This window comes from Lactuca saligna, chromosome 3 (assembly GCF_052625555.1).
Source record: "Lactuca saligna cultivar CGN05327 chromosome 3, ASM5262555v1, whole genome shotgun sequence".
NCBI classification, from domain to species: Eukaryota; Viridiplantae; Streptophyta; class Magnoliopsida; order Asterales; family Asteraceae; genus Lactuca; species Lactuca saligna.
The window spans coordinates 65,442,641-65,514,390 of NC_136419.1; the positions used below are offsets into that span (position 1 = coordinate 65,442,641).

Genomic DNA, 71,750 nt, shown 5'->3' on the forward strand with positions numbered 1-71,750 from the left:
ATGTCATAATATTCTCGACAGTAAGATGTAACTGGAAAGGAAGTGTCGGGTTTCTTTCAAATCGTCAAAGGGCAAATGTAGCCTTAACCAGAGCTAGACATTGCTTGTGGATTGTGGGAAATAAAGAAACCATGATCAAGAGTGGTTCAGTATGGACGGCTTTAGTTTCCGATGCTGAAGACCGTGGTTGTGTCTATAGTGCTAGCGAAAACAAGAAATTGGCTCAAGCCATGGTGCAAACCATGGTTGAGTTAGCCCAGTTTGGCCCATTGTTAAAAAAAGATTCAATACTTTTTAAAGATGCAAAATGGAAGGTACAGTATTCAAACTTAACTTTTTAACGTCAAACATACTATTTTTTTAAGGCAGCTAGCGTTTGTTGCACGTGCTACATGGTACAAAACTTGACTTGATTACCATACAAATGATAATAAGTCTAACACATAAAATAGATAAGGTCTCAAATGCCTATATATATATATATATATATATATATATATATATATATATATATATATATATATATATATATATATATATATATATATATATATATATATATATATATATATATATATATATATATATATATGAGTATGTTTTCTTGATCAAGACTCTTTTTGTAGATAGAATCTAGGAGTCCACATATTGAATTAATAGATAGGCCATACTTTTTGTCATGTCTTACCTAACAAACAGGCTTTCACCCTTATAAAAGTTAAATGTGTTGGATTTACGGCAGGTGGACTTCACCAACACAATTTTGGAAAGATTGGCTAGTATTGAGAGCCTTCATGTTCGTAACCAAGTTATATCACTTCTCGTTAAGCTCTCTAATGGTTGGCGACAACTCCGAAAAACCAATAAGAACACTCTTAACGACACATGTGGAACTTGTGACATGTTAGAGGCATATAATCTAGATGGATGTTTGTACCTTGTTTGGAGTGTAGACATTGTCTATGAGAACTCACTTTGTGCTCAGATTTTAAAGGTTTGGGACATTTTACCGTTGTCTCAGATACAACAATGTGCAAAAAGTTTGGAGCAGGTTTTTGGAAATTATACGTTGGATATGATCAAACGTTGTCAAACAAAATGTTCTGGAAGGTATGTGTAGAACATTATGTTTCGTTTATGCTAAAATTTGTTTTTAGTTTAACCGTGTTAAGTTGAATGTAGAAATCAAGTTTTACCGATGACTTGGCCTGAGGATTTGAGAAATGATCTAAGTCGGGATTTAGCAAGTCAATTCGACAAACTGAGTTTAAGTGGTGAAACTTTACCTTGTCGGGATAGAAGTGTGAGAACTCGAGGTCGATGGATGGAAGTAAAGAGATGAACCAATGGTTGTTGATATGCATATGCTTTTGGGTGTGATGTCAAAAGAAAATGTGGATAGTTTTGTTTACATGTCATTTTTTTGGGAACAAGAAAAGCAATTTTCTTCTCAACTGGACATCCATTATGTATGTGAAATTTGACTTGATTTGAATCTAATTTTAGAAGTTTGCTTATAATCACTCCTCACGGTTCATTAGGCTATAAACGACGGAACGTTCGGTGGGAAAAAAATTTATATTTGTTCATTTAGTAAATTAATTAACATGAACAATATTTTCTGTTCGTTTAGGTACACAAACATCAACATTAGTTTGAATCGTTCATCTATCTTTTTGCACGTTCGTTTATGTTCGTTCGTTTACATTTGTTCATATTTCGTTGTTTATGTTCTTATATGTTTGGTTATATTATACTATTTGTAATATTATAAAACTAGCTAGAGTAAAATTGTAGCATGTGAGCCATGAGATGCACTGCATTTATGACACACAAAAGTGAGTGTCGTAAAACAATGTCATCTATAATAAACCATGAGATGCATGTGAACCATGAGATGCACTGCATTTGTTTCTCCTATACTTCCATTTCCATCTAGGGATTTTTGTTCCAGACCTCACATAAGCAAACCAACAAGACTGCATTGTGTCTCATTCTTCCTTTTCATAATTATCGATCAACATACCACAAACACCAAAATCCACACCCTCCTCCCTTCAACCAATCGCAATTCCTTCTTCCTTCTCACTTCGATCGACAAACCCGGTCACCCATATCTTTGATTTTTCCCATATCTTGGTTGACTAATGAACCTGAATTGAATCAAAAGGAAACCAAGAACAAGTTCAAAATTGAAAAATGAGTACTAATTCCATGAAACAGTATTTTAGAGTGGGGTGTGGGTGTGGGCCCTGGGCAGGGAGCGGGAAAATGAAACTTTGCTTTAGTGGGAAACATAAAAATATATTTTAAACACTAATAAAATATGGTCAACCTAACGAGCCGTTTTTTATGAAGTTTTTCTGGATAAACACCAAATATATTACTGTTGTTTGTTTCTCAACCATACTCTATGTCCTTCCCGAAACCCGTTTCTGATTATATAATACCGAATCCATTATAACAGTATTATATTTAGAGTTTTCAGTTTTCTATTAGCTCTTTTGTACGTAGTAGTGTGTGTTTGTGCAGGTGATTAAGAGGGGTTCACCGGTGTTAAATGTTATTTCCTAGTGGGTTTATGGTGGATTTCATATTCAGCAGTGATAGAGGTGATGACGGTGGGGTTATTTTGGAGAAATAAAGGTGGAGTGAGGCTGTTTAGGAAAATAGTTCGTATTGTATATTTATGAAAACAAACCTCTAAATAGCTTTATATTGCTTGTTACTTGTGAGGAAAATTTTCATCAAAGTCTACTACATAGGTAAATGATTGATGTATTTGATCGAAATAAGTGTAGTTTTTTTTTTTTTTTTTTTTGTCTATATCATTTTGTACTTGATAGATCTATTATGTCCTAATAGGCTTATTGCTAGTGAAAATTGGATTTTGTCAGATTTTCAATAAACTACATCTATGTATTCATGGATTAAACCATTTATCAAATTCTAAATATGATACAACGTCTAGGTGGTAAACAAGCATATAGCAAACCTTTCAATCCAAACTCTATGAATAGCATAATGCATTTGAATTTCTTGGAGCTATTGAGGAATCCCAACATAATTGTGCATGTCTAAGTGTTTTTGTTAGAAATTGTAGACGATATCATATAATGTGGTTCTTGGATCCCAATATCTTCATGGCTCCTAGTTGCTTCTTGTAATAAGATACTTCTCCCTAGGTACTCAACATTCCAAGCAGCAAATATCTTTTATTCATGGTGGGTTTGTAAAAAATAGTATACTACGAAAACTTTTGATACTTTTATATTCTAGATTTTTTAAAACGACATATGTAGGCTTTGTAATTCATATTATCATTTGAGATAACTTAGGAAGACTTTCCCTTTACATAAGCATTATGGTTTCTCAGTCACATTCATTAGATTATAATCATTTGAAAATGCATTACTACGTGATCTAAGGAATAACCTCAAAAGATAGAGATTAAGGTAACTTTGTAGTGTTTGGATATAGTTCTAGTATATATATTTGTATGTATTAGTTCTAATGTGACTTTGTTGGAAATTATGAAGGTATAATAGTAAGTTGGCTATTTTCCTTTATCTGACATTGGTGGGGGACGAAATCTTGTATAGGTTTATAAGTCTTTTTCTTTGATAGGCATTCAAAGGATTTAGTGGATCAAACGAATGCGCCAAGCCCACATATGCGCGTCTAGCCTAGCCGACGTCGTGAGTGCGTGGAATGGCGCGATTTAGGCGCACTTGGCACTTCGCATGACGCGTCAGTCATTAGGAGCTGAGGAGCTTTTATTTTTGATGAGTTCGGGTCAAGTCGATTCGACCGATCCGGTCAAATGGTTGACCGTCATTGACTTCATGGAGGTCAAGTTGGAATAATCTAGAAGGCCCAAAAATAGCTTGCTTGGAGAGCAAGTCAATGCCCTAGGGTTTCTAGGGGGCGGCCCATGAGTGGCCCCTTTATTACCTTCTAGAGTTCCGACATCTATAAATACAACCCTCTGGAGTCGTATTAAACTTATGAAAATTGAAAGCTCTTTCATTCTCTCTACGATTTCTTCCCGGTTTCTTAGTATTCACTTTGCGTTTATTGTTTTCCATTGCTATTGAAAAATCGAAAATTTTGCATTAAATCATAGGGTTTTATTTTGTTGCGTACAACCAAAAGAAGCGAAGTAAAAACCTTTAAGGACAGGAGTCTGATCCGTGCAATTATTCTACGATCAAGAGCAGCAATCAACAGGTTGGTTTTACATTATTGTTTCGTCTTTACTTTCGTCCAACAACATGAGAGTCTGCTTCTACTCCTTTAGTATAATCAGATTAGGTCGAGAAGGATTGATCTGATTTCTGGACGAAACTTGGTAATTATAATAATAATTGAATTTATTTATCGCAATTTATCGACATATAATTCTCAATATTATTTGTTGGTTTCTTTCCGTGTCTATTAGTTTGATTTACAACAATCTTAAATGTTTTTTATAATTTGTGTTTATAAATCAACAGACTAATGGACACCTAAATCCCAACTGCTAGTCTCCACTACATGAACCATGAGTTTGCTAAGTTTGACCGATTCGATAGTAAGAACTACACTCGTTGGGCTGACAAGTTCAAGTTCATGCTTCATGTGCTAAATCTCACCTATGTTTTGGACCAAAAATTGGCCCAATTCCTGAGGCGGGGAAAATTGTGGATCCAACGGTCATCTCTGATCGGGAAAAGAAAAGGAGTCTACATAGAGAGTATGAGGAATTGTGTGTGGGTCACATCAAGAACTCAATTTGATCGACTCTATGATCTTTACGCTTAGGTAAAAGATCCGAGAGAGTTATGGAGTGCTTTGGAACTCAAGTACAAGGCACATGAGGAAGGTACCAACAAGTACCTAGTGTCAAAGTCTAGACTTTCAAATGGCTAATGACAAATCTATCATGGAGCAAGTGCATGAACTCCAGGTTATGGTCAACAACCTGAACGTGCTCTCCATCTAGATACCAGAACTCTTTCAGGTTGGTGCGATCATCGCAAAACTGCCACCCTCGTGGAAAGACTTCTCTAAGAGAATGATACACAAATATTAGGGCTACTCCTTGGATGATCTGATGAAACACCTTCACGTTGAGGAGGAAACACATATACAAGCATGGTAAAGTCAGATCGAGTGTGCACCATGTATCAGTTATGGGTTATGGTCATAAGACCAAGTTCGGAGGACAAAACAAAAGAAACTTGGGACCCACGAAACAAAGCTTCAAGAAACCAAGTTGTAACGTCCCGGAATTTCAAGAGTAGAGTTGAAGGGCTAAAAGTGTAAGTTTCGGAGGGTGACTCGGCGAGTCCATGGATAGACTCGGCGAGTCAGGTCGCGACTATGGTCGCGTATCAAGTGGCCTACTCAGCGAGTCCAAAGATGGACTCGGGGAGTAGGTGTTGTATGGAGAAAACCCTAATTTTCGGGGTTGAGCCCTATATAAAGAGCATTATGCCCCTCCACAGCCTCCTCTACTCCCTCCTTGAGTCCCAAAAACCCTAAATTCGTAGGGAGTCCCATTGTTGAGCAAATTAGAGCTTGGAGAGGTGTTGGTTGAAGAAATCTTGAAGGAGAAGTGGCTTGGATCAAAGGGCTTTGCTTGGATTCGAGTTTCATTGTTGTTGAGGAATCCTTTGGAGGTAATACTTTCGTTCTTGGGTTGTATTTTCCTAGATTCTCATTTTGGAGTTGTGTGGGGAGCTTGGTTGTGTGGCATCTTGATGTTGGAGTATGGATCTGAGGTTGCTACCTCAGATCTGGAGTGGAGAAGATCTTAAGAGCATTAAAGCCCCTGTTCTTGTGTTGTTAATGGAGCTATCATGTCCCAAACCTTGGTTCTAAGGTGAATAAGGCCTAGATCACTTTAGATTCACGTAAAGTTTGCCACTTTACGTGATGGATGGATTGTAGGAGGTTGGATCTATGTTTTGGATCAATTGCATGACCTGAGATGCTTCTGTATGGATTCAGACCAGTGGTACTCGACGAGTCACATGGGTGGACTCGACGAGTTGCTTGAAGATGGCCTGGAACTCGCCGAGTTGGAAGAACAACTCGGCGAGTAGGTTGAAGATAGCCTTGGACTCAGCGAGTCTGTTCTTGGACTCGGCGAGTCTTGTCGAGGAGTCCCAATATTTCTGGTTGAGTCGAGGAATCGGTGAGTCAAGGGATGACTCGGTGAGTTGGGTGCGAGTGGACTTAGAGTTGTTGAACTCGGCGAGTCTTGGAGCAACTCGGCGAGTTGGGTCGCTGATTGAAGGAAGTTCTGAGCATAAGGACTCGGCGAGTCATCGGGTTGACTCGGCGAGTAGGGTCAGTCAGGGGTTGACTTTGACTTGTCCAAGGTTGACCAGTTGTCTTCCAGGGGTATTTTGGTAATTAAGGGCATTTATTGAGTTGTATGTTTTGATGTTCAGTGGAGGAGTTTGTGTCAGAGTTCGGAGCAGCGGGATCTTGTCCTTTCAGCCGGCAGTTTCGAGGTGAGCTATCCTCACTATATCAACAGGGTCTAAGGCACCAAGGCCGGCCCTTTATTGGATTGAAATTCGGATATGGTTATTATGTTATTGTTTGATGTGTCTGAATCCTGGTAGCTAGGATGGTACATGCTAGGAGACCTTGTTAAGGTCAGTTTCCCGATATATATAAAGTGATGCTATGCTAGTGACCGGTTAGGTCGTTAACCTGGGTAGGGTAATGATATGCTATGTGATCTGTTCGTTCGGTTTGTTGGCTATGACTGTTATATGATTGTATGTTTTGTGCACATGGTTGTTTGGACTAGAGATGGGTTGAGGCGGGTCCTGCTTTGTGCTGTAGGCCAAGATACCCAGGGCGGACCGGTTATTCCGAAGGCCCAGCGAGCGGTCCGGATAGGTTGTAGGCCCCACGAGGGCGGACCAGACGTGCCGAGGCTCGGAGAGTGGACCAGGCCGACTGAAGGCCCGATGCGGGCCGACCAGTCACATTGTAGACTCAGAGAGTGGACCAGGTGGGTTGAAGGCCCTATGCGGGCGGACCAACCCCACTCTAGACTCGAAGGACATGACTAGACCATGAGGATGGATCCGATGTACTGAAGGCCCGATACGGTGGACCAGTCACACAGTAGACCCGATATGCATGGTTGTTCTATGTTCTGTTATGTTATGTATGTTTTATATGTTATAGGCCGGAGGCAATATGTTTTGGACCGGAAGGTCGCAGCCTGGAAGGGCGTATACGTGGTTGGTATTTTGGGGGTATCTCACTAAGCTTTCGGGCTTACAGTTGTGGTTTAATGTTTTTCAGGTTCTTCAGGAGAGCGTGGCAAGGCGAAGGCGCGATCGTACCGCTCCTCATGATTTTGTAGCAATGTGGTTCTGGGAATACTCTAATGATTTGTATTGAAAACCTTTTAGTAGACATGTTAATGAAAATCGGGTTGTTTTGAAAAATTTAAATTGGTTGTATTTTTCGGATGTTACAAGTTGGTATCAGAGCCCTGGTTTGAGTGAATTGGAGGAACACTTGTGTGACTCCAGTCTCAAATCGAGGAGGGTTTTCAAAAGAGAATTTAAAATGGTTTTCAAAAAAAATAAGTAAAGGAGGACGCGGAGGTACGATCAGCCGGAGCCAGTAAGTAACCCCAAAGTACCATACATGACGATTGTTTTATTGAGCTTTGATAGAACAGCATGCTAGAGTTAGGCTAGGGATCTTCAGGATTTCTTGATGAGTTGCCTGATTTATGATGCCTGCTAGCCTAGGGTTCCTTGTGAGAGATTTCTAATGTTCCTCTAGTTGTGAGGATAGAGTGTTGTTATGTATGTCGCTAGAGTGTTGTGGAAGGACTTCATACAAGTATGGGTAGGTGTGGAAGGTAGTATGGGCCCGTACTACTGAAAGCACGGACTCATACGCGTATCAGGGAAACCATGACCTTTAGGGTTGGGATGAGAGCTCGTTCCCGGGATAGTGGAATATGTCTGAGATTTTGGTGTTTTATTTTCAGTATGGAGATTTCAGGGCACGCTGGGAGTGGATCCGGGTCAGGATCAGGAGCAGGAGAGGGAGTTCCGGGTGGGTCTGTACAACCCGAGGTTGTCAGTCAGATGAGTACGCACGAGTTGGATGCGAGGATTCGTGAGATCCTACATGATGAGGTTGCTGCATTGTTTCGGGCTGAGCTGCCGGAGTTGTTTGGGTCGATCAAGACCACCATGGTGGAGTATTTTGATGAGCGCTATGCGGCTCTCACGGAGATGGCTGCCGCGGCGGCTACAGCTGCTGTAGCAGCGGCAGGGGGGGGGAGCTAGTAGAGGTTTTCAGTATTGGACTTCGATAATACGAAGCCTCCCACTTTTTATGGAGTTCAGGATCCGATTGTTGCTATGAGATGGTTATCAGATGTGGAGGGATGTTTCTTCACGTGTTCATGCCCTGCTGATCAGAGGGTGAGGTGTGCTCTGAACCTGTTAAGGCTCGGGGCAAAGGATTGGTGGAGATTGACCACGGGGTCGTACTCGGATGCGCAGAGGGCTGGGATTTCATGGGATCGGTTCAGAGAGATGTTCAGTACTCGTTATGTTCCGCAGGTCGAGAGGGAGAGGTTGGCTCAGGAGTTCTTGGAGCTGAAACAGGATTCGGAATCGGTGACGGAAATCACCAGGATGTTTACTGAGAGGGCGATGTTTTGCCCTGAGTTCGCTTCGGAGCAGGCTCAGATGTCCCGATATCTGAGTATGCTAAAGAGAGACATCAGACAGTTTGTGTCTGCGTAGAGGTGCGAGACTTTGCTGGAGTTGCAGGAGGCCGCCAGGCGGCGTGAGTTAGAGATTGAGTTGCAGATGTGTGAGTTGAGGCAAGCTCCGGTTCACTCGTAGCCGGCGACGAAACGGTCTAAGACCGTTGATTCTAGGATGGGAGATCAGGGTAACCACATCTGTGGTAAGTGTGGAAGGGGTCACGCCGGAGTTTGTCGGTCCGGTAGAGCATGCCGCAAGTGCGGAAAGGAGGGACACTATGCGAGGGATTGTCGGCAGTCAGTGTCGGCTCAGGATTTGAGGATATGCTATCATTGTCATCAGGTTGGACATTTGAAGGTCAACTGTCCACGGCTTGCTGCAGGACCGGTGCAGGCTCCAGCACCGGCTACGTTGAGGATCACAGGTGGAGGTCAGGGTGGAGCGGAGCCCCCAAGGGCTTAGGTTCGTGTTTTTCAGCTTGCTGCTGCGGGTATGTTTCTTTCTGTTGTTTTTGATCATTTATGATTATTATGTAGTATTGTTATCTGCTAGTTTCGTTCGTTGGTTATGGAATTGCGTTTCAGGTTTTCGTGTGGTATCCGTTGTTCCTTGAGGGTTTGGCGAGTTGTGATCGAGATTTCGTTTTGGTATCCTTTGTTCCCTGAATGATCGATATGGTTATGGATTAGTACTTCGAGCTATCGTTGATTATCTTGTGAGGATTGGTGGCGGATACGGCGTTGGCTTTAAGGCCGGGTAGATTCTGTAGTCTGAGGAATGGATAATTGAAGATTGGGTTCCTTTCGAGCGGGTTGTTCAGTGTCGAAACATGATTTTTATGAAAGTTGTTAGCGCTGGTGAGAAACATTTTGCGTGTAAGTGTTGATTTTCTGCAAGGTTGCTTTGGGAGATCGGTGACGGCGACCGGTGATTAATTGTCAGTGTCTTAAGTGGGGGAGAATTGGAAATTCTCCGGATGAACGTTGGGCCTGAGAGGTTGTTTATCTGCTTGGGGAATTCAGCGGTATTTCTATCAGCCGAGAGCAGGCTCGTATGGGTGAGTAACAGGCGTGTGGGGCGGAATACAGACCTAGAGTAATTGATTGTGGAAGGCATGAGAGCAGGCCGGGATCGAGTATGTATGATGGAGATAGAGTTCGGAACCCCTAGAGGGCTAGAACGGTATGCACGGGAGGATTTCCCGAAGGGATAGTTCGGAATGATGAATGCTAGTTGAGCGGTCCGGATAGACTGAAGGCCGGTAGGCGTACCAGTCAGGCCGAAGGCTCGGAGAACGATCCAGTCAGATTGGCTGAAGGTTCTAAGAGTGGTCCAGATTGGCTGAAGGCCTGGGGAGGCGGTCCAGTCATGCTGAAGACTCTGCAAGTATTGTTGGATCGGCTCGAGGTTATGGGTTGCGTATGTTGCAGTGTGATTACATTGGGAGGTCTGGCCCCGGGTAGCGATCTTGAGCAGTGAAGGTAGTACATGGGCTTGAGAGTCCCTGCGATGAGAGTCAGAGTAGTGGTAATGCATGGATGTTGGGTACTCTTTAAAGAGGTAATGTAGCGTGGGATGAGCACCATAGTGCCTTTCATGGTGACAGGGCGGACGAGTGGTTTCCTTGGTAAGGAAAGAGGGAGGGATGAAATTCCGAAAGGGAGTACGAATTCACGGAAGTGAAAGCGGCAGTGTAGAGTTATGATTAGAGTGGTCCGTCGATGGTCTTTGAGTAGCGTGTTGCGGCGGTAGAATAAAAGCTCGTTCGACTTGATATGTTTGCCCAGGGCGTGGAGGGAATACCGCAGGCGTAGAACCAGGGAGAGGGGTTCGGAAGGAATGCAGAGAGAGAGTCTTGAACTCTCAGTGAGACTCTGATCAGGGTTTTGGGTATGTGTTAGCGGTTCACCCTGGAAGGATGTTTGAGGAGATCATCAGTGTATCGGGTTTTCCAAACCTGAGGGTGCTAGAGCTAGATCAGCATGTGTGTGTGATTGCGAGAGGAGAACTCGGGGGAGTTGCTCCGGAATGGAAGAATGGGTCTTTCTATCATCATGGAATGGATAGAGTGGGATTCGGATCGGGGATCCGATGGTTCGTGGTTTTATAGCCATATGAGTCAAGTGAAAGATGAGAATTGGAGCAGTAAGGCCTCATGGGTAATTCTCGGTTGTTGAGTGCGGTTATCGGAGGGTACAGCTGGTGCCCAGGTTGAGTAGATAGTTGGGGCACCGTATGGAAGGAGAAGGTGAGCTTCTAGGTTCTATGGTTGTGCCTTGAGGGACTTGGTTCGGTCTAGGTCAGGTGGCGCATCGTGGGAAGTAATTTGAAGATGAGATGTCGTAGGCTTCGAGGACGAAGCCTAATTTAAGTGGGGGAGAATTGTAACATCCCGGAATTTCAAGAGTAGAGTTGAAGGGCTAAAAGTGTAAGTTTCGGAGGGTGACTCGGCGAGTCCATGGATAGACTCGGCGAGTCAGGTCGCGACTATGGTTGCGTATCAAGTGGCCTACTCGGCGAGTCCAAAGATGGACTCGGCGAGTAGGTGTTGTATGGAGAAAACCCTAATTTTCGGGGTTGAGCCCTATATAAAGAGCATTATGCCCCTCCACAGCCTCCTCTATTCCCTCCTTGAGTCCCAAAAACCCTAAATTCGTAGGGAGTCCCATTGTTGAGCAAATTAGAGCTTGGAGAGGTGTTGGTTGAAGAAATCTTGAAGGAGAAGTGGCTTGGATCAAAGGGCTTTGCTTGGATTCGAGTTTCATTGCTATTGAGGCATCCTTTGGAGGTAATACTTTCGTTCTTGGGCTGTGTTTTCCTAGATTCTCATTTTGGAGTTGTGTGGGGAGCTTGGTTGTGTGGCATCTTGATGTTGGAGTATGGATCTGAGGTTGCTACCTCAGATCTGGAGTGGAGAAGATCTTAAGAGCATTAAAGCCCCTGTTCTTGTGTTGTTAATGGAGCTATCATGTCCCAAACCTTGGTTCTAAGGTGAATAAGGCCTAGATCACTTTAGATTCACGTAAAGTTTGCCACTTTACGTGATTGATGGATTGTAGGAGGTTGGATCTATGTTTTGGATCAATTGCATGACCTGAGATGCTTCTGTATGGATTCAGACCAGTGGTACTCGACGAGTCACATGGGTGGACTCGACGAGTTGCTTGAAGATGGCCCGGAACTCGCCGAGTTGGAAGAACAACTCGGCGAGTAGGTTGAAGATAGCCTTGGACTCAGCGAGTCTGTTCTTGGACTCGGCGAGTCTTGTCGAGGAGTCCCAATATTTCTAGTTGAGTCGAGGAATCGGTGAGTCAAGGGATGACTCAGTGAGTTGGGTGCGAGTGGACTTAGAGTTGTTGAACTCGGCGAGTCTTGGAGCAACTCGGCGAGTTGGGTCGCTGATTGAAGGAAGTTCTGAGCATAAGGACTCGGCGAGTCATCGGGTTGACTCGACGAGTAGGGTCAGTCAGGGGTTGACTTTGACTTGTCCAAGGTTGACCAGTTGTCTTCCAGGGGTATTTTGGTAATTAAGGGAATTTATTGAGTTGTATGTTTTGATGTTCAGTGGAGGAGTTTGTGTCAGAGTTCGGAGCAGCGGGATATTGTCCTTTCAGCCGGCCGTTTCGAGGTGAGCTATCCTCACTATATCAAAAGGGTCTAAGGCACCAAGGCCGGCCCTTTATTGGATTGAAATTCGGATATGGTTATTATGTTATTGTTTGATGTGTCTGCATCCTGGTAGCTAGGATGGTACATGCTAGGAGACCTTGTTAAGGTCAGTTTCCCGATATATATAAAGTGATGCTATGCTAGTGACCGGTTAGGTCGTTAACCTGGGTAGGGTAATGATATGCTATGTGATCTGTTCGTTCGGTTTGTTGGCTATGACTGTTATATGATTGTATGTTTTGTGCACATGGTTGTTTGGACTAGAGATGGGTTGAGGCGGGTCCTGCTTTGTGCTGTAGGCCAAGATACCCAGGGCGGACCGGTTATTCCGAAGGCCCAGCGAGCGGTCCGGATAGGCTGTAGGCCCCACGAGGGCGGACCAGACGTGCCGAGGCTCGGAGAGTGGACCAGGCCGACTGAAGGCCCGATGCGGGTAGACCAATCACACTGTAGACTCAGAGAGTGGACCAAGTGGGTTGAAGGCCCTATGCGGGCGGACCAACCCCACTGTAGACTCGAAGGACATGACTAGACCAGGAGGATGGATCCGATGGACTGAAGGCCCGATACGGCGGACCAGTCACACAGTAGACCCGATATGCATGGTTGTTCTATGTTCTGTTATGTTATGTATGTTTTATATGTTATGGGCCGGAAGGCAATATGTTTTGGACCGGAAGGTCGCAGCCTGGAAGGGCGTATACGTGGTTGGTATTTTGGGGGTATCTCACTAAGCTTTCGGGCTTACAGTTGTGGTTTAATGTTTTTCAGGTTCTTCAGGAGACCGTGGCAAGGCGAAGGCGCGATCGTACCGCTCCTCATGATTTTGTAGCAATGTGGTTCTGGGAATACTCTAATGATTTGTATTGAAAACCTTTTAGTAGACATGTTAATGAAAATCGGGTTGTTTTGAAAATTTTAAATTGGTTGTATTTTTCGGATGTTACAAGTTGGTATCAGAGCCCTGGTTTGAGTGAATTGGAGGAACACTTGTGTGACTCCAGTCTCAAATCGAGGAGGGTTTTCAAAAGAGAATTTAAAATGGTTTTCAAAAAAAATAAGTAAAGGAGGACGCGGAGGTACGATCAGCCGGAGCCAGTAAGTAACCCCAAAGTACCAGACATGACGATTGTTTTATTGAGCTTTGATAGAACAGCATGCTAGAGTTAGGCTAGGGATCTTCAGGATTTCTTGATGAGTTGCCTGATTTATGATGCCTGCTAGCCTAGGGTTCCTTGTGAGAGATTTCTAGTGTTCCTCTAGTTGTGAGGATAGAGTGTTGTTATGTATGTCGCTAGAGTGTTGTGGAAGTACTTTATACAAGTATGGGTAGGTGTGGAAGGTAGTATGGGCCCGTACTACTGAAAGCACGGACTCATACGCGTATCAGGGAAACCATGACCTTTAGGGTTGGGATGAGATCTGGTTCCCGGGATAGTGGAATATGTCTGAGATTTTAGTGTTTTATTTTCAGTATGGAGATTTCAGGGCACGCTGGGAGTGGATCCAGGTCAGGATCAGGAGCAGGAGAGGGAGTTCCGGGTGGGTCTGTACAACCCGAGGTTGTCAGTCAGATGAGTACGCACGAGTTGGATGCGAGGATTCGTGAGATCCTGCATGATGAGGTTGCTGCATTGGATATTCTCACAATAATAAGGCTTGTCGATTATTAGATATTGAATCATGTGTTGTTAAGATGTGGAATTCTTTGAGGACAAGTTTTCTAGGGATGATGAAAACTCCAGTCATACGACATCTTCATGTACTTCTCAAGAAACACTGCTACCTCCTCCTATAGTGGAGGAACCAAGGAGAAGTACTAGGGCTAGAATAGAGAAAAGTTTTGGAGACGATTTCAATTCTTATTTGGTCGAAGGAACACAAAAGAAAGTTACAATAAAGGTCATATTCTCCATTAACTTGGATGATGATACTAAGACCTTTACCGAATCCATGACGTCTAGAGATGCTCATTTGTGGGAGGAAGCTATCAATGATGAAATGGACTCAATTATGGGTAATGGAAATTGGGAGTTAGTTGATCTGCCCTAAAGGAGGAGACCCATAGGATCCAAATGGATATTCAAGAGAAAATATCATCCAGATGGATCCATATATGCTTATAAAGAAAAATTAATTGTTAAAGGCTACATGCAGCGAGAAGGGATCGAATTTTTTGATACATATGCCCCAGTTGATACGATCAATTCTATTAGAACTTTCATACCAATATCATCTTTGAAAGGATTGTATATTCATAAAATGGATGTTAAGACATCCTTTCTTAATGGTTATCTCAAAGAGGAGATCTACTTAGAGCAACCTAAAGGTTTCGTGATACCTGTACAGGAAAATAAAGTGTGTAGATTTATTAAATCCTTGTACGGGTTGAAGAAAGCTCCTAAATAGTGACATAAGAGATTTGATACCACTGTAAATCCTTTTGGTCTTCAACACAATAATGCTAACAAATGTATTTATTCCAAATACACATCCGATTACATAGTAGTAATATTTATTTGTGTTGATGATATGGTGATTGTTGACCCTCACCTAAAAGGTATTCTTGAGATGAAGAAATACCTATCCTTGAACTTTAAGATGAAAGATCTTGGTGAAGTTGATACAATTTGTGGTATCAAGGTGAAAAGGACAGGCATTCAGATTTCTCTGAGTCAATCTCATTATATAGAGAAAATTCTAACAAAGTTTCAACATTTGAATGTTAAGGAATTCAACACTCCTTTTGATTCAAGTGTGAAACTAAATGTGAATTCTGGTCGAGCAGTGGCTCAACTGGAATATTCAAGTGCAATTGGGAGCATGATGTATGCAGTGCATTGCACTCGACCTGAAATTGCATTCGTTGTAAGCAAATTTTGTTAGTATACTGTCAATCCAGGGACAGAGCATTGGAAGACAGTGGGTATAGTACTGGGATACCTGAAATGGATAAGTACTTTTGAGTTGACGTATTCTTCATCAAATAGAATACTAGAAGGGTATGTTTTATGCTAGCTGGATAGATCACACCAGTGACTTGAAATCCACAATTGGTTGGATTTATACTCTAGTTGGCGGTGTTAGTATACTGTCAATCCGTTTACCAAACCTCTAACGAGAGATTTGGTTACATCTACCACAAGAGTCATGGGTCTAAAACCACAATATAATCGCTTAATGATGGAAACCCAACTTAAGGACCGCCTCAAATCCTCCAAGTCACTTCCCTACTATTAATTACTTCACTTGCACTATAGAGTGTCCTATGCGCTAAAACATCTCTTAGGATTTCCTAGGGCTCCTTTCCCCACCACACTCCGCCATTAAGTGCAGAAGAGAATCCCTCCAATACCTTCTAACTACCTTACAAATATAATTATATTTCACTAACACCAGATAATTCTTCGACTGCTAGATCCCACCTACAATGGTTGGACTGAAACAAGAGCTATGCAATAGGGTTGAACCCAACCTTCTAAAATTATCTAATCCCCACAACATGTAATTTAACGTATTCACTTAATAGTTAGCTGACACCAACAGAGTCCCTAAAATCACAAAGCAAGTAGTATTCGAGCATTGAGTAGTCCAATCCAGTGCATCACCTAAATAGGTCATTTTATCAAATATCCAAAATCTATACTAGCATGCAGTTCTACGAGCTCAAACAGCATGCATATAAAGGTCAGCCGAGAGTGTGCCCAAATCCCGAGAGTGTGCCCAAATCCCTCAAACCAAGGCTCTGACACTAACTTGTAACGTCCCAAAAATACTAAGTTAAAGTCTTTATTTCAAGTCAACCAAAATAGTCATTCATTCATTCCAAATACCAAAACCATGTGTAAGGAAATTGTATCAAAGTTATCATAGTACAAAACAAAATCATAGAATGCAGAACACTAGTGGATGTTGTGTGATCATGTCAGGCCCTTTCCTTTCGAACCAGAGGTAGCTGAAACCATACTGTAAGCACAAAGTTTAGTGAGCTTCCCCCAAATATCACATCTAGCCTTTTTGACTAAGGAAATTTCGTCCTCAAGTAAGCAAGGACTATTGTGATACTTGTGCTAATACACCTAAGTGTTTAAAATCTCTCCAAGTATATCAAATCTCTCCAAGTATGTAAAATCTCTCCTAAATCTCTCTGAGTATGTGAAATCTCTCCCAAATCTCTCTAAGTATGCAAAATCTCTCCAAGTATAGTGAATCTCTCCCAAATCTCTCCAAGTATGTGAAATCTCTCCCAAATCTCTCTAAGTATGTGAAATCTCTCCAAATATAGTGAATCTCTCCCAAATCTCTCCAAGTATGATAAATCTCTCTCAAATCGCTCTAAGTATACGAAATCTCTCCAAGTATAGTGAATCTCTCCCAAAACTCTCCAAGTATGAGAAATCCCTCCCAAATCTCTCTAAGTATGTGAAATCTCTCCCAAATCTCCCTAAGTATGCGAAATCTCTCCAAGTATAGTGAATCTCTCCCAAATCTCTCCAAGTATAAGAAATCTCTCCAAGTATGTGAAATCTCTCCCAAATCTCTCTAAGTATGTGAAATCTCTTCCAAATCTCTCCAAGTATAGTGAATATCTCCCAAATATCTCCAAGTATGTTCCTCAGTCGAAAACAGCTCAAAACTAGAAGAGAAAGCCCCAAAAGGACCCTCTTGGTCCAGAACTTCTTGGTTCGGAACCCTCTTGGTCTGAAATGCCTTGATTCACTTTGGAACCCCCTTCCTACTTCGGACCCTCTAATGGACTATAGAGAAGCCTTGTAACAACGTAAATTTTCAAAACAAAATTTTCATTTAAAATCATATAATTCTCATGACACATTTATAAAAACCTCATTTATTTAATTTACAAACGCAACTCCATGTTTGTTTGATTACAAATCCAGGATCCTCGAAACATAACTCTTTCACTGGTGTGTACAATCAAGTCGGTGCCTTCCCGCAATCCTGAGAAAAACCTGAAACATATAACACATAACACGGTAAGCACGAAGCTTAGTGAGTTCCCCAAAATACCACACACAACACATACGCCACTCGAGGCTACTGTACGACCCTCCGATGGATGTGTCTCAGCGGGACCCTCCAATCTCGTAGCTCGTTGGGTCCTCCGGCCCGGTCTGAATCATTGGACCCTTTGGTCCGGTCTGTATCGTTGGACCTTCCGGTCCGGTCTATACAATCATATAACATACAAATATCACATAACACATAGATTCACATAATCTCATACATAGCACATAAGACCCTCAGGTCCACATAAATACCACTCTAGGTAACGTATAGTGAGAAGACTCACCTCGAACGATGAACGGCTCCTACAAATGTTGTTGTTGCGCACCAGCCTCTACCTCTGAGCCATATTTACAATGATCTCAAATTAGGATCTAAGTCCCAACCCTCATTTTCTAGGTCTAAAGGTAATCCACTAACTAGTCCATAAATAACCCCAAAACCCATTGGGCCCATCAAGGCCCAATAATAAATGGACTCTACTGAGGCCCAACTCTCAAGTCCAAGAGGCGAGCCCAACTCAAGGGCCCAAGGCACATATACATATTCCTCTGGTCCAAATCTCAAGCACAACAAGCCCAAACTCCAGGCCCAAAACTTAAGGCCCAATATAAGACTTAGCCCAAAAAGTCCACAGTGGGGTTACGCGGGGCGTACCTCCCTTGGTACGCTCAGCGTACTCCATCGCACACGAATCCTGATCGGGGACACCAACCTAGTACGCGGGCGGGGTATACTAGATTTACGCTCAGCGTACCCCCAAATTTACTTTTCCAACTCTTTTGGTCTTAATCAGTTAAGACCATAGGTATACTCTTAGATCTGGATTCCATAAGGGCTCATACTCAATAAAGCTCGTGACTTTAAGCCTTTGCATGGCTGATCAAGTCCCAAACACAAAACTCTCACTCTTTACTACTCAAAAATTCTCATATCTCATGCATGGTTTGATTCCAACATCCAAAGACTCATTTTTATGAATCCTTTCCACTAAAAACACTTAAAGGGACATATATTAGGCTGTGGAGCTTAACCACTCATAAAGCTTCAAGCTTTAGGACCAAAAACCCTAAAATGGACCCAAAACAAAAACTAGCACAATAATAAGCAAGTTCACTGGAGGATGCACCAACAAGAGAAGAACATAGATCCAAAAGCTAGGTGCTCAAGCCATTCTCTTTCAAAGCTCCTTCTTCTTCAAAAGCCAAACACAACAAGTCATCACCCCACTAGATCCATATGAGAAAACCACCAAGATCCAAACTTTATGCTTTCTGGAGCTAGATCAACATGATTCGGGCTTGGATCCACAAGCTCCAAGCCAAGCAATGCTTCCTCAAGAAACTCCTTCTTCCACAATATGCACCAAAAACTCACTAAATCACCAAAATGCTCAAGAATCACTCAAATGGAGGCTTGGGGTCGATTTCTAGGGTTTAGAGGGATGGATGCTGAAGGTATTAGGGTTAGGTTATGAGTTAAGGACCTTAAATAGGGTAAACCCTAAAATAGCGTTCAGCTCTGTTTGGCGTACGCCCAGCGTTCATATGGTATGCCCAGCGTACTCTGAAGAACATTCGTGACCCTCCCTGGTCATTACGCCCAGTGTACTCTAAATTACGCCCAGTGTATTGAATACGCCCAGCGTACTCGGCTAAGCCTGAAACCATATAACTTCTGAAGGCTATAACTTCTTCGTTATAAGTCCGTTTCCGACGATCCTTATATCCACAGAAAGCTAACGAGAAGCCCTACACTTCTATCAACTTTATTCCTCTTGAATCCCACTCGAACTCAGATCCAAAATTTACGAAAAGCCCGAACCAGCGCCTTAACAATACATTCGGGCTTTAAAACACAAACCGACTCTTTTATCACACAACCTACCTCACCCACATCCCAAAAGGGAATAACCTTTCTCTTTCAACGCCTCAAAACCTTCTCATACTCGGATTAAGGCCCATGGGCCCTAAATCACAAAATAATCCAGAACAGGGTGTTACAAGCCTCTCATCCGGAAACCCTTGAATCCACTCCGGAAATTAGAAGTTGCTTCGAACATTCTCGCATCGCTTCGGAACTTCCTAGCCGGCTTCGCACCTCGGTCCGGACTGCTGGCCTCGCCCTGACTCGCACGCGACTTCGGATCCGAGAAGGTCACTCCAGATCTCGCCTATGGACTCCGAAATTAGGAGAAGAGCTTCGAAACTCGCCCAGCACCTACGAAAATTGTAATATAGCTTCAGAATTTACATAATGCCTCCAGAATTCACTCCTTGACTTTGGAGTTTTGACCATTTCGCACCATTTTATCATTTTAAGGCATTTTGACGTCAGGAATCTCACCAAACTCGTGTTTTTCTTAACTAAGACCCCCTAAAACTTCTATTTTATGCCAAATTTAATTATTTAAATTATATTTACATCAAAATAAAAGGTTTAGGATTTAGGAAAACCTTATCCTAAATCAAGAAAATGACAAGGAAGTTTGACTTTGTGATTTGATGAAATTCCTCATTTCCTATGCAAATCCCAAATAAACACACATTAACCCATGGATATAAGTCTTGTATACCAGTCCTCCAAGCAAGTGTCACATCACTCTTATCCATCCACTTAGAATACGTGAACTCCTCTTCTTCCTTTTCCCCACTTCTCATTTTCATCTCCAGCGAACTTCTAAGAGTGCTCTCAACTCCTTCAAGCTTCAAGTTCATATCTTCAAAGGAAATTCCCAGATTTATTTGGTGAGTATTCTTATCCTCTTTGAACAATAATTCTTCACATTATTCTAAGATTTCATTACATTTACACAAAAATTATTCTTAGGATATTTTTAAGTTCAAAGAAACTCACAAGTGTTGGAACTTGGAAACTCCTCCTTAGCTCTTCAAATCACCCAGCAAGTCAACTAAGGTGAGCTTCATACCCCACCTTTTTCAATGTTTTAATGTTTTTGGGGGAGAGTAAAAGTCAAATCTTGCCTAAACTTTTAAATGATTGCATATATATGTATGTTTGTATGTGTGTGTGAAATATTATTAAATTAATATTTTAGTAATATACTCATGAACGTAGGATTTCTCAATTTCATAAAGAACAGAGGGTACTTTGTGCAAAAGAGCCTCCCAACTATTGAGTGTGCCAAACTTAACCCCTTTATCTATGCTTTCATGTCTAAAGATAAAAGTTATAAAAATGGACCTTACTAAGTGGACACCATTTCTAGTGATTTTTCGAAAATAGAAACTTTATGACTATTTTGCAAACTATCAGGGAGTATTTTATAAATATTCAACATAAAAGTTTGCGTCAAGAAATTACACAAATAGAGCATTTATGACAGAAATATTTGCATGTCATAAACCGCTGTCGTAAAACCTCCAACAAACATAAGTAGTGTTCTATATGTCATAAAACAGAAAATGCGTGTCATAACCGGCAGTTATAAATTTATATTAATTATAACTTGAGATTTTCTCTTGATTAAAATGACTTGTTTTTCAATAAACGAAAAGGAAGGAACATGAACACCCAATTAACGAGCACAATCAACGATATGGAACGAGAACGATATTTCTATTCAATGAGTACGAATTTCATTATTTATCTAACAAATAATGGATCTCTAACGATTTATCAAAAGGTTGTTAATATTCTAGTCAGACAAATCTCAAAAGTACCTAAATATAAAAATATTAGTGTACGTCTAAGTCTTGTAAAAAGTTATAACCACAGTCTCCTGGAGGGAGAGCGGGAATTTGTATATAGATCTATACGGGATTGACACCCTGCACCTTCGTTGTTCGCTACAGCTAGACAGGTCAGTCTAGGGTGACAAATGTCTTTTCCAAACCGAGGGCGCCTAGAAACGCCAAAACAGGCACTCCGTCAGATTAGTATGATTATAACGACGCACTAGAATATGTTCTATTAACTAGAAATTTATGTAAGGAAAACCTCATAAATAAATTTTGGCACGTTGTGTCGACTGTCCTACACGTGATAGGTGATGGTCCGCATTTGTTGTGTTGATTGTCCTTCTTCATCCCGCTGAATGTCCACAATTGCCATGTTAACTCTTTCTCCTAACAAGTATAGAGTCGTAATATTGCTATTTTTACAAATTAAAAAGCGTAGGACTCTATGGAAAACGTTTGTAAACGGTTTTGATAACGATAAACTAACTCACACATATACATAGTTGGAAACTACAACTTACAATTATTTTATAGCAGAAAATATAGGATTTTCTGGTGAAAACGATTTTTCTATGATTTCGATAACGATAAACTAGAACACACACTCCAATTTTACTCGATAAGAGGAACAAGATTTTTTACCATATTTTCTTTTTGGAAATAAGGGATTTTTCTTGAAACAGTTGACTATTACTATTCAAAAGAACTATTGACGTACACAACTCGCTTTTCCAAATCACACTACTTTTCAAAAATCACTCCTTATAAGGATGAACAAAAGTAATGACATACACACATATATCCATGATTTTCAAGGCAAGACTTCAAACGATTTCATAGAAAATATCGGATTTTCTGAAAGTACAATGAGAACGATTCTAAACAAGTGTAAACGATTTTATACAAAAATGTTTATGAACTCACCAACTTTTTAGTTGATGCTTTTCAAAACGACTTGTATTCTCAGGGATCTAGTAAGTAGGTAACAAGGGACGCTGATGCAAGACTATTTAGCTGTAGTTGAAGTTTTCTACTTATGTATCTTTTGTGTAACTCGAAGAACAAATACAATATGTGAACAATGTAAGTTTGTTATCTCAATGTATGATGTTTGGATTGCTCTGTTTCATTTATATTCAATTGTTATGATACTACACGATGAAGTCACCCGCCTCCAGACGTTTCCGTCGTCTGGTCCGGGGGTGTGACACCAAAATACCCCATACAAGACATATATAACATCACGAAGCTAAACCGGGTCTATTTCATCACTGAGTTTATTCCAACTCATTCAGTATCTTTCAACCGATATGAGTCTATTTCAACTCCTTTAGTATCTTTCAACCGGTGTAGGTCTATTTCACCCCCGAATCTATTTCAACTCCTTCGATATCTTTCAACCGGTAATGGTTTATTTCACCCCTACATCGAAGTATACAGTCATATCGGCAACACTCACAAAGACAACAAGCACATACATGTACATCAACAAGTGTCACAAAGATAACTGTCATCCTACAAACATAATCCAGTGAACTGACATTGGTGCATTCGACCCCCGAGTACAGTGAAAAAACTCACCTCTTAGTCGATGGTCGGTTATTACTGCTTTTACTCGCAGAAATACCGATGTTACGCACCACCTATACCATTACACAAGATAACCCTTATCTCTTCTTCCCAAAACTAGGAGTTCAACCAAAAGACAACCCAATTAATGGTCAACGTTGACTTAGTCAACCGCCACGTCATGGCCTTCCTTCCTCATATGATCGAACATACAACCATTTCACAGTGGCCACACCGTGGTCGGCTGGTCGCTGGGTTTCCAACAACTTAAATGGTTAAGTTGTTTTTCTTGATTCCAAGAGCTCTAAAGCTCATATTTGATCCGAAAATAGTAGTTTTACTAAAATCTAAATAAGTTAAACAAATATAATATATAGAGAATATATACGATACTATAGCTTAAAATCAAACATTTGTATAAAAAAAATAGTAATATTAAACGCTTTGTAAATAGATATTTTGAATATAAATAAAAAAAATCGTTGAAAAGAATTGCAAAAAAAACCCCACAATTTGAAGAACAGTACCGAATGAGGCATTAAAAAAATTGATCATTTTTTAAAAGCTAAAAAAAAGTTATTTCTTTAAAAAGCTCAATTATAATGGTTAGTTTTCTCGATTTTTTATATTTATAATCCGAAAGGTTGTCAAATATAATAGAGTCTTAGAGGTTAACAAATTCATTTTAATAGTTTTACATTATAATAAAAAGAATAAGTATGGAAAAAAAAAAGTTTACAACATCTCTTTATTGTTTTAATTAGGGAAAATGACTCTTGAGGGTAATTAATTTTTGCGTTTGTACTCATTTGGTCCCTTTTCTTTTTTTTTTTTTTTGAATATACCATCGAACTTGTTGTTGGTGTTTACCATAGCCCTTTTGACCGGCTTTTGACCTGTGATAGCCGGTCAAAGGGTTATAGTGAACAAAAACAACAAGTTCGATGGTATATTGAGTACAAAAAAGGAAAGGGACCAAATGAGAACAAACGCAACAATTTATTACCCTCCTGATTCATTTTCCCTTTACTCATTTACAACAAATCCCACATCATCTCCTACTGATATTAATGACTTTTATGAGATTCATTCTTGCTTCTCTTCAAAACATAACTTACGAAAGGACATTATTCATACATGTATAACTTTGTAATGCACTTGAATATTTATTAGGGGAATCTTGACTAAGCAGGCGCATTTCATGACTACATTTACATTTGCAATCAAATGATTTATCGTATCATGGATTCTAGACAAGTCTACAAACGAGTGGAATCACAAGTACTGTGATTTTTTAGTTTACTTAGCTTTAAGATCGAACTCATGGGATAAGATACAACATCAATATGTACAATATCATGCTGCTTTTGTAGACACATCACCATAATATTGTACATATTGATGTTGTATCTTATCCCATGAGTTCGATCTTAAAGCTAAGTAAACTCAAAAATCATAGCACTTGTGATTCCACTCGTTTGTAGACTTGTCTAGAATCCATGATACGATAAATCATTTGATTGGAAATGTAAATGTAGTCATGAAATGCGCCTACTTAGTCAAGATTCCCCTAAGTGCATTACAAAGTTGTACATATATGAATAATGTCCTTTCGTAGGTTATGTTTTGAAGAGAAGCAAGAATGAATCTCATAAAAGTCATTAATATCAGTAGGAGATGATGTGAGATTTGTTGTAAATGAGTAAAGGGAAAATGAATCAGGAGGGTAACCAATTGTTGCGTTTGTTCTCATTTGGTCCCTTTCCTTTTTTTGTACTCAATATACCATCGAACTTGTTGTTTGTGTTCACCATAACCCTTTGACCGGCTATCACAGGTCAAAAGCCGGTCAAAAGGGTTATGGTAAACACCAACAACAAGTTCGATGGTATATTGAAAACAAAAAAAATAATAATAATAAAAATAAAAAAAAGGACCAAATGAGTACAAATGCAAAAGTTAATTACCATCAAGAGTTATTTTCCCTTTTAATTATTTTCCATTTAATTATTGTAGGGGCAGAATATGTTTCTTTGTATAAGTAAGAGGAGCTAAATGACATAACTTCCAATTTCCAAACAATTCTTCTCTTTAATTACTCTTGCCCTTCCCTCGGGATACTCTTTCAGGGCAACAAGAGTGCGAGACGATCATCGCTTCCCAAATTCGAGCACAGGGTACTTACTTGAGGAGAAGCAAGAGGGAACATCGGTTTCTCTCCAAAATCAACTAGGTAAGTACAACGCAACTAATCTCTAGGCGCAAAACCCCTTTTAATATGTATAATGCATGCTACCTGTTTGATGAAAATCCCCGATGAATGAAATCGAATGTACTACTTTCCGACTTGAATCTGCTGCAACAAAAATTGAATGCGATCTCCAAAATATCCTGATCTTAAATTATTTCTGTCATACGCTCTTCGATATTTCGAACCAATTTCATAAAAATTCCGATTGTAAGTTATTTGCCCTGTTTCTTGCCCTAAAACTCTCTTCTTTCAGCTTACACCTACTCTATATTTTCCAGCAGATTATAGAGAATTCACAGATAATATGAATAAAGCTTCAGCAGGGTCCTCCTCCAAAGTGAAAGAGGGTTCATCCCATCCATCAGAAACCTCATTCAAACGCAAAAGAGGAGTTTTTCAGAAAGATTGTGAGTGACTCTGACTTTCTCATAAAAAGCTTTATCTTTCATTTTCTGTTTATAAACCTAACTTTGTTTTCATCATTGGGCGAATTACATAAAACCTAACTTTGTTTTCATCAGACCATCTCTCTGATTTCTTTATTCTTGCTAAGGTTCTTGTGCAACAAAATGTAAATTGAAGTTTGATTCTTGTTAATGTTTTCTTCAATACTTTTGCTGAAGTCTCTGAGTATGAATGGGGTTTTAATCATGTTTTTGATTTATATATTTTGCCCTTTATCATTTGTGTATTATTGTTTGAAACAGTGCAGCATATGATGTATGGTTTTGGAGACGATTCTAATGTAAGCATCATCATTCATATCGCATCATTTTATCTTTAGTATTTATTTAGTACAAATTTGATTCAATCAATAAAAAAGAAGCATACATTTTCTTACATAAGTAATTGGTTCAAGATCAACTTTTTGTAGACAAAGTAATACTATTCCTAACCATTAAATTGATTAAAAAAAAAAAAAAACAGATAACATTCTTTTCAAATTCCCTGAAACAATTTCCAAGTTTTCTTTTCTGTGTTTTCACTTTTCAGCCATTACCAGAGACTGTTGCTTTAATGGAGGACATTGTGATGGAGTATGTGACAGACATGGTAACACCTCATCTACTTTACATTTTCTTCTTTCTTCTTTCTTCTTTCTTCATCATGTGTTTTATCTTTTAATATACTTACAGAAAATATTCACGATTCAAATTTGAGTTCTCATGTGTGTGTGTGTTATATATAGTTGATTTATGATTGTTTGTAAGTGTAGGTGCATAAAGCTCAAGATATTGCATCAAAGAGGGGAAAGCTTTTGACTGAGGATTTCTTGTTTTTGATACGAAAAGTACTCCTTTTTTTTGCCTCAAATTAAACTACATTTGACCCATGTAGAGATGTGGGATTACTAATGATTTTGCATTAATAAATGTGTTGATAGGATTTGCCAAAGCTAAACCGTTGTACAGAGTTGTTGTCGATGAATGAAGAATTAAAACAAGCGAGGAAAGCTTTTGATGTGGATGAAGAGAAGTTGGCACAGCCAGATTGATATAACAGGATGTACTGCGTTTGGAATATACTGTGTTTGTGTTTGGCGTATACAGAATGTACCTACTTTTGGCAATTGCTATCAAGATTTCGAAATGGAGATTTTTTTTTATTAAATTTTAGTATTTGATTAAAATTATAGTTATGGACGAGTTTGAGGATGGGTTCTAGGAACATAGGTACAAATTTGAGGGAAGTGTGATGGGTTCTAGATACCAATTCACAAATCACAAGCCTAAAGTCCCAAATTGACGTTTATTGTACCATGTTTGGTACGAATGAATGTAATTATTGGGGATGTTATTTGGGTTGGAACCTGACCGAACAGATCCGAATCCAAATAACCCGAAAATCGAATAACGGCAATTGCATGAACTGAAAACCGAACCGATTAACCAATTTGGGTTCGGTTCAGTTCGGGTATTAATCGGTTCGGTTTTCAGTTCGGGTTTGGGTATTACTCAAATAACATATATAAGATGATTAAGGATCTAATATAACCGGAAAAAAAAAAAAACAAATAAACCGTATTAGGAATATATAACTCGAATAATAGAATAACAATGTATTTTTATACATCAACGTAAAACATTCAAACACTAACATAACATAATAACATATTGAAAGAATAATATCTACATAGTAGATTAACATAATGAGAATTAATTTCTTACCTGAGTTTCTTGAGTTGGAGCCTAATTTTCCATGACTAGACAAAGTAGAAATTTGTAAATCCTTAGAGATAATAGGAATTGTCGATTTTTGAAAGTCTAAAACAAAAGAATGGATCTACAGAAGTGATTTGGAGTTTGGAAATAGTTGAGATGATTGGTCGATTTTGAAACGATGAGAACGAGCGTAGGTTTTTTTTTCTGTTATGAACGACGAGTACAAAAGTGTGGATCGTGATTTTGGTTAGCTTTTCTAAGAGTTTATGTTTTTCGTAATATTTTCAAAATGATTCCCGGTTTCAAATTTTTCGGAAGGGAACTCTCCGATAAAGTCCCAAAATTTTGGTTTAATTTACGGTTTAATTCCAAATTAATTTTTTTACAATCCAAAAAACTGGCAAAATGCTGCATTTTGACTGGCTAGAACCGCAAAAAAATTAATTTGAAACTATTTCGTAAACTACCTAAAATATTGGGATTTTTCTGCAAAAAAAAAAAGATTTTATTCATTTTATTATTATTATTATTATTATTATCATCATCATCATCATCATCATCATCATCATCATCATCATCATCATCATCATCATCATCATCATCATCATCATTAAAATTTTAAATAAGTATATTATTTTTTAAGTTCTTTATTATTAAAATTATTATTATTATTATTATTATTATTATATATATATATGTGTGTCCGTATTTATATAATTATTTATTTATTAATATTAAAAAGAATAAATTTTAAAAAGTGAAATTAAGTAATCTAACAACTTTTTAATATCTATTTGAAGAAAATAATAATTTGTTTAGCACAATAACCACTTGGTACGAAATGGAGTTTCCAGACAAAAAAAAAACATTTTTTCATCGATTCCTGACTAAAACTTCGGATTTCGAAAAGTAAATACAAGTTGATTGAACGTGACATGATATGTTACGACCTGAAAATAAAACATAAATAAAGAAGACCAATTTAATTCGAACACGATATCCCCAATTTATATTGGGCTAAACACTATTCATGATTACACAATTATCCACCAAACCCTCTTGTCAGTTTCAAATTGACTCCACCCAATCTCAAGAGTAATTTCATGTTATTTTTAAGTTGACTCCCCTAATATTGAAAATGCCACAACAAAAATGATTCATAAAGTATTGTTGATGGAGAGTATGCAACTAAATTACAACGGATATCTTCAAAAGGCTGCAGCTTGAAAACTATTCATTGAAGCAACTATTTGTCGAAACAAAACTAATATTTTCCTTTGGAAAATATTTTCGAACTATTTAAAATGTATTTATAAAAGTATTTATTTAATAATATTAATAATAAAGATTTAAAAATAATATACTTATTTAAACTTTTAATAAAATAATAATGATAAAAATAATCAAAGTTATCTTATTTTTGGGTAGAAAAGTCCCAATATATTATGTTAGTTTACAAAATAATCCAAAATTAATTTATTTCCGATTCTAACCGGTCAAAATGCAACATTTTGCCGGTTTTTAAGATTTTTTTGTTAAAAAAAAAAAAAAAAAAAAAAAAAAAAAAAAACTAATTTGGGACTAAATCGTAAACTGAACCAAAATTTTAGTACATTATTTGAGATGTCCCTTTTCGAAATGCTACATCTTTTCATTTTTTTTGAAATGTTGCTTCCTTGTAAGTATTTTGAAAAACTTATTATATTTTGGGAAATCTACAGAAAAGTCTCAACTTCTGGGAAAAGTTTTAAAAAAGTTTTAATGTTTTTTTGAACAGAAAAATCCCATTATTTTGAAAAAAAATCACATAATTCGTCATTTGTTGTTCAAATATAAAAAAATGATTTTTTTTATTAATTTGGGAAAAATGTTGAATAATCAGAACTTTTCTGTTTAAAATTTTTTTAAGATTTTATTAAAAAATTTCTCAAAATAATGAAACTTTTCTATAGCAATCCATTATATTTTCGAAATGCTTCTTATATTATCGACCTAGCTTTCAATAATCCAAACTACTTTCTGTAATAATTTTAAAGTACTTATGTTTTTTTGGGAGATTTTCGAATTATGTGTTAAATTTTCAAACTGCATCTTAAATTTTCTAACTAACCCCCCTAATTTAGTATTTGGGAAATAAAACAATTTTATAAAATGCATTTTTTTCAAACTTTTTGGTTATACCCTAATATTGCATTTCATGTAGTCATTATATAATACTTATTTTCTAGATAGTCATTGAGATTACTATCTATGGGAGATGATATTTCCACTTAAAAAATTAATTTATCTATATAAAATATATGTTTTAACGACTTGTATGATAATTATAATTGTATTGTACCTTACACAGATGAATCGATTTCTGAAGCGAAAACATCACTTCCCAAAAAGATCACAATGTGTAAGGGAGCTAAGAACACATTTTTCCATTATTTTTGATTTTTTATAATTAACCTAAAAGTTAAGGGTGTTTTAGGTCTTACTTTAAACAGTCGGGGACCAAAGTGCGTTTATGTCAAAGTAAAAGGAGCTAAAAACACATTTTCCATTTCCTAAACCCGTGACTTAACTCGTGACCTTGGGGCAGTCTTCTCGAGCAGTAAGAGTGCGACGATCGTCCTTTCCTTGCGATTAACCTCCATCTCCAAATTCCATCACAGAATACGTGAAGTGAAGCAAGCGACAACAACAAATCTTCGAGTCGTTTTGCGTTGTTTCTGTAAAATTAACGAGGTATGTACAAAGCATTTATCATTCTCGAGTAGAATCTCTTAAACTATATATGCATTCTACGTGTTTGATGAAAGTCCTCAGTGAATACAAAGTTTTGTTTTAGTATGGAACTGTATTAAGCTTTTATCCAAGAAATCAGGTATAAATTTTCATTCAAACTTCTAATAAACTGCCACTAATTTATTCCCTCCTTCACCCCACAACTTTCTACTCTCAGATTTCTTCAATTGAAGGCATTGAATCACAACTGGTATTGTCAAAATGCTGGGTGGCCCCGGGCTTGAATCTGTTGTTGATCGTAAGTACAATTCCATTCCTTTTCATTAAATTTTGTTGTGAAAGATTCGTTTAAATGCTTTCTTCTTACATTACGCACTCTTTCAGAGAATTCTATACTCCATATACTTGATTTACTAAAGAACTTCTTTTCATCTCTCTACAGAAATCATTTCTGTTATCACAAATGATGGAAGAAACATAGTGGTACGTTTCAGTTTTTTTAACCCACAACACATGAGTTCTTGTACTAATTACAATTGTTTGCATTCAGGGAGTTCTAAAAGGTTTTGATCAAGCAACAAATATAATTCTGGATGAATCTCATGAACGAGTTTATTCCACCAAGGTAGGAAACTCTCATTGGTCTTTCAAAAATTTGATCTTTACATATGTTTTGTTAATAGGCTGATTCAAATGTAAAATTTTCTCCATTTCGATTATTAAATCCTGTTTTAACTTACAGGAAGGAGTTCAACAACTTGTATTAGGCCTCTACATCATAAGGGGTGATAACATGTATGTTTATACTTTCTAAGTTTCTTTTAATCACACCCATTTTAATGAGTTTACTTTTTATTCATTTAGAACACAAACCACCTAAATATTAATACTAATACTAATGATTGTTGTGCAGAAGCATAATTGGGGAACTGGATGAGGAGCTTGATGCAAGCTTGGATTTGGCAGAAGTGAGAGCTCATCCTCTAAGGCCTGTTATTCACTAATGATATGAATATGATAATCTTATTTTATTAAGTCATTTGTTTTAGGGGAAGTAAATGTGATGTACTTTTAGATTCTGATACATGAAAACTGAAGTGGTTGCTATTTGCTATTTGCTATTTGCTATTTGCTAATGCTATGTATTTGTTTTAGCTTTTGGTTGAAACTTGTTTGAAACATGTTAATTATGTTGATGGCTTTGTGTCTATTGATAAAACAAATTTGAAAAATTAAACTTGTGTATCAAAATGAATGTGATCGATAATTGCTAATAGGAAAACGAGTAGATTTGGATTAGAAAAACGCTCTTGTGTTAAACAACTCAAAATACAAAGTGTTTGATGGATATTGAGATTTATCAAATATACACATTCTCTCACTCATACTACATATACTTGCATATGTTAAAGTATGTTATTTTAACAGCAAAGTTATATTAAGACTAGCAAGATGCTAGGACAAAGGAGTTACAAATAGTTTATAACATTACAAAGATTGTTAAGCCATCCAACTCAATTGATTCTAAATTTTGTTACTCCAATTAAAAAAAGCAGAGAAAACTTTTAAATAGCCCAAAGTGTCGTTAAGTGAGCAAGAAAAAAAAAAGTGTGTTCCATTGATTCAACTCTCAGGCCACAAGTGTCACAAAGAAGGATATGAATGTCAATATCTCCTTTGTCAAGATTCACTTTGACCAGTCATCCGCTACAAGAGTATATTTATCAATTAATTAATTGTCTTGCATATGTTAAAGTACATTTATCAATTAACTGTATTGCGTATGTTAAAAGTACATAGACACGCTTGTGACATAAAAGATATATATAGGAGTGGGTATTGGTGATGCTATAATATATTGAATTAGTCGCAATTAGTGATGGATGGATCTCTAATATAATAGTGGCTGCCTGATCTTTATGGTATGCATAGGAGTTGTTGAGATTATGATATTCCCTCTTGCCTCACAATAAACAACCATTTTCATTTGTATCTAGAATTAGATCGAGTCTAAAGTAATCTGCTCTAAATTATTTATTTATTTATTTATTTTTGTATAGATAATAATGATAATACCACAAAATTACATGGTTGGTCTGTATAATTTCTATAATTTACCAGAACTAACATAGTTAGGACAACTATCAAAATATATGTATTTGTTCGTATAATTTTAATTTCTTACATGATTGATTCTTATGCTTTCATTTTTTTTTTCAAAATTGAGCTGAAATTATTCATTTAACTGTACTATGATATTTTTTTAATTAATTTTATTTCTTTTTTTATATTAATATAATTTTTTATTAAAAAGTTACCCCACCTCATCCTAACCATAAATCCAACAACATTTTTCATATTTCTCTCTGAAAAACTACTATCTTCCATCTCTCAAGACTTCAGCCACCACCACTTTCGGTCGTTGCCTTGAACCTGTACCACCACTACCTCAACTACCACCAGCCTATCACCTCCTTAAACATGCACATTGCCACCAAAAGAACTAGTCGTCACCATTAACCCCACCTTAATCCTACCATTATATTCCTCTGTTTGCTTTAAGCCCATTTCACATAGTCCCTATCTACTCTTCTTCTTTATCTCTCAGTGGTAAATTCGACTACCATCGTTAGTAAATCTCGTTGCTACCATTGGACTCACTGCACAGCCATACCATTTTCCCTTAACCACCACACCGACAATATTTCCCTTTAACCTCATAGAACAACCAACGAAACCCGCCAACCATTGGCCAACCAAAATCAATATAAGGCACCACTGATCTATGCAAGCCAAACACGATCTTGGTTCCTCCACCATCACTCGAACTGATCATCAGACTCTTTCCATCATAAGCCTTAGGTTCCAATGGGCATAGCCATCACCGACACATTCATTACCTCACCATCCATCATCATCATCATCATCATCATCATCATCATCTTTCTCTCTTTCATGTGCTTTTTTTATAGATTTTTTTGCCACAGATCTAGGGCTCCACCATGCAAAACCTCTGGTAACTGTTGCCTCCCACTTGGAAAATCTTCAGTGATTGATCCTTCACTTGGTACTCGTCAGGATGAAGGGAATAAGGGTGGTGGAATGGTGGGGGGTTAAGGGTGTTAGCCTAATAAGATTATGGACTTTATTTTGTATTTGGTCTTATGTTGGCCCATTAGCTAGAAAACCCTAATTAGCTAGTCTATATATTCTGTCTTTTCCTTTCATTGTATATTGTACTTCTCATTTGATAATAATATGAAACCCTAGCTGTTTTATATCTTGTTAGTTTTCATGGTATTAGAGCTCGGTTGATAATCTATATTTTTATTTTAGGGGAGAGTTATGGCAGGCACAACACTATTCACATTACTGTTTACGTGCATTGTTCATCGACACTTTTCACGTACTGTTTGAAATTTTGGGTATGGTTTTGTTTCTTGTTTCTGTATTCTGTTTGATTTGATTTGTTCATTTCATCGATTTCGAGGGTTTCATTTCGTCTGTTGGTTTTGTTGATTTTGAGATCTTGATTGTTGCTGTTGATACTCGTATTTACTGCTATTTTCCTTTGACTGATATTGAAATATAGCCCCAAGAGATGGTTCTTTTTAGTCCATTAGTATTCAAATCGATGACAAAAACTATGCTTATTGGAGTTATGTTACAAAAAATTTCTTGCGAGGCAAGACTATGTGGGGGATTGTTACAAGTGACAAGAAGAAACTAACAAACGAGAAGGCTGCTAATTATGCAACCTTATTGGATTCATGGGAGACTGATAACTCCAAGATCATTACTTGGATTAATAATTTTGTTATTCGGTCCATTGGTACTCAGTTGGCGAAGTATGACACAGAAAAGGAGGTTTGGGATCATTTTGTTAGGTTGTATACTCAGTCTAACTTTACAAAGCAGTATCAGTTAGAGTTTGATATTCGTGCCCTCCAACAAAACAATCTTAGTGTTCAAGAACTTTATGTAGTTATATCAGATTTATGGGATTGGTTGGCTCTATAGAACATGATGTATCAAAGGCTTTTAAGCCCTATATTGATAGAAGGGAAGAACAATGTTTGGTTCAGTTCTTGATGGCATTACGTTCAGATTTTGAAGGCTTGCTTGGATCAATCTTGCATCACATACCTCTTTTCACTATTGATTCAGTTGTTCACAAGTTGATTGCTGAAGAAACTCGTATCAAGTCCCATGCTGACAAATGTACAAAGACATCCACTCCTGTTGTCTTTGCTGTTCCACAATGACCTCAGTCTTCAAATCAAAATCGTCCCAAAGTTGCATTTGATGAGTATGATGTATGTAAGAAGAAGAACCATTAGAAGGCAAATTGTCCTTCGCTGATGGGCAAGGGAAATCAGCATCAACAACAAACGAGATCAATGCACAGTCTCAACCTTCACAGCAAAACAGTTCTTCTGGACGTCCCTCGTTTCCATCCTTTAAGCCACCACAATACATTGCTTATGCAACTTCAATTGAGAATGAAATAAGTTTTACACCACCATCGGCCTTGGATCCTCAGATTGGTGAGCAGTTCAAACAGTTCATTACTGCTAATAAGATTATGGACTTTATTTTGTATTAGGTTCTTATGTTGACCTATTAGTTAGAATATCCTAATTAACTAGTCTATATATTCTGTTTTTTCTTTTCATTGTATCTTGTACTTCTCATTTCATAATAATATGAAAAATTAGACGTTCTATATCTTGTTAGTTTTCAAAAGGCAATATATAATAGGGTTCAACTTTAATTTTCAATTTTTAGTTGAAATAGTTAAAATATATGAAAGAAAAAAATTAAAAAGAGTAAAAAAAACAATAACTATTTTTATAAGGGTGAATGACTAACTACACAAACAACTAGAAACCGAAAACACTGGACATACTAGAAACTAAAACAACATGGACAAACACATCGTTTTGATTGTTGTCACAGAGATTTTTTATAATAATAATAATAATAATAATAATAGTCGTAATAAAAGAAAATAAGAATCCATGTACAATCTTAATTTAGTTAACAAATACCGGCCAATCATATACCACGAGTTCATTAAAATTAACATATTTATTTCTAAGACATACCAAAGGAAGACATACCAAAGGAAGTCTACTTAATCTAAAGAACTCAAAAATGGAGATAACTTAAATGAAAAATGATCTTTATTATCTCAAATATACATAGGTATAGTGCAATAATGTAAACAAAATACGAGTATACATATATAGAGAGAGAAGGGAGGAAAAAACCGATCTACGATCCTCCACTTTCTCATGAATATCGAATCAAGAACTACAAAATAACACAATAATAATAATAATCAATACAATAAATAATAAATGGAAAGAATCATAGCTTAAACCTGAAACTGCAGCTACTATCCCTGATCCTGATAACATTATCAGTAGCCAAAGTATTCACATTCACTCTACACCTCACAATCGGCTTCCACTTCGGCAGCTTCAGCTTCCCAAGCTTAATCCTCACCGGAACTTTAGCTCTCAAAACCAGCGGCACAACTCCGGTCTGTATCTGCGCCTGCAACGAATTCAACAACCCGGTGGCGTCCTCAGCTTGTCCCGTCATCGGAATGTTCAGCACCGTCGTGTTCCGGTGACCCTGATAGAACTTCGGAAACGAACCTTGACATAGAGTCGTTCCCATGTAAATCACCGTCAACCTTGATCCACCCTCGTATGAGATTCCGATCTTCGTGTTAGGGTTTCTTGCTGTAATGTTGACGTTAAACTGAGCGGATAAGGTGTTGTCGTTGTTCGGATTGAACTGGGTGATGGTCATCCCGTCGACGGAGTATTTCGGGAGTTTTGGATCGAATCCGAAGTAGATGATTGCTGCTAGGATTCCGACGATCATGATTAGGATGAAGAAGAAGCAAAGTATGCAGCATAGGAAGCGGCGGCAGCAGTGTCGTTTCTTTGGTGGTTTGGAGTATTGGATCGGGATTGTACGCTGGTATGGTGGTTGTGGCTCCGCCGGATTTCCGTGGTCGGACCTGGATGAGCCTCTGGGCACCAATGGCGCGGTGGGTTTCTGTTGGGATTCCAAGTCGGTCGCCGGCGTGACCGGGTCCGGGTGGATTCTCTGGTGATCGGACATTGGAATGTGAAGAAGAAGATGAAGAAGATGAAGTGAATGTGAATGGGTTCGAGAATGAAGCAAAGTCGGATACTTTTTTTCTTCTAAAATGACGGAAACTTTCGTATTATATAAGACTTGTGAATGAACAAGAGTAGATAAAGTCATATGGAAGTAGACTTTTCTAAAATTGACCTTGCACTATGCATCGATTGACATTTTGTACCTTTTACTTTGAATTTCGTTTTTGTTGTCTAAAATACCCAAATTAAGTCCTAATAATGCTCAAAATAAGGGAACAAGTGTTTTGTAAATGGTTTGGATTTTTTATTTTTAAATTAACTAAATATTAGGATTGGTTTGTTTCTTATAAAAAACCATATAAAAAAACTAACCGAATAGAATACCAAAATGCCTCTTTATGTATATTTGTGATTCATTAAATATTGTAAAAATTAAATTGATTAACATATTTCTATGATTTTCATTGCAAATTAAAATATAGTGCATATCGTTTTGTATTATTTTTTGTATAGTTTTAGTTATTTGTTAAATTTTATTACCATGGTTGATGCATAATAAAAAAATAGTTATAAAAAAAACCAAAAATAACAAATAAAATTTTTGGAAAGACAAAACATTACGGTTTTTCAATGTCAAAAATTAAAATCCATGTCAAGATATCATGTAGATCTTTTCAAACTGTTTGCCGTAGATATAGACCTCTTATTAAATACATTTGTAATGATGATCTTATTTAAATGATTATTTCAAATAATAATAACAATTAACAAATACAATATTAAAAATTTATATTTATATATACAAATATAATTGAAGTTACCATGTTAAAATACATTCACACGTTTGCCCCTATGTACGTGTCATCCGTAGAGTTGATCCAATGGTTAATAATTTTAGATGAAAAAATGAATCATGAATGGGTAATTTTGGTAGTTTGGACCATAAGTAAGAAATGCATACCACGTGACTAAACGCGTTTGTTGTTTGAAAATGAAGGGATACGTTTTGTAATTCACTCAAAGTAAAAGGGTCGGAAGCTTCCTTGTTTGACTATATAATATATACGAATTTGTTGGGCGATCTCTTTCCTGGTAGATTTCTATACACGGCTTGGTTAAATAGTGTTTACATATTACATATATCAATGCTTCGGTTGGCTGATTCCACCGTTTTAAGTATTGCATCGTTGGGTTGTACTGTACAACTTTAGAAGGCACTCGTACAACACAGTAATGCGTGAAATCTTTCTATGTAGGTACAAATGAATGTTTTTTTTGGGTTAGCTACCCTAAAGACTTGGTGCCTTTTTTTGTGCATTTAATTTCAAATATTGACGCGTGCGTTTACTTTTTTTTTTTTTTTTTTTTTTTTTTTGAATATGAAAAATATCTTAGTGTGACATGTTTTTACGGTTTTATGACAATAAAATCATATATTTTTGTGTTCGAATATCACGTATAAAAAGTATTAAATATCATAAATATTATTATAATTAAATATAAAATTTATTTATTATAAGAAATATTGTCATAATTAAAATAAAATATATTAATAATTTTCATAATAAATTAATTTTATATTTAATTATGATAATATTTGTAATATTTAATGTTTTTTATATGTATTTTAGGATATATATTAGAAAATCCTTTTATATATATATATATATATATATATATATATATATATATATATATATATATATATATATATATATATATATATATAACGTTAAATCATCATAAATTGAAACATATATTTAGAAAGTGATTCATATACAATAATTTTGCATTCTACAGAACAATAATATATATATATATATATATATATATATATATATATATATATATATATATATATATATATATATATAAATTCTGGTGTACAACAAAATTGATTTGTACGAATAATTATTCATAGAAAACCTATTTATTTACGTTTGTTTTTTTCTTAAATTGTGGAAGTTTGTTAAATAAATAAGTCATAAACTTTATTGCGAAACATACAAACAACACCTAGACATCATGCCAACAAAATCACAAGTCAAAATTATCACTAGTTATTAATAAGTGATTTGAGTGTAACGTTATCTATAAATAATATTATTTAGGATATACAAAAAGAAATAAGGTAACCTACATAAGGACAATTAAAATAAGAAATAACACATCATAATTTATCGCCTCAAACCTTAATAACTTTTAAATTCCATAAATAGTCCATTGCATGTTTCTAGAACTCTTAACAATAAACAATGGTGTCACTTGGGTTCCTTTTTTTTTTTTTTTTGTTCTCAGAAAGCATTTCGGCGTCCTTTTTTTAATGATGGTTTCGCACCTAGAACTTAGAAATTCCCTTTCGTGAAAAAAAAAAATCGTATTAGCAATTTAAACTAACTTTGGATTATTAATTTTAAATTGGTCAACACGTTTTTTCGTATGTTGTTTATCAAAAGACAATTTAAATATTCTATTTTTTAAGTAATTTTGTAAGAAGTTTTAGAAAGAAAAAGTAATGTTGACACTTGATAAATATATACCCATACAAAAATTATTAATTAAAAAAAAATGATGTAATACTACAAGTAGCAGCCTCATGTATGCTTTGTCCAGATATGTTTGAATTATTCAAGTTTAACCTGGGAAGCTTTAACTTCCTCTCGTTTTCTCTTGATAGATAGCATCTTAAAAAAAAATTAATTTAGAATAACAAACACCCAATTAATAATTTTCCTTTTTTACAAGCAAAACTAAACTAACGTAAAACATTTAATTCTATATACGTTCATAACAAAACTTGAACCTTTAATCTCAAAAAATAATAACAATACATAATACCGTTTAAACTAAAAACCCTTTGATTTCTTTTAATAGTTACATTTCCATTAAACTAAAAACCCTTCGATTTTTTTTAATAGTTACCTTTCCATATTTTAAATATTTATAGAGGACAAAATAACTAAATGCTTCTTGCATTTTATTAACAAAATTAATATTAATGATAGTTACGCATGATTAAATTAAAGAGTAAATGGCACAAAAATCACTATCTTATTATTTTTTTTTTTCGATTTTGACACTATGCTTTTTCAGGTTACAGTTAAATTACTATGTTTTAATTTGTTGCAATAATGACCAGTTAATCAGGTTGTTTTAGGTCGTCCGGTTGTCACTGTTGACATGTCCGAAACGAAAAAAGTGGAACAAAGACACCATGTTTAAATTTTTTCCTGATTTTAACACTAATTTTTCAATATTTTCCAATTTTGACACTAAGTTTTCGATGTTCTCTAATTTGCAACATAAATGAAATAAACAAATCCAATTTCCACCACCATCAATGAAAATATTTGTTTGTATATAGTTTTTGTTTATTTTATATTTGTAAATAAAATTTGAACTATAAACCCTTAATTTGTCACATTATATATCATTTAGGTTTCACTTATTCCTTGATACAATACTTTTACTGACTTTTTTGGCCCTCCTTCCTCGCTTCTCTAACATTGTCTTGTGTATGTAAATAAATTGTTTTCATAGCTCAAAACAATGTTTGCCTTTTGGTTATAAAAACATTTCTAGTGCATGTTTCTTGACATAAGATTAAACTATATATGCATTTAATTTGATCTTAAAACAAAAAGAGAGAACCATGAATTTAATTAAAAGGAAAAAAAAATAAAGAGACAATTAACGGTCAACTTACGCTTTGCTGGCAACATAGATCGCAATGCAAAGGTACAACAATGGTAGCACCCAAACCAATATTAACAATGACATGTGTTTTCCCTTTAATCATTCCTTCAATCACATCTGTTATTACTAAATTCATACCTACCCGATTACTTTCATCACATTCATCCAAAATACCCACGCTCGGTTGTATCACCATAAATCACCTTTTGCGTCTCTTAACTCCAGCCACCATATTCTTGCCGGAAAATTTCTCAGTGAAAATATTGATCTTGGTGGTTGTGGTGCATCGATACAATCGCATCAAAAACTTCTTTTAGCTTGGATAGGTTTCTGCTAACCAAGATTAGGTGAATACCCTTTTAAGTTAGTTGGAGGGTAAAGGCTTTGCCGATGCTTGGTGGTGATAACCCATAAACCTTAGGGTTTTAGGTTCTTGGATGGTTAGAAGAAAGTGATGAAAACACATTTGAGGAGAGTGATAATGAGTTTGAAAAGAGAAAGAAAATCAAGTAAAAAGAATGGACCAATTATGTCTTTGGATATGTTTTATATTCTTTTTTAATCTATTGTGCATAGTTTATTATATTATAGGGTAAATGGAGCAATTATATATTTTCATATGTTTATTTCATTTATGTTGCAAATAGGAGAAAACTGAAAACTTAGTGTCAATTGGAAAAAATTAAAAACTTAGTGTTAAAATCACAATAAATAATAATAATAATAATAATAATAATAATAATAATAATACAATGTCTTTTGCGTCACTTTTTTCCGCTTCTGACACGTTATCATACCATGACAATAGCGACAACCGAATAACCTGAAGCAAATTGGTCATCTAGTCATAACTACGATAAATTAAAAACATAGTGACTTAATTGTAACAGAAAAAAATTGTGTAAAAATAAATAAATAAAAAAATAAAAAATTAGTGACTTTTGTATCATGTACTCTAAATTAAATTATGAACGAATAACAAGAAAAATGTAACAAAATGAATTATTATATTCTATCAGCATATTTTGTCATCTTGAAAAAATGAAATAAATCAATTAAAATTATGGTTTGTTACGTATAAATAGGAAAGTTAAACTGTTATGAAAAAATAGAAAGTTAAATAAATGTAAAACTATACTATAACCCAACAAGCTTTAGTATATTGGTTAAAATGGTCACTCGTGATTTTTTTTTTTTTTTGCCTTTTAGGGGTACGTACTTGTGTTTTACCGTTTTAAAAGGTCGTTGTAAAAAATATGAAGGGGTCACCCGATGAACCCCTTCCTAATCATCAGTTTTGATATGCCACAAGGCATTTGGTTAACTGAAATAGTCCACGTGGAGCCTATCTTCCTAATATCCTCATTCTCCCCTAAATTCAACAAATCAAGCACCAAATCCACCCGAAACAAAACCACATTTGCAACCTTGGCTCTCGATAGGCTTATGATTCTACTTAAGGTGGAGACTGTGCCACCAATAACCGTCGAGACAACATCACCAGCAGCTACCAATAGTTAGTATGCCGACAAATCAAGGGAGGAAGCGACCGTCGGCAAATCAAGGGATGAAGCGATCGCAATCAGGATTCAAACCACCTACATCGCTACCCTAAAAAATACTGGGGTCGCCCTCAGTGATTACGCCCTAGGGGATATCCAATTTCCCGATCATCTCCACATAACGCCCTAGGGGACTTCTTTTTTACGTAAATGGAGGGCGTCATTGGGTCTGAATTGGCTGAAGTTGATGGAAAGGGTAGCAGAATCGGGAAACCTGAGATTCAGGAGAGGACAATGGTGGATGATAAGAGTGAAAATGACGATGGTGGTGGTTAGGGATGAAAGTAGGTCCAAACCCGGACCGGATGGACCCGGACCCGGAAAACCCGAAACCAGTTAACGGGATTTTTTAGAACCGGAAACCGGTTCGGCATATAGGAACTGGTTCCAGGTACGGTACCGGGTAAAGTGGGTCTAGAACCGAAAAACCCGGAAACATCAAAGTGGGTAGGTGGAACCGGATAAAGTGGGTTTAGAACCGGAAAACCCAGAAAAACCAGAATTTTTTTGTAATTACTTACTACTTAATGGGTTGAACTTTGAAATTTTTCATATTGAAATCCCAACTTTTGGGGACTGTAACTCATTGAATATGAAACCAAAATTAACAAAAATATAATCTAAAATCATGTACAAAATCTAATATACACTCTGGAAAAAACCGCATGTCAATCCAATTTTAAACAAATGAGATATGCATGTATTAATATTTTCACTGAATACAAAGTACAAAAACAAATAGCTGAAAATTTGAAAATTTTCAGTTTTGATATCCTGACTTCGGAAGACTGTAAATCATTGAATATTAAACCAAAAATAACAAAATTATAGTCTAAACTCATGTCCAAACTATAAACTACAAGTTGAAAAAAACCACATATCAATCCGACTTCAAACGAATTAGATATGTATGTTTTAAAATTTTCACCGAATACAAAAAAAAAACCTGAAAAACTAAAAAAAATCCAGCTTTAATATCTTGACTTTGAGAGGCTGTAAGTCAATGAATATAAAACTAAAAATGTCAAACTTATAGTCTAAAATCATATACAAACTCTAAACTACATGTTGGAAAAAACCGCATGTCAACCGGAGTTGAAACGAATGAGATATGCATCTTTTAAACGTTTCACAAAAACCAGTTCCGGCCCTAAAAGTGGTTCCGGTTCCTAACATCGGTTCTGGTTTTTTGACCCGGTTTACCCGGACCCGATGGAACCAAACCCGGATAAAGCCAAATTTTAAACCCGAAATCGGAACCGGTTCTATATATTCCGGTTCTAACGGTTCTGGTTCCGGTCTGATTTTTCGGTTCTAAATCTCATCCTTAGTCTAAAATCATGTATAAACTCTAAACTACATGTTGGAAAAAAACGCATGTCAATCAGAGTTGAAACGAATGGGATATGCATCTTTTAAGCGTTTCACAAAAACCGGTTCCGACCCTAATAGTGGTTCCGGTTCCAAACACCGGTTCCGGTTTTTAGATCCGCTTTACCCGAACCCGATGGACCCAAACCCGGATTAACAGGAACCCGGATAAAGCTAATTTTTAAACCCGGAACCGGAACCGACTTTATATATTCCGGTTCTAACGGTTCGGGTTTCGGTCCGGTTTTTCCGATTCTAAATCTCATCCCTAGTTGTCGTCATCGGGCAGTGGTAGAGAGTGAGAAAGAACCACCACTATCATCCATGAAAGAAGATGTGCAGAGTATAAACTTGTTGCTGGCAATTACAGAGATCAAATATGGTTTTGTGAAAGCTTTTGAGAGTGCTCATGAGGTTTCAAAGATTCTTAAGGCCAATATGTTGCAATACCACACTCATTATACAGATAACATTGGTATGTATTCGAGCCATATGGTTCCTTGTTGCAATACCACACCATATCTGTTTAGGTATATATTTTGAGGTTCAACACATCTGTTTAGGAGTTGTTAAATTGGTTGTAGCCACATTAGATGGACCTTTACCCACAGCCACATTAGATGGACCTACAACTCCCGTCGGAGCTCTGAGTAGCACTTTAGCTAAACTCCAAGCAAGTCCCAAATTTCGTAAGCTTCGTGAAGCTGGAAAGGTGATTGATGGACTGATTGATTAAATTTCACCATTAATCGATCGATTGATTCTGCAATTTAGTAAGAATACTTGAATATAAAATTCTTAATATGTGAACAGAGCATCACGAAGCACATTGGACCTCAAGCCCATGAAGTTACAACGAAGGTGGATGAGTATGTGAGGGGAATGATTAGTGTTAGAGGGTCGAGATTGTTTAAGGAGCACAGGTTATAATGGACACAATGTTGAAGATCTAGTCACTTTGAAAAAAGTCAAGTCAATGCATGCACTTAATTCTTATAACTTGTGAAAAAAGTCACGTCATTAAGAATACCAGTAATAACAAGTCTTGGCCCTTTTTTAGCTGGTAAAAATAGACTTTGTGCCCCTAAACTACCAAAAAAAAGTCACGATGGACCATTTATACCAATATACTAAAGTTTGTTGGGCTACAATGATAATAACTCATAAAAAATTATATTTAATAAAAATAAACTTTAATTAAATATTATTATATAGTTAATAGATTGTATATAAGTGCTTGCTAACTATTTTAGGTTGAGGTGTGTGGACGCGAGGCTACAAAAAAAATAGACTATAACTAGAGCGCCATTTTTACGTAGAAGCATTTCTAATCATTGCCCTTGTATTGTTGGATCTAACATTTAGTTTACAAAGATATACCCTTTAAGTGAATATTTAAATATTAAGTACTAGTTGTGAGATCTATGTATTACATGAGTTAAGTTTAAAAAATATATATATAAATCTCAAAATATTTAAGAACTTTGAATTTATAAAAAAATAAAAAAAAAAATGAACTATTATAATAGAAATATTTTTTATCTTTTATTTAAATAAAAAAAATTAATGAGCTTTAATTTTGAGAATTTTGAAATTAAAAGGTAAGTTTATTAATGAAATTGATATCTATTTATCATTATATTTATTTATTGCAATTATTACATATAGAATTTAATAAAATGGAAAAACTCATAAAATCACATGTGGAAAAAAAATAATTCAAAATAATCATAAAATGACATTTGCCAAATTGAATGAGAGTGTAACAAGTAGCAAAAAAACATTCATTTATTAGAGAGGATTTTGTTAAAGGAATGTTAAATATTAAATGTGTAAATATTAAATATTTTTTTAAATAAAATTTTAAAATAAATACAAAAGAAATGAATAATTAAATAATTCAATTTATACTAATAAAATAAAAACTACCGAAAAATAATTATATTTTCGCCTTATCTATGATTTTTTTTATCAATGAAAATAATACACAATGAATTTTGTAATTTTAGTAAAATATAAGTCATAGTATAATTAATTAAGACAACTAGTGGTAAACCGGACGAGACAGCTCACGAGAAACTCAAGTCTGACTCGGAAAATACTCGAAATCGATTCGACTTTAATCGAACCAAGTTTAATCTCGACCTACATGAGTACCTTATCGAGTCGAGATCGAGTAGTAAAATACTCAGCTCATAAAACCGGTGAGCTTAATCGATTATTTATAAAATTACATTTTTACCCTTTAAATATTTTAAATTACTAAAACATTTCAATACTTTTAGCTTTTAGGCGTAGATTAAGAAGTAAGGACTTCAATTGCATTTCAAAACTGTTGAGAATGTTTCTTTTTTGTATTTTGGATGTATGTAAAATGAAATAACATAGATGGTTGATGGTATATTGACATTAGTGGTTTGTTGTGAATTTTTTGTTATTTTGAACAGTATAAAAGTTTTGAAATGTTTTTAACATTTGATGATTTTATTTTTTTTATTTTTATTTTTTAATTTTAATCGAGCCGAACTGAGCTCGCGAGTTGAGCTCGATGGTATCGAATATTAAAGGAGTTGAGTCTGAGCTTCAAATTTAGGCTTGAGGCGAGTTCGAGTCAAGCTTCGAGCTTGGGTATTTTAGGCGAGTTGAGCTTTGAGGTTAGCACTATTCGGCTCGACTCGACTCGTTTACACGCATATATGCAAGGTTACAATAAAGTGTCTAGGATGCAAATGGACTTTCAAACTACTTGTATTATTTCCTAAGTTATTATTAATAAATTAAAGATCAAAAGTAATGCCACTCAAAAGACAGATATTACCTCAAAGGAACTGTGTATGTTTGGCGTACTAGCTGAAAAGTTAGAAGTTAGCTGAAAAATTAGTTGATAGCTGAAAAACTAGTTGTTAAATAAAAATTTAGCTGATATATGAAAAACTAGTTAATAAGAAATAGCGTTTGGTAAAATTAACTGAAAAGCTAGTTGAATGATATAAAAAAACATAAAATGACATTTAAAAGAATATGTTTCCATAATTAATTAATGGGTATATTTGTAAAAAAAACAATTAAAAAGCTCTTAAAAATTAGTCTCATTAGTTTTTTAAATTATTAGTTATTTTTTTTATTGTCAGGATGACAACTTAAAAAAACTAAAAATAAAAATAAATTAACTCGTTATAACGCGTCAAACACAACCTAAATTATAACCTCGATGATGAAAGAGAAAAACCAACCCAGAGAAAGTCTCTTTGACTCTTTTGTATGCATGATAAGATCATGTGAAAAAAAGATTTGAACATATTTTGATGAAAAAATTATATTAATGTATTACAAAATAATAACAGTACAGTTATGTTATCTTTAGTCAGTTGTCTAGCGAGACATGAAACATTTTGTCTTACAAATAAAAATAAATTTCACACTTTTCATTTAATCAATGTAGATTTTAAAAGTTAAAGTCGTGTTTTTGTTATTTAGTGCGCATAAATTTCAAAAAGAAGTAATCCATTTATCATGATGAAAACATACGTACTTCTTAAATCTTTTAAGAAAAATAACTTTCACACGATTTAGAAAATAGCCAAACACGTTATATTATCTCTATAAGTTATTATATGGATGAATAAAATCAAATATATTGCATTTAACACTAAAAGTTTAAAAATATTTACGTACCTTAAATAATTAATTATTTTTAATTGTAAAGTGATTTGGTGTCCAACTCTTTCTTTAGATTTAGCCGTTTGGTAATCGGGTCTCCAACATGTATCAATTATTGTTTAAAAACACATTACTTTTCGATTTTTATATTTGGACATAACCTATGCTTTAATAATTATATATTTATATCTGTTTTGGCTAATTTTAATGTAATAAAATTAACAAGTATTGTTGATATTGAGCTTAATTCACAATTTCTTTTTATTATTTAAAACTAGCTTCGACATCTAATAAATAGATAATCAAACATTTTAGTAAATCAAAAACTTGAAGAAAAAAAAAAAACTGAATCTTACAAAAACCTTTCAGCATTTTCAATAATTTTACACTTTGTTCCTAAACAACCAACATACAATGCCTACATCATCTTCGATTAAAAAGCCCCTGAATAAAACCAGCTGCTCCTCGCTTCTTGGCCTAAAACATTCCTCGAAATAAATAAATAAAATAAATAACTATATATCATTCTATATGTTATCTCATAGGCACTATGTATCATACAATGTGTCTGATATGTAAACATATCAGACACATTTGTGCTTGATACAAATTATATCCGACACATTGTTGTCGGACAAATTATTGTATCAAGCACAATGTGTCTGATGCATATAGAATGCATCAGGCACACAGGTAAAAAAAAAAAAAATACCTTAGCATTGTTGAATAAATCATCTGCAATAGCCTCACTTTGTTTACGCTTTTTTTCTTCCTTCACAGACTCTGCTACTCCCTCATTCTCATATTCAGACCCTCTGCCACATATTTCAGTATATAAATAAATAAATAAATCATTCCAAATTTTTTTCATTTTATATACACGAATAAAACCAAATTCAAATGTATGTCATCGTACTTGTATGGATTCTTTGAAAAAGGCACAAGATTGTAGAAACTATTTCCTGATTGAGTTTCCATCTGCATATAAATTTAACCTTTAAAAACAAAAACATAAAACAAGTACTAATAATATAAATAATTTACCTTTTTAAATCGTTTAAAGTCCAAAACTTGGTTTTTAGTAGGAGAAGGAACAGAAGATGGTAAATTTGTATCTCGAATGATCAAATCTTGGCTAAAAATAACATCTGATATCCCATTTACAGGTGTAATTTCATCATCATTTGTATCATTTGTGGCTATATTTATGTATTCATCGGTTTTTATTGGATCATGAACAATAGTTTCCACTTCATGTTGAACAGATTCCACATTATGAACAAGGGATATTTTCCCTTTTTCATCTTCAACAGATTCTAATTTTTGACTTTTACAAGATGTAGAAACTGATATGACTTCTATTTCTGGCTCTGAATCTGCTACAATTGTCTCATCCGTGGAGCATGAGGACGTGACATGTTCTGCAATTGGAAATTAAAGATATTTTTATTTTTTATAAACTTTAAACATTTGTAATAAGCTAAATGCAAGAAACAGCAGGACAATGACATGGCATGAAAACTTGTTACCTTGTGCCATGTCATCATAATCCAACATTGTTACAATGGGTAAATTTTGTAAAAGTACAATGCCCTAATAAGGAATAATTTTTGAAGTACAATTCTATAATAATTAAAAAAAAATTAGAAAGTACATTGCTATTTTGTATATAAAAAGGAGATATTACCAGGTGGTGATACAAAAAGAAGAGGATCCAGGTGTCCAGATAACGTAGCACAAATCAAATTAATTTCACTCACTTTTGGTAAAGATGTAATAATATGTGTACACTCAAAACCCTCTTCGACAGAGATGACATGTACAGCATGATTGTTTTCATCTTCTTCTAAACCCTGAAAAAAAAAGATTTTTTTTTTTTTTTAAATTTAATTGGAACATAATTTAATACATAAAGAACGACTTAATAGAAACCTGGCTTTGGGGAATGAATTCTTCAACAGGAATAACTTTTGCACCAAATGTTTCAAGTAATGGTTGCAACTTTTCCTTAACTTTATACTGTGAAACAGTTTATAAACATAAGATTTTATAAATTAAAATGAAAAATAGAATGCATCATAAAAAAAAAAAAAAAAAGAGAATATACCTTTTCTGATGATTCCAGAAGAAAAGTGTATCCATTTAAACAATTTTCTCTAGATTCAATGTTAGCAATTTTAACAGAAACTCCTTGCAACATCAAGGTATGAGGATCACTGTAGGGAAAAGAGTAAATATATTTTTATGATTATATAAAAAATAATAATATAAATATTCAAAAGTGAATCAATTAAACGTTTTCTTACGAATTGCAGATGGGAATTTTGGTGTCAATATGTTTCTCTGCAATTGACTGAATACAATCAAACATGTTATTTTATATTTAAATACATAAAATTATTTCAAGATTTTGATTATTGAATAAAAAAAATAATGTTACCTCTATCCATTTATAACTGACAAAATGTTTTTTAGACATTATAGCATCAATAAGAACACCATTTACTGAAGCATTATCATCAAGAACAACATGTGTGCACTTTGGGCTCCATGTATTACTCATAGAAGCACCTGTACACCATTTTGTAAATTGTAATATTATTCATTAAATATATATTTTTTTAAATCAGATAACATAATTCAATTCTTGATATGATGAAGTCTACTAACCAATTGATGATATCTTTTCTTTAAGTTGTTTTAATCGTGAAGACTCAAATCCATAAAGAAAAAACACAATGGAAATAAAACTAAACCTGCAGTAATAAATTAGCAATCTTTTGTCAAGATTTTAAAGAAAAAAAAATTGTTTATAAAATTGATATACCTGTAAGTGGCATTACCAGTTCCAAATGAAACAAGGTCTTCATCATCTAATGTTGTTTCCTTATTTGGAAACTCATGAACTTTTTCTTTTTGAGACCCAAGAGGCTTTGTAATAAAAGTTCCATACTTTGAGCAATCTTTAATCCTAATTTTGGATGATTTCTTTTTAATATTGTCAATGGAAATCATGGCATCAATGATTATTTCTGCATGAACCCTAGAAACCCCTTTATCTTTATTAACGATTATGTCACATCCTATATAACAAAGAATCCAAGATTAGTAAACTTCTATGATACAAAAATGATAGAGTAAATGAATGCAAATGGAATTGATAAGTTGAATTTACCTTTTCGTCCCACTTTATATGTGCCTTTGCTAAAGAAGTAATAAGTTTCTTCCCCTGAAAATGAATTCAATTTCAGTAGAAATAATAAGAGTAATTCGTTTCCCACTAATTTAAACTTTCATCTTCACAATGTTCAGTTTCCTACTATTGTCGTTTGATGATCTGATTTGTCCCAAAACTCAAAACAATGCAATTCCCCTTTTCTCTGATCATTTTACCTTCGAAAGCCCTCATTTACAATTAGTTCAAGTGTAAACGAGTAATATGCCTTACATAAATGAAAATTTCGTTCTATTTTTCCTGCATCATCATCATCAACATTATTTTTTACTTTACTTTTTGCTATAAAGAGAACACCTGGTTAAACGGTACCCACTAAGATTGTTGGCATAATCTTGCATTCTACTAAATGCACTGAAGCTATTCGACGAAATTCCAGAAAGAAATACACATGTATAGTTCTTGTGTTTCAGATGAACTGGAAATACGAAGAAAAAAGATGAAGAGGGAAAGGTTAACCTGGAAGGGGGTCGGCGGGAAAGAGACCCCAAACCATTGATGCCGTCGTTCGTCCGGAGATTCTTCGCACGTCGAAGGGGGTTTCGAGTCGATTTTGGAGAATAATATGCGACTTTTGGCCCTACTTCAAAAAAAAAAAAGTTTAAAGTTGAAACCAAAAAAATTATTTTGGATTTTCAACTATTTAAAAGTTATATTAAAAAATTCGGTGAAGAATTATGATATAAAGGGTTGTTTGGCTTAGCTTTTTAGAAGAAAAAATCTTTTAAGAAAAGATAAAAAGCAAAAGATGTTTGGCAAGTACACTTTAAAAGTTATTTTTGGATTTTGATACAAGTAAAAAATGAATTTTTTGGAAAAGTAGGAAAACCTGACTTTTTGTGACTTTTCCAAAAAGAACTTTTGCCCTCTAAAAAGTTAAGTCAAACACCCCCTAAAAAAATAGTAATTTAGTTAATCACTAAAATCTTATAACTATTAATAACTTCTAGAAACATATTTATAATTCTACAAGATAATCTTTGCAAAAGGAGTTTTTAACATGATGAAATTAGGGTCGGACAAAAGGTTTTTGTGATCTAATCCATCATGGACCAAATTTAAATTCATATGTTAGATTGAAGTTTTTAATCATTTTTAATTAAATAAATTATTTTTTTAATTAATTGGTTTGGATTGGAGTTGAAATTTTCACCAAAATTTGGACATGTAAATCCGTTGAACTTTAAATCCTAAACTTATGCGTCACTCTATATTATGTGATTTCAAATTGATTTGTTTTTAATCGTAAAGGAATATTTATAAAAAATGTTTGGTTTTACTATAAAGTATGTCTTTATATTTATCAAAAAAAATTATTTTTCTAAGTATTTTAGGTTATCATGATATCAAATTTGTAAAATAAAAAACTTTAAATTTATAATATTTGATGTTTTTATGCTAAGGTTTTTTTTTCGTATTTATACAGAAAAACATATTTAATTAAATATTGTATTTATATTGCTTTTAAATGTTATTTTTTACATAGAATTTTTTATTTGGTTATACCGTTTAATATTTGAAAATATGTTTTTAAACACATAAATACAAAATATTTTTTAGATATAGGTTTTAGAAATATAAATACATAAAATAGTTTTTTTGGATAACTAACCTAAAAGTCAGAGGGTTATCTTAGCCTTAAACAAAAGAGCGAGGGGCCAAGGTGAGGTTCGTGTAAAAGTAAAAGGAGACACACTCTCATGTGACCTTGATGGTTCATGAGCAGTAGTAGACTCCGATTACCCTCGAATACTCCTTTGTTCGATTCGATTACAGAATACGCAAGGAACAACAACCGGCAACAATGTCGTCTTAGAGCCACTTTGCCATTCCCTTCCAAAGTTATCGAGGTATGGTCAAAGAAATTGATGTTCTTGTGCGAAAACCCTAACTTATACATATCGAATGCTACCTGTTTGATAAAAGTCCTCAATGACTAAACTGTGTGTGATGTACTACCACTCTTTCCTTCCCACGATTGTATTCTGCTTAAAAAAAGGAATTGCAAGCTCCAAATGTACTGTCAAATGATGCAATGCCATCAATTTCAGGGCTCACAGTGGCATATGCTCTTGATTATAGTTCTCGGAAGGTGGAACTCATTTTGTTGGTGTATTTGATGAACTAATCACTAACCTTGTAATTCTTCTTAACTTGTTTCAGTTATTAAGAAATCATCCCAAACAGTTAATCTCTTCAGTTTAGAACTTTATCCATCATACACACTACACAAAAACCAAGTATGACCCCTGTTTCATCTAAGCAGTACACAGGTAAATTTATCTTCCATTCTATCTACAATCATTTTATATCTAAATCAGTTTAATTATCTTCATTCATATAATCTATAATTTAATCACAGATGATGTAAGCTTGTTAATGGTGCTAATGGACACAAATCCATTGTTCTGGAGCTCAACTGCTACTCCTTTCTCATTCTCCAAGTTCCTATCTCAAGTAAACACAAACTTTTCATAACACTCTTTACATAAAACTACAAAAACCCATGTGAAAAACAATTAATTTATGAAAAATAATGTTAGGTTCTTTCGTTCTTGAACTCAATTATTCTACTAAATCAACTGAATCAAGTGGTGGTGATAGCAACTGGATTCAACTCCTGTGATTACATATATGATTCTTCATTGGGTCATGGAAACCTAAGAGCTGAAACATTGTTGCAAAAATTAGAGGAGTTTGTGATTAAAGATGAAGAGCTTAATAAGCAAGAATCAGTTGATGGAATTGGATCTTCTTTGCTTTCAGGATCTCTTTCAATGGCACTTTGTTGTATCCTTTTTCATAATTTCCACCATTTTGTGTTTATCTTATGTTTTTTACTACTTTCAGTTCTTTTTATGACAACATTTTAGTATTTTTAATATATAAAAAGACTGTTTAAAATAACAACAATTATTAGACATACAAAGAGTATTTCGTTCTGGATCAATTCATCCACAACCTCGGGTAATTCTTCTGAATTTGTCAATTATTTTATAAATTATAATATAAAAATTACCTATTAATTTAATTACTCTGATAAATTATAACAGATTTTGTGTTTACATGGATCACAAGATGGACCTGGACAGTATGTCTCTCAACTTACTTCTTTTTTTTTTTTTTAATTTCTTTTTCCTTTTATTCTAACAAAAAGATTTTATATTTTTCAGATATGTTGCCATTATGAATTCAATTTTTTCTGCTCAAAGATCAATGGTGCCTATAGATTCATGCGTTATTGGGTCACAACATTCTGCATTCCTGCAACAGGCGAGTAAATTACATTTTTATCCCTCTGCTTATATGTTAAGTTTATGAAAATGACGATTCTGCCCTTACTTGAATATATATTACTGTTATATGATTTACAGGCTTCTTATATAACTGGAGGTGTATATCTGAAGCCACAACAACTAGATGGATTGTTCCAGTATCTAACAGTATGTTGAAATATTCCACCCTGGCATATATATATTAAATATATTTCTTTTTTCTTTTAAAAAAACTAAATTAAAGATTATATATATTTTTTCATATGCAGACAGTATTTGCAACAGATTTGCATTCACGAAACTTCTTACAACTTCCTAAGCCTGTTGGTGTAGATTTTCGTGCTTCGTAAGTTTTTTTTTAAAATATATATTATTATTTATATGATATAAATTAAGTTTTATTTAATTATTTGAAAAATGGTCAGGTGTTTTTGTCACAAAAATACGATTGATATGGGGTATATTTGCTCTGTTTGTCTATCTATTTTCTGTAAGCATCACAAGAAATGTTCAACTTGTGGGTGAGTATTTATTTTAATGTTAATTATTCTCAATTCATATTTGTTAATTGTTATTAATTATAAATTGAAATTTATGGGTTTTATAAATGGGTGTACAGGTCAGCTTTTGGTCAACCCCAAACAAGTGTCTCCACATCAAATCAGAAGAGAAAAGCTCCTGATAATTAAACTTAAAGCTTTCTTTGTATGAAAAAAGAGGTGGTTTGCTGAATTTTGTAGGCAATTGGTATAATTATTAAACTTACTTTTTGATGAGGTGTAAAAAAGTTTGATTATTTGATTTCTATAAACTCATTAACACTTTGGTTTCTAGTTTTCATCTTTTTATTTTGAGCAAGTTATGAATTTCGTTCATGTGGTTTGTCAAAAAAATTATGTAGGCAAATTACGGTGTAAATATTAATTTTTGTGATCTCTTTTAGGAGTTTTCACATCATTACATGTAGGCCATTTATCTGGTTTAAACTCAAATCGCTTGATATTGATAAGAGCTAATTGGATAATATAACACTGATACTTTACAAATATAGATTGCTTTATTAAATTACAAAAATTGTCCTTGTGGTTTGGTTTAATTTACATTTTTTGTCCCTAGCTTTTGTTTTTTTTCACACCATTCTAAGTTAGTTTTAAACTTGTACGCTTTCATCCTTTATCTCTTTTAGTTTTCTCTGATTTGGATGTATAAGCTCTGAAATCCCTGATATGCCTATTATTATGTCTCATAAGAAGTTAAGTATGATTTAATCAGACTTTTTCAGTCACTATCAAACAACCCTTTTGTAGTATATTGTAAACCGCTTGGTCTTATTATTATGCAACAAGTCTCAAAATTCATTGTATAAAGTTCATTATTAATATTTGATTTTAAACGTTTAACTAATATATCCAACCTCAATCAAATATATTAGTGTTGATTATTGTACTACAAATGATATTTATATATCTTTAAGAACCTCTGATTCTCAACAAAGATGAGAATTATATAATCATATAACATAATTTTGTAAAACTTGTAGACCATTGAATATAACATTTTATTGAATACGTATTCATCAAACTTAATTTTCTTGGTTCATTTTCCTCCTTTAAATTATGAAAACAGGTCTTAGTAAATTGCAAATATTAGACCACGTGTATTAAATTTTAGGGGTGTTTGTAATTACTTTATAAGATGAAAAGTCATTTTTGTAAAAAGACTTGGGACTTTTAAAAACTTAACTTTTCCTAATATACAAAAAATCATTTCACAAGATCTTTTTCATTAGCCAATATCTTTTGGCAATTTTTTGATTTTTTTGGAAAAATTAAAAGTCAAGAGATGTTTTAAAAGCAATCCCAAACACTTTTAGGTGCTGTTTGATTTTCTGAAGCAAAAATTCATTAAGTCTGCGGACCACCTCTGTAACCCTCTGCAGTAGAAGAGGTGGACCAAACGACTGCAGACTATAATAAGAAGCGTGTTTGTTTTTTTAACATCTGCATATTGCTGCAGATATTAAAAAATTAAAATAAACTAATTTTATAAACCGAAAATAGCTTTTTAATACGTAAAATTTAATAATGTATAACATTTCGGTAAAAATTAATGATATTTCAGTAAAAAAGAATGATATTTCCACAAAAAATAAAGATATTTTCAGTAAAAAAATAATGATATTGCATCAAGAAATTATCATTATTGAATATAAAAAAAATGAAAAATAAATTCAATAAGAATAAACGAAAAAAAAATGGAAAAAAAATGTGAAATAAAATATTAATAACAATCAAAATTTCAACAATAAAAAAAGAAAAAGAGGTTGGAAGAGGCAGTACAAGTGCTGCGCCAAACAGAACACGCGCAGAGGTTTTTGACTCAGAAGATTTCTAAAAAACAAACAACTGCGAGATGAAAAGTGTTGCGCGTGTGCTGCGTCGCACAGCAGTAAGAGGTTTGAAGAGGTTTTTTCCAAAAAACAAACAACACCTTAGTATTTTTAGACGTCAATTTTCCCCAAATTCTCATTAGTATGAATATTTTGGTATTCAATGCAATCGAACTCAAACCTCATCTCGTTGATTGACTCAACAATCATATTTATACCAATCCTATCAGTCAATCTATATTAATAAGTAAGGCTTGAGGGAGTGGACGCGGTAGAGACTGCACCTTCGGTGCCACCTAAGAAGGAACACCGCCCTCGGACTGCAGTCTAAGTGCAGTATAGACGGCACTGCGACACTCCTTCAAGCTTTGTGATTGGTTTCTTTTCACTTCAAGCTTTATGATTGGTTCATTTTTTATTTAAAATAATTAAATAAATAACCAAGTGTACCACCAGTCTTTGGATGTGGTATGAAACCACGTTTTTACAATAAAAGATGAGTTGTTGCCTATGTGTCACTTCGATTTACGATAAAAGATGAGTTGTTGCCTATGTGTCACTTCGATTTTACGAGGGAATATAGTACCACTTCTTCCGGCTGTAAGTTTCATTCTTCAGAAAATGTTTAGGTGAATATCAACACAAAATTGAAATTAAAAGGACCAAAGAGTAGTATCAAAAATACACCACTAAATTTCATACATCAATTGTTTTTCTTTTTCAAACACCAAAAGTGGTCCAATATATCACTATCTATCTTTTTCAAACACCAAAAGTCCAAAAGTGGCATCAACCCCATCAAAAAAACATGCACCAAAAATCTATATTCATATGTATATATGGTTGAGATTATCCATTAGAAGACCTAAAAAGAGACTTTAAAGCTTCAATCTTTCGAAGACATGCTTCAGCTTTCTGAATGGCGCCACTTCTTCCTTCTTCAGCTCTTCTTCTTCTCCCTCTTTTCGTCTTCCCTTCTTCCCTCTCTACCTTCATCCTCTCCCGTTTCCTACTTGACGACTCTATAGTTTACCAAAATCAATGAATCATTAGCGACAAATATAAAGTTCGAAAGAGTAATTAAATCATCAAAATGAAATTGAAGATCCAACCTTGAGTGAGGATAGATAGATGAAACTGCTGCTGCTGCTGTTTTCGTTCGAAAGATTGTTGTTGTTCTTCCTCATCGAAAAGCTGTATGAATGCTTTGAGCTCGAGCTTCAGAAGTTGAAATCGAGTCGGGTGTTGAGCTTCGAGGATCTTGAGTTCTTGCTCGGCGAGCTCTTTCATCTTCTTGTGGGTGCAGAGCAGAGTGAGTGGTTTAAATGGAAATGGCGGACACAGGTTTTTAGGAGACCTGCCGTTGTAGCCCACTGTACGAAAAGGAAAAGCTTTTTTGTTTTGTTACATATCCCAATATTTATTTCCTTCTTTTTTGTTTTATCTCTATAAACAATAACTTCAACGTTTTAAAGTATAATTTTTTAAAAGAAAATTATATATTTCTAATTAAAGTTAGAGGACAAGAGGAAAATACTGAAATCTCTTCTAATAAATTAACGTTTTTTTTATATTTTTATTTAATTTATCAAATATTATTTTGTAATTATTTTAAATTAATATTTTTTTACATGTTATTTTATTAGTTTTTTTATTTTTTTTTTAAATTCTACATAATATTTTAATGTAATAATTACAATAATCTTCCCATCTAATAAAAGATTAGAAAATTTATCACTTTTCAATCAATTAAAGCTTGAAATTAATTATTAGCCACTTGTCATTCTTTGGTTTTTCATGTTAATTACATTTCAACTAATTCACTACTCCTTTTTACATGTCAGCAAAAAATTGATTTATCTCTTGCCTAACTTATTACAATAACCTTTAATCAATAAATGTAATCTCAAACAATGACGTCACCTTTATCCAACCTCTTCAAATATATTTAATCTCTGCATAACAACTATTTATTTTTACAATGTAATTTTCAAATAAAACAATGTAAACAATTGTACAATATATATATATATATATATATATATATATATATATATATATATATATATATATATATATATATATATATATGCTTAATTTATATCAAACTGATTTTCAATCAATCAATTTAGTAGATTAGTACAATTTATTTTTGACTTTTTAAATTCGTGAATATTCACTGCAGATGAGGTAAATATTTGTGTGTGTGTGTATATATATATATACAAATAGTTACCTCATTTGCAGTGAATATACACGAATTTCAAAAGTCAAAAATAAATTGTACTAATCTACTAAATTGATTGATTGAAAATCAGCTTGATATATATATATATATATATATATATATATATATATATATATATATATATATATATATATATATTTATATATTTATATATATAACGTTTTATGTGTATATGTTACAAGATTTTTTTTATTAAAATAACAAATTTACTAAATTGACTAATTGAAGAATCTAAATATATAAATATAATAAATTCAAACAATTTTTTAGTAATCTAAATCTAAAATTAGCATTTGATATGATAGTTGGTAATAATGGTAATATGAATTGATTGACATTTCTATTTCAAAATCAGTAACAACATATTTATATCAACAGATTACTTGCATAAGTAGACTTACATACCAACATAATATTTATAACAAAAGATTTGTAACACCCAAAGTCTGGAAGGCCAAGAAAGAAAAGAAAACCCTAATTTTCAGGGGCGACTCGGCGAGTCCAAGGAGGAACTTGGCGAGTCCGAGCGGGATCCGGGTCGAGGAGTAAGTGACCGACTCGGAGCGTCGGCCAAGGAGACTCGGCGAGTCTGGTCTGTGCGAGGAAAACCCTAAATTCAAGACTTGGAATCTATTTAAACGTCTCATTCTCTCCCCTAGGGTTCCTTTACTGCATCTTTCACCCAGAACATCGAACCCTAAGCCCCATTGTTGCTCATTCAAGCTTCCAAACCATTTTTGGGTGATTTGAAGGAAGAAGAAGAAGAAGAAAGGGAATCATTGAAGCTTCAAGGATTGGCCTTAGATCTAAAGATTAGGGAAACTTTCTGAGTTATTGAAGGTATTAAGTCGTTTCTCTCCTTTAGATCTAGTATGGTTGTGAGTTTTGGGGGTTTTCTAGCCATGATTATGTAACGACCCAAATTTTCATGTTCAAAAATTTCATTTTAAAATATTACTTTAGAGAACATTAATAAATAAAAACATTGTTTGATTACACCATAACACATCGCAATCCACGTTTTAAAAGTCAAACCATACATCCCATCAAATATCAGAGTACAATCCCAGTAAATCTCGTAAATGCGGAAACCGAAGAGTGTGTGTATGACGTGCCGCTACCGCGCCGGCTCCTTCCCCTTCGGTGCAGAGGTACCTGAAAACAAAACTGTAAACGTAAGCACAAAGCTTAGTGAGTTCCCCCAACGTACCACATACCATACAAACTCATAACATAAATACTGTCAGGCTATTCTGGGGTGCCTGACTACCCGGTACGGCCATTCTGGGGTGCCGACCTACCCATACGGCCATTTTGGGGTGCCGTCTTACCCGTGTCAAGCCATTCTGGGGTGCTGACTACCCATGTCAAGCCATTCTGGGGTGCTGACTACCCATCGGTCCTAACAACCGATCCTCGGGGGCTGGTCCCCTCCCACTACCTCTATCGCATAACATAACAGGCCAACATACAAGCATACCATCACATACAGTCAGATGATTCTGGGGTGTCTGACTACCCTGCGGTCCTAACAACCGAACTCTAATACTATCGCATATAACGTATCATGAGAGCATATAACATAACAGGTAATAGCAAACCTAGATGATATCACAAAGACAATCATCTATCATACGTCTCCTACTGGTGGGCCGGCATTGTGGCCTTAGACCCACCACTACTGGAAGGTAACTCACCTCAAAGTAGCTGCTGAACTGATCGGGAACTAACTGACTGCTGCTGCTCCGGGAGTCCTCCGGCTGCAATTCCCACAACATACTCAATCAAACACTGCTAACTGTCCTTTGGGTAAAAAGACCATTTTACCCCTGGTCTAGCCCTAAGTCAAATCGAAGTCAACTTTCAGTTGACCCGACTCGCCGAGTGGATCTCCACTCGCCGAGTCCCTAGCAAACTATTGTCCTGGGTCCCTGATTCTACTCGTCGAGTTGGACTATGACTCGACGAGTTCATCTTCTAAACTGTCATTCAACTCCTTCATCCTACTCGCCGAGTTGTATGAACAACTCGTCGAGTTCATCTTCATCCGAAGAACACTTTATGCTAAGACTTGCCGAGTTGTATGAACAACTCGTCGAGTCTGTTCTTGATCTATGAAGATTGCCTTGGACTCGCCGAGTCAGGGCATTGACTCGCCGAGTCCTAACATGGGTGAGTTCAGCTCCCAACTCACCGAGTCACCCCCTGTGACTCACGGCTCAACTCGATACATCATGAAGGGACCAATTCGGTGACTCACGACCAGACTCGCCGAGTCACCTATACGACTCACCGAGTTGTCGCCATGCATCCACCAAATACACCGATTTACTCGATTTCAATCCATGCCATTCATAGATCTGGACTTCTAGGACACAAATCACACGTAAAGTTTCCAACTTTACGTGTGGATACTCACTAATATGGATTTTAGGGTTCAAAATGCCTCAAAAGGGTAGATCTAGGATGAACAAGCCACATGGGGCCGTAAAGCTAATAGATCTGAGCTCCTGGAGCTCAATCTTGCCTAGATCTAAAGGCCAATCCACTTATTACGAAACATTAAGCACAAACAAGCTTGAGGAATTGCTCAAGAGTGTCTTAAATGAAATCTTAAGCATAGAAACAGGGGAAAAACGAGATATACCTCAATGATACAGCTGAAAAACACAATGATGCTTGGATGGCTCTCCTTTCTCTTGATCTCCTTCCCCTTCTTGCCTCAAAACCTTCAAGAATGCACACAAGAGCCTCAACTACACAAGAAACAAGCTTAGGACGAGGGTTGGGAGTTTTGGGGGTGAATGGGGGCTGGCAAGGGGCAGATATGAGGTTTAAATAGGGAGCAAACCCCTGAAACTTAGGGTTTCATCCAACAGCGGTGACTCGCCGAGTCCAGGATATGGACTCGCCGAGTCGCCAACTTAAACGTGTCCTGTGTCTCGTCCCTACTCGGCGAGTCGGACCTTGTGACTCACCGAGTCCAAGGCTAAAATAGGGCAATACTCAAATAAAATTCACATACCGGAAACCAGGTGCTACAAATCTCCCCCACTTATTTTAGACTTCGTCCTCGAAGTCTGCTGCCCGGTCCTGAAACAGCTCGGGGTAATGCTCCATCATCTCGTCCATCGGTTCCCAAGTCCATTCCGAACCCTTGCGGTGCTGCCATTGCACCTTTACTAGTTCTACCCTCTTGTTTCTCAACATCTTTGTCTTTCTATCAAGTATTGCGACTGGGCGCTCAATGTAATTCAAGCTGTCGTCAACCTGAATATCCTCCAATGGTACTACTGCTGAATCATCCACCAGGCACTTCCGCAGCTGCGAAACATGAAAGGTGATGTGGATCTGACTGAGCTCAGCTGGCAGGTCCAGCCTATACGCCACCTTGCCCACCCGGGCTGCAACCCTGAACGGCCCGATGAACCTTGGGCCCAACTTGCCCCGCTTCCTGAATCGAATGACACCTTTCCAAGGCGACACTTTCAGGAGGACCATATCCCCGACTTGGAACTCCAAGTCGGATCGACGTCTATCGGCGTAGCTTTTCTACCGACTCTGTGCAGTTTGAAGTCTGCTCCGAACCTGCTGGATCCTCTCGGTCGTCTCTAGCACCACCTCAGTGCTTCCCATGACTCTCTGGCCAACCTCCCCCCAACATATCGAGGTTCTGCACTTCCGCCCATACAACATCTCGAACGGTGGTCGGTCAATGCTCGCGTGATAGCTGTTGTTGTAGGAGAACTCAGCCAAGGGAAGATAGGTATCCCAGCTACCACCGAAATCCAACACACACGCCCGCAACATGTCCTCCAAAGTCTGGATGGTCCGCTCACTCTGACCATCTGTCTGCAGGTGAAAGGCAGTGCTAAAATGCAGACGAGTGCCCAACTCGTCATGGAATTTCTTCCAAAATATGGAAGTAAAACGCACATCCCTATCCGAGATCACCGATACTGGCACCCTATGCCGTGCCACAATCTCCCTGATATAGATGTCGGCCAATTTTTCGGCCGATATGCTCTCCTGAATTGGTATAAAGTGAGCACTCTTGGTCAATCTATCCACGATGACCCAAATCGAATCCACTCCACGTGCGGTCCTGGGAAGCTTTGTGATAAAATCCATCGTGATATCTTCCCATTTCCACAGTGGAATGTCCAACGGCTACATCTTGCCATGCGATCTCTGATGTTCGGCCTTGACCTTCCTGCAGGTCAAACACCGCTCGACGTACCATGCCACATCCCGCTTCATGCAAGGCCACCAATAATCCGGACGAAGATCCCTATACATCTTCGTCGCCCCGGGATGAATAGAAAATCGGGACTTGTGCGCCTCCTCTATCAAAATCTGACGCACGCCACCGTGATACGGCACCCACACCCTACGGTGTAATGTCAAAAGTCCTCTGCCATCATAATCGAAGGAGGAAACCTGACCCACCACACGCTCGCTCTTCCGATGCTCTTCCTTGATAGCCTCCTGTTGAGCCTCCCGAATCTGCTCCAACAGGGGAGTCACCACAGTCATCCTCAAACAAACGTCCCTGATCGGCACCGTCTGGCGGCTAAGCGCATCGGCCACCACATTGGCCTTCCCCGGGTGGTAAAGGATCTCGCAATCATAATCCTTCACCACGTCCAACCACCGCCGCTGCCTCATATTCAAATTCGGCTGGTCCATGAGGTACCTCAAACTCTTGTGGTCCGTGTAGATGGTACACTGAACCCCGTAGAGGTAATGTCGCCAAATCTTGAGGGCAAAGACCACCGCCCCTAACTCCAAATCGTGCGTCGGGTAATTTGCCCCCAACTCCATAATAGCTTCAGTGATGTTATCAGCGATCTGTTTAGATTAGTCAACATAAGCAAGTTTAAGAACATCCTTCAGTGGAGGTCGAAAACAGACTTCAGTGCCACCACTTCGACCTCCGTCAGCAGGACATCAAGCATCAATACACGTAACTTCAATTTCCTGAGGAAAGAAACTGAAAAACCCTAAACTCTAGAGAGAGAGAGAGAGAGAGAGAGAGAGAGAGAGGTTAAATATTTGGATAGCGCGCCGGAAATCGCAAGCATGGAATGAAATTGGGAGCAAATTGAGATAAGAAGAAAGAGGCGAAGTCAGAGAAGATAAAGGATCGTACCTGCATATTTGGGAATTTCACGCCAATTCTAATGGCCATAACGTTGAACGTAAGCTCGTAATTGATTATCTTCTTCTTCTCACCATTATTGCTCTTCAGTAGCCTTTATTTGCAATTATGAGGAGATAAAACAACGGCTGTGTTAAAGCACACACCAAATATCAAACTTTTTATGAAGATTGAGCCGTAATCCAGCAAAACGAAAACCCTAATCCCAACCTTTGATTTGAGTTCGAGAATCAGGTTGTGGTGAGCGATCGAATTTTGATGAAACCAAGCCAGTACAAATTGATTTTTGGGTGAAGAAGACAAACAGTGATTAGAGGGATAAAGCTGGAAGGAGTCGAAGAATTGGTGCGAAGAAGAAGGATCAGAATCCGAGAAAAACTGTATCACTGGGAAGCGGGAGGTCGAAATGGAGAAAACAAAGCCGGAGAAACTAATCAAAAGGAAGGTAGAAGAAGGTTGGAGAAGAGGTTTCTTGCATCTGATTGGTGAGGCAAGGCGGTGGAAACGTAAATGTGAGGGCGGCTAGTCGGCGAAAATAGAAGATAAGAAGAAGAAAAGAGGTGAGATGCGTAGAGGAGAGAATCAGAAGGAAAGATGTGTGCCCTAAAATGAAAGAGCGAAGATTCCAGTGTCTGATTAAGAAAGAGAAGAAAGTATACTGTTCACGAACATTTTAAGCTTTTATGTTATATATAATATTAATTACGTTTCCATTTTTTAATATGACTAACGAAATCTATTCTTGTACAATATTATTTCATATAACATTTATTATTATTATTTTTAATAAAACTTTATTGTAATTTTCAATTGCGATTTGTTATATTTTTTCATATATGTTTATTTGAACAACTTAATTAACTAATTACATAACAATTTTAATTTACTTCATTTATTGTGGTTGTTTATTTTTATAATACATTTATTATTTTATTATATATTATTGTTATTTTTCTTCATTACTTCACAAATAAATATTATCTGATATATATCTTCAAAATATATTTCCCATTTTCATTTAAAACAATGATTATAATTTTATATAAATATAAAAATATATATTTTAATTAATAATTTATTCACAATAATTGATTAGTAATTATAAGTTTTTTTTATAAATATTTAATTTATTTTATAATCGTGGTTCCCACAGGTTATAACCTAGTATAGTAATAAATAGATATCAATGTCATTAATGAACTTACATTTTAATTTTAAAAAATTCTCAAAATTAAAGCTTATTAGTTTTTTTCTTCAAATGACTAAATTTAATGTATGTAATTTTAAGTGATAGTAAAACATGACACGTGTTCGACACGGAACATTTAAGAGCGTTTGAGAGCTTCTAACTTTGCATGTGTCAGATTATGTGTTCCGGACTTTGGTCCGATGTCGGGGCAAGCTCGGGGAATGTTAGCTTTCATGTTATATTTATGTTTATGTTTATGTTATGCTTGTTGATATGATATGTATACTGGACTTCGATCCAATGATGGACGTGTCCCGAAGCAGGGGCTAGGCCCAAGTTATACCAGACCTCGGTCCGATGTTGGGCGGGGCCCGATGCAGTGGGCTACGCCCACTATGTGATTATGTGTTTGGTATGTGGTATCTTGGGGGGAAACTCACTAAACTTCGTGGTTACAGTTTCCAGTCTTGGTTTCAGATACTTCCACTATCAAGGATAAGGGCTCGGGATGATCGCATGACACACACCACAATTTCAATATGGGATGTTTAGACTCTGATATTTTCTTACATGATTTGATATAGTATTTTGACACGATATTTTGAGATACACGAGTTATGGTTTTCTTTATGATGATGGGTGACTTATGGTTTTATTATAAGTGATTTTAAAAAAAAATTGAGCTATATTTTTTGGGATGTTTCAGATGTATTAGTGAGGAAAACGTTAATGATCTTAGTGGTGATGATGTGCTTAATCAGTTTCATATAATGATGAGCAGTTTGTACCAAATCAAGAAATTCGGGATTTGGTACCATCGATATCATTACTAGTACCGAAAATCAGTATCATTCCCGGTACCATTACCAATAACGTTAATGCGGTACAATACTCGGTATTGACTTTCAATCAAATTCATTATTCGGGAAATCGGAAATGGTACCGATCGATGTCGGTTCCGTCCCATGCTTATCCCTAGTGTCGTACCAATAGGGGCCGTTTGGGCGATGACCAATAGCCCCAAGGTTATATAGGTCCCCATTTAGATTACTATGGATATTAGGTGTTTTGGGCCCAAATGTGAAATGTCTCTCTTTCTTGCATGCAATTCATAAATCAAATTGTGCCTTGCTGAAGTTCGATTGGCTAACGCTTTGTTTTTCAAGAAGAATTAACAATCAAATGTCTCCAATGTCCTTGCAAGTTTTGCCTTCAGCTTCACGCATAATTTATTTTTGGTTTTCAAATTAGCCATAAACGACTACAACCTCAAATCAATAAGATTATGTGATCTTGTTTTACTTCTAACTTTTTGTTAATTGATCGATTTTGTAACTGAGATGTTTGCTCCATAAAATTAGTATTATCAATAATTTTTGAAGATTATTATAAGGAATCTATTGTCAATTTCTTAATGTTGTTGAAGTCGTCAAGAAAATTTAATTATTTTTGCTTGTTCGTTTTAATTAGTTTCATCTTTCTTCCAAATTCTCCAATCGTTCTTTGTTTCAACGGTATATACATTTCCAAAACCCTAATCGTGTAAATTTGATATGGGTTTAGAGGTTTTGAAATTGGTTTTCGGCTATTTTGATTTTTCAATATATGTATGGCGTTTTTCACTTTTGTAATCATCATTGAAATTGGTAATTGGAAGTAAAAAAATTGCAATATTCACTATTGGTAAGTGGTGTGTAGTTTTTACATTTGATAACCTTTTTGCATCCCATACACGAACTATAAGTTTGAGTTTAGGGGTGATAGATTGCCCATGTTGTGAACATCATTTATGAATTTGTAAAAGATGTAAATTTGATAACTCTAATATTCATCATAAAATGAAGTAAAAAATTATTTTGGGTAAAACTTTGTAAGTTCATTGCTATATTTCATTTATTATGGGTGATAAGGATTATAAATACCTTGTTAATTTTTAGACGTGTTTAATTTTGGAGATACATTATTTTTTTCACTATGGGCGTGTTCGGCAAAATTAGCTAGTAGCGGGTAGCTTGTCGCGGGTAACATGTAGCAAGTAGCTTGTAGCGTTTTGTTAAACGCTACATGAAGTAACATGTGGATTTGAAGCGTTTTGTTTAAACTAAGGGCATGTTTGGCGCGGAGCTTTTAGGAGCGTTTGGGAGCTTCTAGCTTGTAGCGTTTAACAAAACGCTCCATTATAAACAAACAGCCTTGTTTGGCACGAGGAGCGTTTAGCTTTTAACCTAAATCAAAAGCTCTAAAATCAAACGCTATATGAAGAAGCGTTCAAGAAAAATCTGTTGGGCTTTGCATTCAATTTCCAGATTTGCCCACAATTAATAATTTTGATCGTACTCCTTATTTGCGATCTGCTTTAAACCTAACAACTAACAAACCTCTACCCTTTGCCGCCATTGCTAGATCAATCACCTCCTGCTGCTGCTATTTGCACTGGTAAGTATTTTTTTTCTGTAAAAAATTGTCATATCTATTAACAGAGTACGTATATGTTTGGTTTGTGTGGTTTTTCTCCCTGCATCGGTACTTCTCTAGAATAAAATAAGAACCATGCTTCTCTTTTAAATAAAAAATATTGCTTTGACTTTTGTATTTTGTTCACACCCTTTTATTATTGTAGCCATGTGAAAGGCTACAGCTTTTTGTCCTTGTTTTCTATATTACCTTCACATAGGCTATTTATTGTACAGTGGAGTTGTTTTTCTAAGCTTTTCTTTATCATGGCACATCAATAAATAAAATTTCTAGATACAAAAGTTAGTAAAAGATTGTTGGATGTTCCATATTAGGTCGAGTGATAAAGCAAAATATATGCATCTTAAAAGCAAAAGTTACTATTGGACAAGATTTGTCAATAACACATGTATTTTGTGGCTTAAAATCAATAGAATGCTTACTTTTTGTGCCTTTTACATACAAAATAAGTTAGTAGTAAATAAACTAAAACATATTTACTTTATAATCTTTTAGTGGTTTATGAAAATAGTTTATAAAATAACATGTCAGATAATTTTCCTGTAGGAACTTATGCTTCTAAAACTAGTAACACATTTTATGATTGTAAAGGTGTATCTATTTGTGATTTAAGCTCTGTACACTTTGTTTGTTTGTGTTGTTGCCCTGCATTATATGTGTTTATAGTATTTGTGGATTTAATTCAACTTTAGGTACATACATGGCCTCCAACAATGAAAATGCAAAAAAAAAATTTGATTGGCCAGAGCAGTCTGTTATGATTTTTTGTGACATCTTAAAAAAATATATTATGAAATATGGACGTACTCGGCCAATTAAATGGCAAGATCTTCATCCAATTTTTGAAAAAGATGCTGCTACTAAGCTAAACAACTACAAAGCATTAAAGAACAAATATGATGGAATGCGAAAAGACTATAATTTGTGGAAGTCCTTAAAAAATGGAGAAACGGGTTTAGGTTGGAACGAAAGTACAGGACAACTAAATTGTTCAGATGAATGGTGGGATCGAAAAATTAAGGTAGTAAGCTTAAATCATTTTTATTATCATAAACTTTAGCGTTATCTTGAACACTAATAGTGAAAAATTATATCATGTAGGAAAACCCATATGTTAAAGCCATTCGAAAAAAACAACCTTCTTTAGAACTACAACTTGCATGGGACCAAATCTTTGGGGATGCAGTTGCCAGTGGTATAAACTGTGTGGCACCGTCCATGGATCATACTACTTTAAATGGCATGCCTAATGTTAATATTGATGATGAAAATCCGACGATGGGTGATAATGTTGAAACGGGTGATGACACTTTCTTCTCTTCACAATATCCTCAACACTCTTCTCATTTGGGCTTAGGAAATGAAGATGGTGGCTACTATTCAGATTTGATGCATTATGCAAGAGATGTATTCTCACCGAACAATACCGGGGGGTCTAATCAAGTTGAAAAGAGTTCCAAAGAAAGTTCTAAACTTAAACCTGTAGAAATGAAACGTAAAAAAAGAGCATCGGCTGGATCTATAAAGTTACAAGAGCTTCTAACCGAACAAAATGTTATTCAAAAACGTGCTTTAGCAATATTAGAGTTAGATTCCCCTTCTTCTACCCATAACCATGATTTTAGTATAAATGCAGCCGTAACCTTGATTAACCGAATGGTCGATGATGAATTAATGACAAAAGGGAGCGCGTTGTGGTGTTTTGCAATGAGTTTATTTGAAGATGCAGTGAAGAGGGAACTATTTATGAGTCTTCCGGATGATAGTGGCAGGTTGGCATGGTTGAACTATAAGAAAGACGGCAACTAAGTTTAATTGGTTAACATTGTCGCTGATTCATTTAAATTTTTTTTTCGTTTATTTGATTAGGTCATTTTCATTTGGATACTTGTCTATTTAGATTTAATTCATTTTTTTTTTGTTTATTTGATTAGGTATTTTCATTTGGATACTTGTCTATTTGAAATTTTAATGCGACATCTATGATTTACTATGCCTTGTGTTTTAATGAATTTTTTAAATTTATTCTAAATTGAACTAGATTCCTACTTATTTTATGCTGATAAAAATCATCTTTAATAGGTACAAACCCTTCAATGGATATTGAAAGAAACAAGAGGAGAAAAAAACTTTATTGTTTACAATTAATATTGAATTCATGCTCTACAACTGCCATAGCTTCTACGTACTTTTATAAGTATATGTATAAGGTACCTTGTATGACATCAACTCAAACAGGAGAGGTTTGGATGAAGGAAATTTTAAATGGTAATCCTATTCGATGTGTTAATGCATTTAGAATGCATCCAAGTGTGTTCATGAAGCTTTGTAAAGAACTTGAACTAAAATATGGATTAAAGTCAAGTGATAACATGTCAACCGTTGAAAAGTTGGGAATATTCGTATACACACTCGCGATAGGTTTGTCTAATAGAGATGTTGGGGAGCGATTTCAACGATCAGGATATACTGTTAGTAGTGCATTTCATGATGTTTTAGAGGCAATAACTGCCCGAGGAAATAGTTTCAACGGTCTAGCACGTGACATTATACGACCAAAAGATCCAACCTTTCGATTAATACCATTGCAAATCAAGAATGATAGAAGATACATGCCATATTTTAAGGTATGATATTTGTATGTTTGTTTTAATTTTTTAATACCATATGTTATTATTATTATTATTATTATTATTATTATTATTATTATTATTATTATTATATTTTTAAAAAATGAATTTAGGATTGCATTGGATGTATTGATGGTACACATATAGCCGCATGTATCCCTGAAACTCAACAATTGCGCTATATTGGTAGAAAAGGGATACCGACATTTAATGTAATGGCAACTTGTGATTTTGATATGTGTTTTACCTTTGCATCTGTTGGATGGGAGAGTTCTGCACATGACACACGTGTTTTCCTTCATGCAATTAACACGCCATCAATGAACTTTCCAAAACCACCTGAAGGTAAATTATCATTATCTTTATTATTTTCTTAATATGATATAAGTAACATTTCAATTTTTTTGTTCTCCTCCAATAAAATAGGTAAATATTATTTGGTAGATAAAGGTTATCCAGATAGAAATGGGTATATGGTTCCGTATTCCAAAACAAGATACCATTTATCTCAATTTGAAAATGAGCCTCCAAATAATATACAAGAAACTTTCAACCGTTCACATTCATCACTGCGAAGTTATATTGAAAGATCATTTGGAATCTTGAAGAGTCAATGGAAAATACTCCATAAAATGCCCAAATTTAGTGTGGAAACTCAAATTGACGTTATTATGGCTACATTTGCCTTACATAACTACAATCGTCGTAATGCTGAGCAAGCAACAGTTTTTGATATTGTGGAACTATATCCAGATTGCATACCAAATGATGAACCTCGTCATGTTCACGGTAATGACGGAAGTAATGAAGACTTATACGAAGGATCTAATAATATGAAGCGCATTCGCAATGATATTGCTACTTTAATATGGAATGCTCGACGTTGATGATATCATCAATAGTTTTTACATTGCAATATAACTTGTGATTATTGTAATGGAACATAGTTATCAAAGTTACTAAATTTTAAGAATTGTAGTTCGACAATCTTTTATTTATTTATTATGTTTCACAATTAAAATTTAAATAAGTGCCCTTTTATGTAATTTTACACATTTCAAAAGCTTCCAGCTACTTCTGCCAAACACTCTTATAACAAATAAAAACTACAGCTTCCAGCTACCCGCTACCCGCTACCCGCTACCAGCTACCAGCTACCAGCTAACAGCTACACGCTACCCGCTTCCAGCTAGTTTTGCCAAACACACCCTAAATGGTAGAAGCTTGTAGTGTTAAATAAGACTTTATGTTCAAAATAGAGCGTTTTATCAAACGTTAGAAGCTAGAATCTCTCAAATGCTCCCAGGCGTTCCGTGCTGAACACGTCCTATGTTTTACTACCACTTAAAATTACATACATTAAATTTAGTCATTTGAATATATATATATATATATATATATATATATATATATATATATATATATATATATATATATATGAAGGGCCTCATTTTTATTTTGCTTTGGGCCTCAAATCCAGTTGAACCAACTTTATGTTTAATCTAAGAATGGATCTTTAGATAGAGGGAATGGTGACAGAGGATGATAGTGAAGGATTACATACTTTTGTACTATGAACACTAGGGTACCAAAAAAGACTCAACATGGTCAACATGAGGGTAAATGAATAGATATGAATCAACGAATGTACTATCTCTAAATGCTTGTGGTACCAGGAGTCGTAAGAAAAAAAAGCTTGGATTAGAATTTTTTATGTGAAGAATGAGGTAAACTTCGTGGCCTACAAGAATCCTTAACGTCTCGGTTTGATCACTTTAAAATTAGAAATATATGGAGTAACTATCCGTTTGATCTTGCATGTTCTTCGGTTAGGGGAGATTGAAGGGATCCTTTCCATTTGGGATCCAGAGTGTTTTGTTAAAAAGAATATATTTCGTATGCATAATGTAGTGATTGTGGAAGAGTGTTTTGTTAAAAAGAACATATTTTGTATGCATAATGTAGTGATTGTGAAAGGAGAATGGGTGATATCAAAATTTAACTACTTCATGGTTAATATTTATGCGCCTGAAGCGGTAAAAAAGCATTGTGGAACACTTTTATTGTATATGCATCAAAGTAAAGGGGGGTATATTATTTTTAGAGATTTAATGACCTTTGAAATTAATCAGAAAGATTTCGAACATGGTTTTGTCAACTTGCATAAGATGACAAAACAATGCAATTTCAACAAAAAAAATATTTCAAAAATTAATTAGGATGTCTAACTGGTAAAATAAATTATCTTTTTAGTCAATACATGTATCCAATCCCTTATTTAATTGACAAGGTAGGTCTTTGTGATTTGCAGTTGGGAGTGTATGTTTCTACTTGAGTCAACAATCATGGTAATAAAATGGTCAGATGGGCTTTTAGTATCGAAAGAAGTGACATTATAGCTTTTAAGAGAGTTTAACACGGTGTTTGAGATTATTTTTTAAGCTCAAAAGTTCTTTTGAAGAAGCAAAAGTCAAAAGTTGTTTTTAAAAAGTGTTTGAGTAGTATTTTTTTACTTTTGAGTGTGATTAACTTTAAAAGTTCAAAAGTTACAAAAAATCATACTTTCATGATTTTTGAAAACCCACTATTTTCTTCTTTACAAAAAATTATTTTGAAAAAAAAAACTTTTCCATCTTTCAAACATTTTTAGAAAAATTAAAAGGCAAAAATTATTTAAAAAGTATTCTCAAACATCCTTATAGACCAATATTTTAAGGAATGTATACCAAGATTAGGAAGGAGTGCCATTAACACTTACTTTATAGTTCTTTGTTAAGTGTTGAGGAGTTCGAAGTGGTGGTTTATGAAGGGTGGACTGATGACAATGTTGACACTCAATAAGCAAAGGGTATTAGG

At 35.3% G+C, this 71,750-nt stretch overlaps 6 protein-coding genes and 1 long non-coding RNA gene across 8 annotated transcripts in view; 4 read left to right on the plus strand and 3 right to left on the minus strand.

The window, feature by feature from the left end:
• Positions 1 to 1,523, plus strand: part of LOC145036739 (putative ATP-dependent helicase C29A10.10c) — a 5,061-nt gene extending 3,538 nt beyond the window's left edge. The window contains exons 5-7 of the mRNA XM_078985210.1: positions 1 to 314; positions 743 to 1,110; positions 1,183 to 1,523. The exon at positions 1 to 314 is cut by the window's left edge and continues 168 nt beyond it. Of these exons, the coding sequence (XP_078841336.1) occupies positions 1 to 314; positions 743 to 1,110; positions 1,183 to 1,342 (842 nt within the window). The 3' untranslated portion in view covers positions 1,343 to 1,523. The remainder of the gene's footprint in view (positions 315 to 742; positions 1,111 to 1,182) is intronic.
• Positions 1,524 to 24,797: 23,274 nt separating this feature from the next.
• Positions 24,798 to 26,576, plus strand: TAF13 (TBP-associated factor 13). 2 transcript variants are annotated; one of them, XM_078985211.1, is made up of 6 exons: positions 24,798 to 24,947; positions 25,247 to 25,372; positions 25,673 to 25,710; positions 25,959 to 26,018; positions 26,182 to 26,256; positions 26,350 to 26,576. In XM_078985211.1, exons 2-6 carry the CDS (start codon positions 25,270 to 25,272, stop codon positions 26,458 to 26,460), a joined length of 387 nt encoding a protein of 128 aa, XP_078841337.1. In that variant the 5' UTR covers positions 24,798 to 24,947; positions 25,247 to 25,269; the 3' UTR covers positions 26,461 to 26,576. The 2 variants fall into 2 exon arrangements, with proteins under 2 accessions (XP_078841337.1, XP_078841338.1); XM_078985212.1 differs by having other exon boundaries at positions 24,804 to 24,947; positions 25,244 to 25,372.
• A 3,109-nt stretch (positions 26,577 to 29,685) lies between these two features.
• LOC145033733 (sm-like protein LSM8) lies at positions 29,686 to 31,028 on the plus strand. Its single transcript, XM_078982288.1, has 6 exons — positions 29,686 to 29,860; positions 30,078 to 30,158; positions 30,303 to 30,343; positions 30,411 to 30,485; positions 30,603 to 30,655; positions 30,774 to 31,028. The coding sequence occupies exons 2-6, from the start codon at positions 30,122 to 30,124 to the stop codon at positions 30,862 to 30,864; spliced, it is 297 nt and encodes a 98-aa protein (XP_078838414.1). The 5' UTR covers positions 29,686 to 29,860; positions 30,078 to 30,121; the 3' UTR covers positions 30,865 to 31,028.
• Positions 31,029 to 35,024: 3,996 nt separating this feature from the next.
• LOC145036741 (NDR1/HIN1-like protein 6) lies at positions 35,025 to 36,094 on the minus strand. The gene has a single exon (XM_078985214.1). The coding sequence runs from the start codon at positions 35,999 to 36,001 to the stop codon at positions 35,234 to 35,236; it is 768 nt and encodes a 255-aa protein (XP_078841340.1). The 5' UTR covers positions 36,002 to 36,094; the 3' UTR covers positions 35,025 to 35,233.
• A 10,550-nt stretch (positions 36,095 to 46,644) lies between these two features.
• NBS1 (nijmegen breakage syndrome 1) lies at positions 46,645 to 50,118 on the minus strand. Its single transcript, XM_078985215.1, has 13 exons — positions 49,987 to 50,118; positions 49,468 to 49,521; positions 49,120 to 49,375; positions 48,963 to 49,048; positions 48,733 to 48,863; positions 48,599 to 48,645; positions 48,400 to 48,508; positions 48,225 to 48,311; positions 47,980 to 48,145; positions 47,337 to 47,713; positions 47,209 to 47,270; positions 47,005 to 47,107; positions 46,645 to 46,769 (listed from the first exon to the last, which is right to left on the minus strand). Exons 1-13 carry the CDS (start codon positions 50,021 to 50,023, stop codon positions 46,716 to 46,718), a joined length of 1,569 nt encoding a protein of 522 aa, XP_078841341.1. The 5' UTR covers positions 50,024 to 50,118; the 3' UTR covers positions 46,645 to 46,715.
• A 1,075-nt stretch (positions 50,119 to 51,193) lies between these two features.
• LOC145033734 (basal transcription factor complex subunit-like protein) lies at positions 51,194 to 53,635 on the plus strand. Its single transcript, XM_078982289.1, has 11 exons — positions 51,194 to 51,377; positions 51,691 to 51,800; positions 51,890 to 51,984; positions 52,071 to 52,317; positions 52,448 to 52,494; positions 52,581 to 52,618; positions 52,701 to 52,800; positions 52,902 to 52,970; positions 53,072 to 53,148; positions 53,228 to 53,323; positions 53,422 to 53,635. Exons 2-11 carry the CDS (start codon positions 51,770 to 51,772, stop codon positions 53,489 to 53,491), a joined length of 870 nt encoding a protein of 289 aa, XP_078838415.1. The 5' UTR covers positions 51,194 to 51,377; positions 51,691 to 51,769; the 3' UTR covers positions 53,492 to 53,635.
• Positions 53,636 to 55,844: 2,209 nt separating this feature from the next.
• LOC145033735 (uncharacterized) lies at positions 55,845 to 56,615 on the minus strand. The gene is made up of 2 exons (XR_013677676.1): positions 56,304 to 56,615; positions 55,845 to 56,213 (listed from the first exon to the last, which is right to left on the minus strand). It is a non-coding gene; the product is annotated as an uncharacterized LOC145033735 (long non-coding RNA).
• Positions 56,616 to 71,750: the final 15,135 nt, after the last annotated feature.

Excerpts from the sequence above, each read along its gene's own strand:
- LOC145036741 (XM_078985214.1), bottom strand. The coding sequence starts at position 36,001 with ATGTCCGATCACCAGAGAATCCACCCGGACCCGGTCACGCCGGCGACC.
- LOC145033733 (XM_078982288.1), top strand. The coding sequence starts at position 30,122 with ATGCTGGGTGGCCCCGGGCTTGAATCTGTTGTTGATC. Across the intron at positions 30,344-30,410 it reads ATGATGGAAGAAACATAGTG|GGAGTTCTAAAAGGTTTTGA; the intron begins GTACGTTTCAGT and ends GTTTGCATTCAG. Across the intron at positions 30,486-30,602 it reads AACGAGTTTATTCCACCAAG|GAAGGAGTTCAACAACTTGT; the intron begins GTAGGAAACTCT and ends TTTAACTTACAG.
- NBS1 (XM_078985215.1), bottom strand. The coding sequence starts at position 50,023 with ATGGTTTGGGGTCTCTTTCCCGCCGACCCCCTTCCAG. Across the intron at positions 47,714-47,979 it reads TCTTTTTGTATCACCACCTG|AACATGTCACGTCCTCATGC; the intron begins GTAATATCTCCT and ends TTCCAATTGCAG. Across the intron at positions 47,271-47,336 it reads ACTTTAAACGATTTAAAAAG|ATGGAAACTCAATCAGGAAA; the intron begins GTAAATTATTTA and ends ATTTATATGCAG.
- LOC145033734 (XM_078982289.1), top strand. The coding sequence starts at position 51,770 with ATGACCCCTGTTTCATCTAAGCAGTACACAG. Across the intron at positions 51,801-51,889 it reads TTCATCTAAGCAGTACACAG|ATGATGTAAGCTTGTTAATG; the intron begins GTAAATTTATCT and ends ATTTAATCACAG. Across the intron at positions 53,149-53,227 it reads GGTGTAGATTTTCGTGCTTC|GTGTTTTTGTCACAAAAATA; the intron begins GTAAGTTTTTTT and ends AAAAATGGTCAG.
- TAF13 (XM_078985211.1), top strand. The coding sequence starts at position 25,270 with ATGAATAAAGCTTCAGCAGGGTCCTCCTCCAAAGTGAAAGAGGGTTCA. Across the intron at positions 25,373-25,672 it reads AGGAGTTTTTCAGAAAGATT|TGCAGCATATGATGTATGGT; the intron begins GTGAGTGACTCT and ends TGTTTGAAACAG. Across the intron at positions 25,711-25,958 it reads GTTTTGGAGACGATTCTAAT|CCATTACCAGAGACTGTTGC; the intron begins GTAAGCATCATC and ends TTCACTTTTCAG.